General features: G+C 53.6%; 4 protein-coding genes across 7 annotated transcripts; 3 read left to right on the top strand and 1 right to left on the bottom strand.

The window, feature by feature from the left end:
- Positions 1 to 958: 958 nt before the first annotated feature.
- TAF15 (TATA-box binding protein associated factor 15) lies at positions 959 to 21,152 on the top strand. Of its 2 annotated transcripts, none has more exons than XM_068655762.1 (16): positions 959 to 1,088; positions 3,562 to 3,598; positions 4,719 to 4,767; positions 4,973 to 5,063; positions 5,143 to 5,260; positions 7,606 to 7,889; positions 8,724 to 8,838; positions 15,259 to 15,293; positions 15,893 to 15,946; positions 16,489 to 16,598; positions 17,147 to 17,276; positions 18,549 to 18,638; positions 20,014 to 20,098; positions 20,185 to 20,270; positions 20,386 to 20,488; positions 20,780 to 21,152. In XM_068655762.1, exons 1-16 carry the CDS (start codon positions 1,079 to 1,081, stop codon positions 20,817 to 20,819), a joined length of 1,437 nt encoding a protein of 478 aa, XP_068511863.1. In that variant the 5' UTR covers positions 959 to 1,078; the 3' UTR covers positions 20,820 to 21,152. The 2 variants fall into 2 exon arrangements, with proteins under 2 accessions (XP_068511863.1, XP_068511864.1); XM_068655763.1 differs by having other exon boundaries at positions 960 to 1,088; positions 15,893 to 15,925.
- Positions 21,153 to 26,672: 5,520 nt separating this feature from the next.
- MMP28 (matrix metallopeptidase 28) lies at positions 26,673 to 38,047 on the top strand. Its single transcript, XM_068656027.1, has 8 exons — positions 26,673 to 26,848; positions 31,704 to 31,783; positions 32,143 to 32,291; positions 33,937 to 34,158; positions 34,582 to 34,827; positions 35,154 to 35,303; positions 35,554 to 35,721; positions 36,691 to 38,047. The coding sequence occupies exons 1-8, from the start codon at positions 26,759 to 26,761 to the stop codon at positions 37,083 to 37,085; spliced, it is 1,500 nt and encodes a 499-aa protein (XP_068512128.1). The 5' UTR covers positions 26,673 to 26,758; the 3' UTR covers positions 37,086 to 38,047.
- Positions 38,048 to 38,317: 270 nt separating this feature from the next.
- On the top strand, positions 38,318 to 43,944 carry LOC137842245 (GAS2-like protein 2). The gene is made up of 5 exons (XM_068656030.1): positions 38,318 to 40,598; positions 41,221 to 41,459; positions 41,666 to 41,773; positions 42,190 to 42,286; positions 42,625 to 43,944. Exons 1-5 carry the CDS (start codon positions 40,241 to 40,243, stop codon positions 42,882 to 42,884), a joined length of 1,062 nt encoding a protein of 353 aa, XP_068512131.1. The 5' UTR covers positions 38,318 to 40,240; the 3' UTR covers positions 42,885 to 43,944.
- A 1,437-nt stretch (positions 43,945 to 45,381) lies between these two features.
- Positions 45,382 to 52,775, bottom strand: RASL10B (RAS like family 10 member B). Of its 3 annotated transcripts, none has more exons than XM_068656031.1 (4): positions 52,282 to 52,775; positions 49,798 to 50,133; positions 47,647 to 47,691; positions 45,382 to 47,363 (listed from the first exon to the last, which is right to left on the bottom strand). In XM_068656031.1, the coding sequence occupies exons 2-4, from the start codon at positions 50,011 to 50,013 to the stop codon at positions 46,968 to 46,970; spliced, it is 657 nt and encodes a 218-aa protein (XP_068512132.1). In that variant the 5' UTR covers positions 50,014 to 50,133; positions 52,282 to 52,775; the 3' UTR covers positions 45,382 to 46,967. The 3 variants fall into 3 exon arrangements, with proteins under 3 accessions (XP_068512132.1, XP_068512135.1, XP_068512133.1); XM_068656034.1 differs by having other exon boundaries at positions 47,647 to 47,771; positions 52,282 to 52,769; XM_068656032.1 differs by lacking the exon at positions 52,282 to 52,775 and adding an exon at positions 50,346 to 50,615.
- Positions 52,776 to 53,039: the final 264 nt, after the last annotated feature.

Genomic DNA, 53,039 nt, shown 5'->3' with positions numbered 1-53,039 from the left:
CCCCTGGAGCGTTGTTTGGGACCTGCCCTAATCCCTCAGCACACTTCAAAGGGAGCCTTCATCAAAAGGTCCCAGCTTGTCACAGGCCCAGGAAGGCCGGCGGTGCTGGACAAGGCACCGAGGCTGGAGGAGATGATGAAGTTTTTCAAGGAGAAACCCGAAAGACAGGCAGAGACCTTGACCCTTTTGAGATTTATCCTCCTAGTCGCTGCTTGTTTTGCAGAAACCCATCTTAGGCCATGGGCCTCCTGCTGCTGTGCCCCGGGGGAAAGAAACAACGCGGCTTGTTTGCAGATCTGCTCAACCCATTCAGCTGGAACCAGAGAACGCTCTTCAATCCCGCTAAAATAGAAAAAAAAAGGTAAAAGCTCACAGCGCCGTTCCCCCAGCTGCCCTGCAAATGCTGGTGCGGGTACAGCCACTGGACACAAAGCACAGCTGTGTCTCACGGCAACTTTTTGGACAAACTCCTATGCAGGCGGCTGCTCTCACACAGCGAGGGTGAACGTTCCTGATCACGCTGCACTTGTGCAGCAACACCTCCTGCTCCACACCCCCTGCGCCTTGCCAGCCCGCGACCCCTTGTCTCAGAAACTCGCTTTCTGAGCCAATATTTGTCTTTTTTTATTATTTTTATTAATATCTGTGCTCTGACAACGCAGCTTCCCTTCTGATGGTGCCACCAGACCCCCCCGCAGCCCCTTCCCAGCCATTCCAACCCCAGCACCCTGCGAGCTGCCTCCCTTTCACTCCCCCACTTTACCTATAGGTTCCTCCAACCCCCCCAAAAACCCCCTCCCAACCCCCTCCCGCCTTCCCCAGCACCGTGCTGGGACGCAGGACCCCCCCTCCCCCCCCCCCACCCCCATCACCCCCCCAACCCCCCCCCATGCACTTGGTACGCTCCCCTCCCTCCTCTCCTCCTCCCCCCCCCCTCGGGTGGGAGTGGCCGCGCGCTGCCATTGGCTGCCGGGCCCCGCAGTCCGCGCGAGCTGCGGGGGCCTCAGTGCGCGCGCGGCCGGCGCGGCGCTCGGTCACTGCCCCCCCCCCTCCTCCCGCTGCCGCCGCCGCCGCCGCCATGGCCTCGGGTGGGTGCCGCGGGGCAAGCGCGGGGGGGGCGGGGCCTGAGCCTCCCGGGAGGGAGGGGGGAGAAAATGAGGAGGGGGGGGGGGAGGGAGAGGGAGCCGCGGGGTGAGGGAGGGGGTGGGGGGGGGAGGGGGGGATGCGGGAGGGGCCACGCCCCCCTGATGGCGCCCGCTGGCCACGCCCACTAATGAAGGCCACGCCCCCTTTATGGGACGGCCACGCCCACTCCATGGGGGCGGGTCTATGTGGACACGCCCCCTTTTCTCACAGGGCGGGGCATGTGGTGGCCACGCCCCCTTTTCCCAATGGGGGCGGGGCTCTTCGAGGCCACGCCCCCTTTCTGCCAGGGGCGGGGGAGTGAGGGGTGAGTGGCTTCCAGCCCCCCTCCGAGCCTGCCCCCCCCCTCACCAATTTTGACCCCCTCCCCCACCAATTACCGTGTTTTAATTGGGATGTGGCCCCAGGGCTGTGTGAGGAGGGGCTCTGCCATGCCCCTCCCTCCTTCCCAGCACCTTTCTCTCTGAACTTTGGCTGCTTTCAGGGAAAATGCCCCTGGATCTGTCATTTTCCAGCAAAAAATGCGGTTTGCAGAGCTGCTGCGAGGTTCCTGACCCCCAGAGCCCACCAGGATGAACCCCTCAGGAGGGCAGGGAGCGCTCTGAGAAAGGCTGCTTGGCACGCACAAAAATGCATAAATAGAGGAAATTCCTCCGCTTCTATGCATTCATATTTTACAGGCTCCTTATCTGGTGGCTTTCAGTCTCCTTCCAAAACGCTGTGTTTTGGCACAAGTTGGTGAGGGAGAAGCTGCGGGGATGAACTGCACTGCTGTAGATCGGAGGAAGTTACATCCTTCCTCAGGAATTCTTCCTGAGATGACCCCTTGTGTTCTTTGCTTTAATTAGCACCATTAATGGCATATAAATTTTAAGTGAGGCATTTTTAAATGCTGCAACCTGTTTAATGGGAAGCTTTGTTATCGTTCAAATGGAAATAACAAAAAATTTCTGACCTGCCCTGTACACGTGTGAGTAGGCACTGGCAGGAGTGGGGTTATGAGCAGGGGAGGGAGGTACACTGAGCAGGTTTGGGGCGATTTGGTGTGTGCTTTGGTTGCAGAATGGTTGTAGCTGTTTGTGTATGGCTTATGGCATTCATCCTGAACTGGAATTCATCCTCAGCTTCAGCTTTTTAGGCAATTCCAGGTGTCGTGGTTAGATATAGGGAAAGAGAGAGGGGAAAGACTAAAACCAGGAGTTCTTGGTATCCGTTCTTAGACTGTGGTACCCCAATGTTTGTACCGCTTCTTGGGGTGATTCAGAAGGACCAGGAGCATCCCGAGGCTGTTTCCAGACTGACAGTACTGGCAGAGAGAACCCGGTGCTGGGTTTTGACCAGAAGATGGAAACTTCGAGCGTAAAGGTCAGGATTTGAGGCACCTGCACAGAGCAGCGAGGCCAGCAGAGGCCGTGTGGCTGGGAGGCCGTGGCCATGAAGTGCTGGAGCCCGCTCTGGAGATCTGCACCCAAAGGGCCTGAAGGTGGTGGAGCAAAGCATGCGGGTGCTGCGGCCCCACTCCTGGCACGTGTGGCCAGCTGGGGAGACAGTCTGTAGGGCTTGGTGCTTCCCTTGGTGCTGAGACAGCTCTTAGTACTCAGAAATTTGAATTTTTACAGAAGCCAGGGAATCCGTCTTTCTGCCATTAACAAGACAAAATGTAAGCTAAATCAATAAAGACAAAGCAGCATATTTAGGAACTGAGTTCCCGCTTAGGTACTAGTTTGTGTGTTTGTTTTTGTGACATTGATAGCTTTTACAGGTTAGACGCCATACTTCAAATCAGTTTCAGTGATTTTTCTTTTTTCTTACTTGAAATTGTATTCTGAAATCCATATTCTTCCAGTGTGTTTGTCTTTCAAGAATCAATTTCCATGATATCTGATGTTTAGATTAATTGGCAATAACCTCCGTAATACCTGTCTGGACAAGCTGTATGTAAATGAATTAATTCTTGCGTGGTTGGGGCTATCAGCAAGGGAAATGTCATCTCCAGATTCTGTCTCTGTGCTAGGCAGAGCTTTTGTAGGGTGCCTTCAATGGGGTGGGCCTGGCCTACTTAGCTTTGCTTGATTAATTAAGCAGCTGCATTCTGAGCCTTGCTGATGGGACTGTATTCAGTAGCCATTAGAGGGGGTTGTGCAGTCCTGAATCTGAGGATGCACCACGAAAATGGAATCCAGATGCTTCACAGAGAGAAGTTCAAAGCATTTGTACCCCCCCACGCTGTGCTCCCCTTCTCCCCATCAGGATTTCTCATCTGCTGGCAAGAAGCAGCTCTCAGATTCTGCTGGGAAAGTACCTGCGTTGTCTAGTGTCTACACCTTCCTTCCTCTCCCCCAAATTCTTCCTTTTATATTAAGTAGAGGAATAAAGTATTAATTGGAAGTTCTCAACATGTCTTACTTCTTCTTCTAGATTCGGGAAGTTACAGTCAGTCCGGGGGCCAGCAGAGGTATGGTATTTTTGTTTGTTTCTTTCTCTTGGCAATTAAATGTGCAAAATAAAGGCAATTTAGGATTCCCAGCAAGGCGTTTGAATCTTGGAGTGTGATACAGTGTTGGTAACATTTTTGACAGGACCAGTTGTAGAAAGCTTGTAGCCTTGGGCCTTTATTAAGAATCCTTATAAAACAGAGAAAAGTTGATGTTCCTGAAGGGAAGCAAACAAGGAGGGTTGAAATGGAAGGCTATCTTTTAATAAGAAGAACTTTTGAAATGTCATGGATATAGAGAAATATTTTCATACGTCTGCCTTAAGCTGCTCACTGAGATATTAGTCAAAGTTTATACAAGCATAAAGGTGATGGCCACATTAATATTTGACTTGCCCAGTAGAGGGACTTTTTTTATATAAAAAACAAAACAAAAACAAACAAACAAACTTTGAAAACTGTTCATAATAGTGTAATTTAAAAGCCATTTAAAAATAACTGTAAGATTTTTGGGGTGAGGTTGTATTTTAATCAGTAAAAGAGAAGTGTTCTTACAGAAGCATGAGATTCATGGATAATACTGACTGTGCTAAGGAAAGTGATCGGGTTCTGTGCATCTGGCAGTATGTGAGTTTGAGCTTATATCTGAGTTTGATGTGAGTTTCAGCACATGATTCTTCTGTAAGTTCATGAAACCTTAAAGTGGCAGAATAATGAGTAAGTATAATCGAAAGCTAGTGCGGTTTTTGGTGGTGGTGATGTCAAATTGTCCAGCAAACACCAAACTGACAGCAATTGACTGAAATAAAATTAACTTTATGAGAATGTACGGAAAAAGTTAAAATGCCATGGGTATGTATGATACAATTTTCTGTCATTCATAAGAACCTATCAAATTGTAGTAAGCCCAACCTTCAAGTACTTTAAATTTACACTTGAAACACAGCAGAAATTAAAATAAGCGCTTATAGCTCTGCCAATTAGCTGTGGCAACCATACCGATGCTTTTCTAATATGCCTACAGCTGCAGGACTCAGATGAAACACCTATTTTCAAAATGAAAAGAAACTTAAAATAACACCCAAAGTGCCTTCATTTTCCAGTGCTGTAAAAGCTTACTAGCTGTGTTTTTCTCTTCCAGCTATTCCTCCTATGGCAATCAGGGCAGTCAAAGTTACGGACAAACACAGGTAAGTTGAGAAAAGTCATTGTGTCTTTCAAAGCAGATGTTTGAGTAAAATAAAAAATAAAAATTTGTTCCTGGCTGGCCATGTCAGGGCTGGTAAGAAATGTTCTCAGTTTGTGCTTGTTGTTTGCAGTCGTGTCTAGCAAAGAAAAACTGCAATTACCTGCTGTGGAATTTGCACTTATTTGAATACGTTATTTAAATTACAGGGATATTCTGGTTATGGGCAGAGTGGAGACAATTCCTCCTATGGACAGAACTATGGAAACTATCATGGGAACTATGGACAAAATCAAACAGGTTTGGCTAGCTTGTTACATTCATTGGCGGTAATTAAAAGGTGAATATTTGCTGAAAATTTTTTTTCCTTGATTTTCAGGTTATGGACAAGATTCCCAGGGGTATGATGATGAATCCGGTTATGATAATCAGAATCAGAGCTCGTACAACCAGCAGTCTTACAGCAGTCAGGGACAGCAGAAGGGGTCATCCAGAGGGTAAGGAAGCTTAAGCAATATTTGCTTAAACTACTGGCTAATAGTTGTACGTTCTTAACTAGAGCTATAAGAAGTTTTCACAGTTGCTAAAATAAAAAGCAAACAACAGAACAACCAACAAACATCTGAAAATTCCCACTTTATAATGAGCAGAAGTGGGATTGCTGCACTCAGTTCAGTACTTTACACAATTACAATTGTATTTTATTTCTTAAATGATATACTCAAATCAGTTTCAGTGGGATTAATAATACAGCTCTGAAAATATCCTGGAAAACACATTCCAGCTTCCCATAATGAGTTAAAAGGCCACTTGGTGCTAGAATACCTTTATTGTGTAATTTGCAAGCTCCATGTTTATACTCTAAGGTTACGTCTTACAGTAGTTCTTTAATGAGGCTCAAGTGGCCTATTAAAATACCCTGTACACACTAAAGCTCATTCCTGTGTTCATGGTCCAAAAATTCTTACTTTGTTTTGCAAGGTTTATATAACAATCCGGACTTCAGCAAACCAGTACTTGGTTTCTGGTTTTGTAGTTGTTATTGCCAAACATCTTAATATAAACAAGCACGATTTTAATCTGAACTGTAGGTGATGTCACTCAGAGTAGAGCGTCCTTTGCACATCTCAAAGGAAGGCAGGTACATGGTTAAGTTTTGGTTATCTTTGCTTTGTTTTCTGAGAATTTTTAAGAGTTGTACAAACATACACAAGACTAGGCAATAACGTGGTTTTTAGCTCTGTAGGACATCCGGTGGAAAAACACTGCAGTAGGGCGTAGATTCTCCAAAACAGTTGGTGTTGACCAGGAAAATTAACATAGAAATCGGAGGGAAACTGTTTTATGTATGGTTGTAACAAATAAGGAGAAACTGGGATGGTAAAAATGATAGCTTTGGAGAGGATGATCACAAAATTGTAGGATTTTGTGATCATCGTTCCTGAGAGAGGGGAGGAAGGAAAAATTGCAAATAGTGGAGGCTCTCAGTGATGGCTTCTGTTGTTGGTGATGGTGAAAAAGCTAAAGTAGATCTGTCTTTTTTTGAAATTAAGATATAAGCAAAGTTTTAGCAATCTCTTTGTTACTGGGATTAGTGACGTTGAAGGTAAAATCTAGGCTAGAACTGGGAGAGAGCAGGTTACACGAGTATTTAGTTACATGAGATAGTTTGAGATTGGTTGGTGTGAATGCATTTCATCTTAGAGTTCTTTGAAAAGCTGCTGGAAACTTCCTGTAGGCTTTTAGCTTTTTGTTTGGTTGGTTTTCTGAGGCATTTTGGGGAGGAGATAAGATTGATAAAGACTTGAGAATGACAGATGTGCTGCCTCATTTTTTGAAAAAGGGTGAGAGAAGGGAGGAGGAAGAGAAGAAAGGGTGACAGGTCAGTGATTAATTTCAGTTACTGGAAAGGTAATACAGTTAAGCTGCAACGAAGCACCTGGGGGAAAACAAAAAGATGAGTAACAGTCAGTGTTCCATGGATACAATTTATTTCTCATAAATTTATGCAATCTATTGCTATGACAGTGTAGCCTAACTGGAACAATAATTGCCTTGCATATCTAGTTTTTCAAAATACTTTTGCTTCTACCTTGCATGCTGAATTAGGAAGTAGCCTAGGGACATGTGGTGTAGGTGAGGTTTTCTTGTGGTCACTGTAAAGTTGATTAAATAACATAGAGAAGAGTTATTGATGACTCCCTCTTAGAACTTCGAGGCACGTTGGGTTATAATATCCAAGAGGTCAATTGTTTCTGGTAAAAGCTGGTGGGATAATATATACAGATGGCACTAAAATGGGAAGAACTGCAAGTTTGTTAGAGGACATCACTACAGTTAGAATAAGTTCTTGGCAAAATGGTAGAACACCAGAAGATAGGGTGCAGTTCAGTAATGCAAAGTTTTGAGGGCTTTTTGTAGGCTGGAAGTAGCAGCTGCACAATACAGCGTGAGCAGCCTGTGTCTTCCCTACTGCTCTGTTGGAAAGGATTTGGTGTTCTGTGGGTCATGGGCTTTGCATCAGCTGTTGTCATGCGACTGGGGAGCCAACCTTGTACTGGAACATGTAAAGGGAGCACTGCTGTTAAGTTTCATGTGCAGTGGAAATTGAGGACGTCTTGAAAGTGATAGTAATACATGCTTTTCTCTCTTGGTTTTACTGGAAGCCAGGTACATCCCAACAGAGATGAACCATATAGTATTTTCATTTCAATATGCCAGTAATGATTCGGAAGGTAACCACGACTAGGAATTTTTTAGCAATGTTATGTGTTTTCAGCCGTTACTTTGCTCTCTATTCTGTGAACATTTAGCTATTAATACACATTCTGTTTATTTTAAGTGGAAGAGGCTCTTATGAACAAAAGTCAAACTATGGTCAGCACCAAAGCTCTTATGACCAGCAGTCAAGCTATGGACAAAACCAAGACTCTTATGACCAGCAGTCAAGCTCATACGACCAGCAGTCGGGCTATGGCCACCAGGGTTCATACGACCAGCAGTCGGGGTATGGCCACCAGAGCTCATATGACCAAAAGTCAGGCTATAACCAGCACCAAAGCTCATATGGCCACTCCCAGCAATCCTACCAGTCTCAGAAGGGAAGCTATAGCCACAACAGCCAAGGTAAAATTCAGAGGTTGAATTCAATATTGGCTAGTAAAATTGAACAGAAACACTGTGAAATTGTCTGCGGAAGAAAATCCAACTGATAACTTGATGAATAGTGAAAAGCTCTTTTTTCCATGTTGGTATTCTTGGGGAATGTTCTGTTTGTTAAGACTTTCAAAATGTTATGTGGAGATGAAAAGCTTCTGGGGCCCTGAAAGTGTTGTGGTTGCATTTGTTGGAGGCATCCTTGCAGAGTTCACGTCTCTTGAGTTCTAAAGCTCTAGGTGAAATTTTCTTATAAATTATTTTGCACCTTTTTCTTGTGTGAAGATGACATGTCTTGATCAGTCATGACAAGCTTTTCTACCTCACATTCCAGCTTTATGCTGTATTGGTGAATTCTGAGATAGACAGAAATGAGAATTGTAAGACTGACCTTTTTTCTGCAAAATCTTGACACAAGCAGCTGGGCCCACACTCATCCTTGTTCTGCCTTCAGTGGTTTCTTTTGCAAACTAGGAAGGCGAAGTGGAAGTATAATGAAAAGTGTATTTTAGACAATATGTGTTAAAAATTTGGAAAATGTAGTAGTGACATGAAAATTAAAATAGACGGTGTTTGCTTTTTGAGATAATGTGTGGTGCTGGAAGCCAAGGAATGTAACTGGAGCAAAATCAGACTTTGCTCCATTACTCCCTGGAGTAGATAATGGAAGTGGGATATTTAGAAATTGCCACTTATATCTAGAAAGTGTCAGACTTAAGGAAAACAAATTGTAGGGCAGGAATTTTGTAGGGCTGCCATTTGCACTGCAACTTACTCATGTTTTGTCTTTTTGTTCCCCTTCAGATGATCGTCGTGAAAAGAGTAGGTATGGAGAAGATAATAGAGGATATGGCGGGTCACAGGGAGGAGGTAGAGGGGGCTATGACATGGATGGAAGAGGTCATATGTCTGGATATAGGTAAGTAATCTCATTTCAGTGCCTGCAGTTCTTTACCCTTCTATCTTATTATTTAGCTGTTTTTTAAATTTTATTATTATTCCTAACTTGATTTAGATTTCCAAAAATGGAAGGTAGTTGGTTTCTAAAGCTAAGCCTTCCTGCACTGCGCAGAAATGCATTTTGCCCGAGAAAAGCATTTACATTCAGACAGATTGAGACCAAAGTATTTGATTTTTATGACACATAGCTATATGTTATATTACATTAGTTGCAATAAAAGAACTGCCAGAACCCATCACTTGAAATAGGATATTTAAAACCTATGATATTCTTTTTTTAAATATTGAGAAAACCAGCAGACAGGGTTTGAGACGGTTTTATAAAATTCATAGCTAAAGCAGCTAACCTTTCGGCAGGGAGGTATTTTGACTTTATGGTGACAAATCATTACAGTAAGGTTAGATAATTATCTTTCTGCTTCCTAAATATTTTTTTAATCAAAAGTTTATCTTTTGATTTACTCTAGTAACATTGCTTCTTCTTTACTTTTTTTTTTCAGTTCTAAACTTTAATTAAAACACAGCTTTTTTTATTGGTTTAGCTGTCAGTATAAACCCATTTATTTTAGGTGAATTTTTAATGCTTACATTTCTGTTTCCCCGTCTGCCATTGACCTAGGCCCTGCCCTGTAAAGAAGATTTATGCACATACTAAATTTTGTGCTTGTAGACTTTTTTTCACTCGTAGGTCTGAGAGACTGGAACCTTTGTTTTAATCCTATTGAATTAGGACAAATTATATGGCTATTTCTTAAAATGTAGCCAATTGTGACAGTTAATTATGTACCTCCGTGTTATGGCTGTGGGATGCAGAGTGTTCATTCATACAAAGGAAGAATTTTGAGGCTTCCAGTGAGCTTTGCAGCGTTGCTTGCCAACATCACTTTCCCTTTAGCAGACTGCACAATTCTGGGTTATTGCATAAACTCCAGATAAAGCACATTAAGTATACAGTGCCATTCATGTGAGCTGATCTAATTAAAATAAAGTAATCCAACAGCATGTTAAGACTAAATTACTTTAAAAAATACTTATTTTTAAACCACATTTAAAGTTTGCTTTCTCCTAAGGTTGTCCCAGATGGTACTTCATGGTTTGCTATTTGGATTACGTAGGTGGACCATTACCTCTTTTAATTAGACATGGTAGCAGTTACTTATATAAAAACACAGCAATTTTTAATATTAATGTAAACTTAACTAGCTAAATAATTTCTAAGTTCATTTACAGTTAAACCTGAACATTTGTTTTTAAACCATGGATGAGGTCTTTTCATATCCCTATGCCCTTTCCAATAGGAGAAATAAATGTGAGCTTCAAAAAACGTTTGGTAGGCTTGATCACTTTGAAACAAACCTCTGTCTGTGCAAGACAAAAATAAGATAAATTAATGTCTGTGAAAATAAAGCCTCTTACCGTATTTTTCCAAAATGAAAGAAAATTGTTGTTCACGCGTCCCTGTGGATAATAGTACATCACTGGACTTGAAAGCCCAAAGAAGGAAAAGAGTGAAGATGTGAATGGAGAGATGGGGGAATCTCAGTGGAAGTGGGAAGACGTTAGGGATGTTTATTGTGAAGTCTTTCTGCTTCTGTTAAACGACGCAGTCTTTAATGCCATTTGCATTGAATTTTTTTATGAAACTAAAGGACTGTCAGTGTTTTTTCAGTCTTTTTGCACAATTGTAATTGGGGATTCTGCTTTTAACAAATGTATTTTACATAAGTCATATGCTTATTGGAAAAGGGTAAAAGGTTAAATTATATAGCAAGCTGTGGTCGAGGGGAAGCTAAGATCGGGTAAGAAATCGTGTTTGGTCCTGTGAAAATGTGGAGTTTCAGGGCAGTTTTTTGGTTTTGTTTCTTTGGGTTTTGTTTTTTTTTTTTTCCTAAGGACAGCTTGTATAGGAATGTCAATTCTAACTCCAAGAACTTCATTTTTTTTTTTTTAATTTTGATTGTATTTTAATGTTTAAATTGTGGAAATTCCATAGCCATTAGGAAATATCTATCTAACAATCTCATCTACAGAGATGTTTGCACTGTTGTTGTAAAATAGGCTTTTATTTTTATGATTAGAAACTAATGTGTAAACGAGTACTGTCAACACACAAAATCGATATTTCTAAATCACCTAAACAGACTTCTCAAATGATATAGTGCTTGGTTTTGATTTTTTTCATTTCTTGTTCCTGGACTTTATGAAAAAGACTAATAGCTGATTTGAGATCTTAGCAGATGAATCTCTTTTGTGCCAGCTAGCAATAAAAATCGTCTTCCCTTGTGATGAAAAGCAGGGGAAACTTGCTGCAGCTTGTTCATCAGTAAGCGATACCCAGTCACTGGTGTTCTCACAGCTGTATTGCCTAATTTAGTCTGTGGTGCTGGGCAATGAACGCATCCTGTTCACAGGCATTTGGTTGCTGGCATGTTGCTGTCCTGCACTAGTAAAATCAGAGACTTTGGCCACTGGTTGGACATTTGTTTTATTGCAGGATTCTTGCCAGCTCCAGTGGCCCGTAGACGCTTACCCTGTGTACCCCTCAGAGAGTCTGGCAGTGCAAAAAATTCTGGAGGATTTGGGGTAAAATCAAATTAGCATTTTTAAATGTTGAGAGCTCACATTTCTATGCCTTTATCAAGCCTTTATCAAATATTTTAAAACATATTTGGTAAAGTTAAGGTGTGAATCATTATTCTGAAAACTAGAATGACCTGCATGCACACTGTAGCGAACGCTTTCCACACTCATTTTTCTTCTGTGCCTGTTCAAAGTCATGCGGCACTGAGAAGAATATCTTGAGAAATTGCTTTGCAGTTTCCCTAGCTGATATGATGATAGAGAATAATTATTTTCATATGTCAGCTGTTCACTTTTTAATCTTAGTAACTGGGGGTTTCAAAAGTATTCTTCAGATTTTTTGAATGATCTTAAATTACATCTTTTGGGAATCTAGTACTCGATTTTTCTGCCCTTTCATTTTGAAGCTTTGAAAATTGATGATCTCAAAAAGTCACATTTTTGGCTAAGAAACAAAATAATTTTCTTTAACCCGTAATAGAAGAGGCTCCTCTTTGAGTTGTTAGGGTTAGAAAGCGGTTACACCAGGTTGTTCCCTTGTAGAGCAAGTCTTTTTCTTCTTCTTCTTAGTCCTCATCTAAAAAATGAAGAATTAATTGCTAATTGTGGTTATGGGACTGAATTGTTTTGATTAAGCATGCAAGTGGGAAATCCAGTAGCAATACAAAGCAAGGCTGTTCTCTCCCACCTCAGAAGAGCCATTCAGCCAGTCGAGTACCCGTACCCACGCAAGCGCCCTTCTGTTAGAGTCTGGACCAAACGGGAGAAGCTTTGCCATTGAATTTGCTCGTGAATTTGTTAGTGAAATTACATTGGTGCAGTTTCAAAAAGAATTTTGATGACCACATCCTGGGGTATGGCTAACTTTGCTCAACGCAGATTTTGTTCTTTTCCAGATCTGCACTATAAACAGGAATTACTTACGCAGCTTAATTGCTATATTAGCCATTCCGAGTGGGAGTTAGCTTACTGCGGTATCAAGAAACTCCAGCATAACGCACAAGGTTTTTACAACGGGGTGGTTTGTGTTCAAATCAATGTTTAACTTGTAAGAGGCTAAGCTCAAGCACATATAGGCTTTGGGGAAACATGAGCAGAGGCAATAAATACAGGCAGCAGAAAAAGCCATCTGCCGGTGACTTCACAAGGAGTACTCTAAGCATTCCTTTCTTGTTTGCAAAATCACATCCTTACATGTAACTCCCACACACTTGATGAGGCATAGATACACGTCAGAGGCGAAAATTTGGTTCCTGAATTGTTAGTGCTGCTGCTGCCAATATCCGATCACTTCTGTGTATCATTTGTCTGCGTAGCGTTGAGCTTTCCATGTAACCGAGCCTGTAATTTGAATTGCTCCCAGCTGAGGTAAGCAGTGTTCAGGTGAACTGCGTTTACACTCAAGTAGATGATGTTTAGATGTGTGACCAAGTATGGAAGAGCAGCTGATAATATTTTTCATAGCAGTAAGTTTTACCACCGTGAATGGTGTCACGTACGCTCTCTGGCTGCTCCAGTTCTCTTCTGTTTTACCTTTGGTGGTGGTCTTGCTGAGTCTTAGCAACTTGTTTGTGATCCTAACGTTGGGTGCTAAAACCCCAAACTGCATCTGGTCAGTCATATGTTTGATCTGTGTGCCAGACTGATGAAGCAAGAGACTGTGAAATGCTGAAATTAAATGTTCCACATCTTCTGGAAGTGGCTCGGTTCCTGACACTGAGGCTTATGCTTCAGGTCTCGGAGAGGGGAAGATGTGAGGCTGCCTATCAGCTCATCTGTTTGATTTCAGTTCCTGCAGCAGGTCTGCACGCCTCCTGAGGCTCTTAGGAAGCTTTGCCCTGCACTCCCATGTGTGTAACACACTGCAGCCTTGTTATAAAGTGCACGTGGGCAGGGACTCCGAAGTGGAGGAAGGCACTCACCCGTCAGTGAGGGTATCTGCTGCTGAACGGCTGCAGATTTTGGTTGGGTCGGTCGTGGGAGACTGAGCAGGAGATAACGTGCTGAAGCACATGTGGGCAAAAACGTATTTCTACAGCCTTTAATTAAAAAACAGTAATTGAAAAGCATTGGATTGCACTAACACTTGCAATCCAAGGCACAGAATATATATTGCAAAGTTAAATGAGGCTTTAGGCTACGACTGCCTGTGCATTGTATATATCCAGCTCCATCGCTTCTGAGTCATGGTGCACACGTCTTACCTCAGCATCTGAAGTAAAATCCTCACGTCCTGTAACATTTTGGCTGTATTGGTCATGGGCTTTCTCCATGTTTTTAGATTGTTGGGTTTTGTTTTTAAAATTAATGTCTGTGCTGCTGTATACTTTCAAAACAAAACATACGTGTGCTGGATAATGCTGTCCCAGTGAATTGGGACCATAATCAAGGGCTTGAAAGCTTTGATATCGTTTCTATGGTTGACGTATTGACTGTTGAGTCTTATTTCTGTGTTTAAAATTTTAGAAAAGCAGGTGTCCTACTGAAAATTGTTGGGTTATAATGACATTTTCTTTAACTGAACTGAACTGGAGGTGGCAGAAGACACAACAAGGCAATTTAGCATTTAGATTTTTTCTGTGGAGTATAAATTACAAAATGGCAGCAGAAATTCAGTTTTATTTCATTGCCTTTTGCTGGGATACCCATGTCCTGTGTCAGGACACCCGAGAGCTGGCAGATGGAATTAAAACCTGGAGCATCTTCTAGCTGTCAAGCTCGTTGCTGGAGATGCTGCTCATACCCATGCGTTACTTCCAGAACAAAATTCCTGGGGCTTGAAGACAGCCCCCTGCCTCGGGGTTTGAGCTTGGGCTGGCTTTATTGTAGTGTCTGAGCATGAAAGCTGCCAGGGCTGGTGGCAGGTGAACCTGCCCAATTTTTGGCTGGCAGCTGTGTCTTCCACACAGGGGAGGGCAGGCAGCTGTGCGAGGCGGTCTTTGTGACACTTGCTTATTGACTTTCCAAAAAAATCCAGTGGTTGTATTTTTCCTGAAGGCTTTGAATATCAATTGCATTGTATTCATAGCACGGATGCAATTAAAATCGCTGTTGTGAAAGTTCCTACCTGCGCAAATATTTACATCTTAAAGAGCGAGGGTTTATTTTCATGCACATAATCGGAGGCGTAACATCCTGTTCCAGCTCCCCCTCCTAACCTTTGAAAATTGATGTGTCTAATCTCTTAACTTGGTCTACGTTTTGTGCCGCAGGTTGCAGAATGAATGAATTAAAACTTGACGGCCTCTGCTTTTGAAGCTCACATGCACACACCTCTGTAATGGGCTAATCGTGCAGCAGCTCCCCCCAGACCCTTTCTCAGAGAATGGCTGATGCTGCTGATTTGCCCCCAGTATATAAATGCCTAACGATGGAGGTTAATTAACTTTAACTCTTCTCATTTCTAGGAAAGTATAAAGTACTAATTATTCCAAAGCAGCAATTACACCTACAATTAAAGCCCATTAACATTCATGAAAATAACGATTCCCTTTTAAAACCCAGTTCTTAATAGCAGTCATTTTGGTTTAGGGGATGGGAGGAAGTATTGAAACAAAGATACCTGTGTGGGCTAGTTTAAATGACTCTTAAGGACACTTCTCCAGTGCAGCACCCTGTGAGATTATTCTCTTTCGTGTATTTTAATCCTTGAACATGAATGATTAGTGAGGAGAACACAGGGAGGGTGCTTTAGCAGAGAGTAACTCTCAACTTGTGATCAGTTAACTGTAGTTTGAGCCTTGGGCTCAGCGCTTAGAGACTTAAGGAAGAAATCATTTCTTCAATTTTTCCTCTGCAGTGGTGGTGACCGTGGTGGCTTCAAAAATTATGGTGGTAAGTGCCGAGTATCCAAAAATGTTTCAGTGGAAATTCTTTATAAATCTAAAAGCCACCAATATCTTGTTACTATCTCGTAGAAGCATTGTAGAGTTTTGGTGAGGCTGGTGTGTTCATGAGTTTTAATAGCCAAACCTTTAGCAGTAAGGTGGATTTCTACTTTGTCCAATTGCATGAAAGAATTTGTGGAGGCGGTGATGTTCACCGGATTTTTTTTTCTTTTTCTTTTTTTCATTTTATTTTGTTGTTGTTGTCGTAACAAATGCTTCTTAGAAAGGTCCTAGAGGGGGAAAAAACACCTTGGTAAACTGCTTGGTGGTCTGATAACCAGCATTTGCAAGATAACACCAGCATAGCATCAGTGTGGCAACTGCTACATGCTGCAAGTTAAAGAACACAGTAACGTCCTACAGACACCCTCTGTTGAACGTTTTAATCTTAATATTCTCTAAATCTCTGGTTAATGTTTTAGATCTTAGATGCATTGCATACATACTTGAAATATTTTCTTGTCTTTAAAAAGAGTCACTTGAAAATGTTTTGCTAAAAATAGTCTTTCTTTTTTTTTTCTTTTTTTGTTTTAACCCGTTTCATAGGTCAGAGGGATTATGGACAGAGATCAGATGCTGGTAAGAAAGCAAGCAGTGGCTGTGAGTGGATTTTTGCTCTTAGGTCATTGCTTTTAAAATGTATGTCTAGAGACACAGATGGGGCTGTGATTCCCATGGTTGACAAACAATTTAGCTAAAGCTTGTCTTAAAATAGATTCCTTTTATTACAGCGCATGTGAATCTGTGGATGTTTTTTGTTGCAGCAAGTAGGGATTTGCTGCTGAACTTTGAATTGGGTTGAGCCAAACAAGTGCTTTTTGCTGCTGTAACATTTCTGCTAAACTTTATTATTGAAAGCATACGCTTCCCTGGTGGGTTCGGATGTCCCAGCTGCATGGACAAGCTGAGTGGGTGGCAAACAGCTGCTCAGCTGTTGAACATATTTGGGCTGATGTACTGCAGCGCCTGAGGGTGCTGTGCAGGCCTTTTTGGAGTTGGACATTAACCTCACAATCATGCTTTCTGCTCATCTTTTATCTCGCACAAGTTGTGTTTGGGATTTAAGGGACAATTACTGGGTGGTGTGGATCTAAGCTTAAAATGTTAAAGGTGAATGGTAAATGTAGCTTATTTTTTGATAGATACAGAGTCTGACAACTCTGACAACAACACTATCTTCGTGCAAGGACTTGGAGAAGATGTTTCAACAGACCAAGTGGCAGACTATTTCAAACAAATAGGTATTATAAAGGTATGTGAAATGGGAAATCATTAGTAAGAGGGAAGAGAGCTCATGGAGCTAGTGTATTGGAGATGTACTGGTATCATTTGAGGCAGATGCTTGCTCTGACTCCCTGGGAGTTATGAATAAAATAATATCTTTATCTGGGTTCCCAGATGACAGCTCATTTGAAAAAAGCTGCTGGTGCTGCCAGCTTACTTAGTGACATTTAGATTGCTTCGTGTCTCTTTCAGTTTTTCAGTCTTTATAACCCTTAACACCCTATCCATTATGCATCCTGCTCCTTCAGTGAGTATGCTTCAGCCTATGGCTCTTCCTTCTGTTTCTGCAGTTCTAAATGAGGGCTTCCTGCACTTGACCTCAATTTTTGTAAAAACGGGGCCCATCATTATTTCATGGAGAACAGTCAGTCAGTATCCCTCGGTCAAAAGCATTTGGTTCTCAAAGCTAGCTCCAAGAGGATATTCTGTCTAATGAGAGTTACCCGTTACAGTTTATGCTCTGAACTGACTTTACCAGTATTTCTCCTTTGCCAAATATACGACCTTTCTTTTCAGACCAACAAAAAGACTGGCAAACCCATGATAAATCTTTATACAGATAAGGATACCGGCAAACCGAAGGGAGAAGCAACGGTGTCTTTTGATGACCCTCCTTCTGCTAAAGCAGCAATTGACTGGTTTGATGGTGAGTGAGATGAGTTGTGCTTTTTGTGATTCATGAATCTAACAAGCAGTGGAGAAAACAAATCAATAACCTCACGGGGGACGGTATGTTACGTGTTGTTTTCCTAGGGAGAACTATTTTCATGGTGTTTTGTGTGTACTGAATTTCTGTTTTATTCAGTGGCAAAGCAGTTGTGGGTTCAGACCAAAAATGTGTAAAGAAACACTTTAGATTTGCTGCTACACATCAGTCATCCCTGCACAAAGCATGAGTTGGTGTTCATGTCATTCAGGAGAGCGTAACTTCTTGTTCAGTCCTATAGAGCTGTAATCTGTAATTAACAGCTGAAAGGATTTCCTACGGTGTTAGTATTGATATTATTAGTGATGTGTTTAGTGATTAGTGATGCATTTGCAGATTTTGGCAAGGGTTACAGCAATCTTAAGCCAAGTGCTTTGTATACACGCAGTGGAGAACTTTTTTTTTTTAATTATATGTTCAATAGAGGAAGATAGCAGATCGCAGAAATACATTAATATAAAACTCATCAGTCCTGATGCAGAAATTGCAATGATAGTTTTTTTTTTTTTTTTTTTTTTTTTTTGTGGTAGTAAGCTTGAAAAAGGAAAAAAAAGAAGAGCCTGTTCCAGTGACCTTTGTGTGTTCACAGAATTGTAATAACAATGGGCAGCAACAAAAGTGCGTGGTCCGTTTTTGGTGTTAAATAATAATACATAAAAGTCTGCCATGGCGTGCTATTTTGCTAATAAAATACAGTTCATTTTTTGTTTTGGGGGATAGATCAACTATAACTATATTAGATATTCATTCAGCTCTACTTGCTTTGTAATAAACCTTGCATCTATGAAGAACTGAGACCTTGTATTGAAAGAAGTCATGTCTTTCCCTTACTTGGGAGTATTGCATTTTTGTGCTGGGTATTGAATTGTACAAAAGCCTTGTTGCCCTACCTGGGGAAAGAAGTGGACTTGTAATGCACCTACCCATGAAAATAGCAAAAATATTCTTACGTATCTAGTTAAATTGCAAATTGCAGACTGTATTTTAATCGAAAGAAATATCTTTTGATTTATGGAAAAGCTATTAAGTACCCTAGTGTTTGTCATCTCACATTTGGACCAGTGCATTCAAAAGTAAGAGATGACTCCAGACTCCCTGTGTCTTAAAAGGTTTTAATTCAATCTGCATGTGCAAAACACTTCTGTTCTTTTGAACTTATTGCTATTTTGTTGGGACCTCTGTTGATCTTACTCTCACTTTGTCTTTCTACAGGAAAAGAATTCAATGGCAATGTTATCAAGGTTTCTTTTGCAACCAGAAGACCTGAATTCATGAGGGGAGGTGGAGGTGGTGGACGTCGAGGTGAGACTAAAATCTGTAGAATCCTTTCCACGAAATGAGATGCTTTTATAAACCATTTCCAGTTTAAAAAAAAAAAAAAAAAAGTTTGTAGCAGTGATTTGTCAAAGTGTATGGGCCTTTTGGATTCTGGCAATAAGCAATAAGAGTTGAACCAACTTAAGTGAGATCTGTAATCTTCTATGCACAGCACAGAATCTCTGCTTTCCTTCTGAACTGAAAAGTCTCCAGATCATGGCTCAGCATTTATTACAAAGAGATGACAATGACTTTGAGGCTGTACAGGTTCTACAGAGACAGCTGTGAATTAGCAGTGAATGTTTGCTTTGAACAGCACAGTCTTGAGATACTCTGATGCTTGCAGATGGTATTAAGCAGGTTAAATTATTCAGCTGTTACTGACTTAGAGCAGCAGTTGGAGGTCTGACTCCTTTAATTAAATAGACATTAATTTCCCTGATTCTCTACATAATCCAGTTTTATCAGTAGCCTGCTGGATATAAATTACCATTTCACAGGAAGCGTGTTTTGTGTGGCGGCTGTCAACACATTTTAGTTTTAAATCAGACAGTTCTGTAGGCTGATTTAAAAAAAAAAACCTTCAAGAAATTTAGTTGGTATAAAAGTTCTTGGTCTTTTTGATACAGAAAGCAAGAACTGTATTGTCTCTGGGGTTGTGTTCAATGTGTGCTGGCATTAATCCGGGTGGTTGTTTTCTTAAGTTTTTGTTCTGTGACTAAATCAGGCCATCTGTGATTGATATCATACATTGTTAAATCTTTATGACATTTTATTAATGCACATGGTGGTTTTATATTTATCCCCTGGCAATTCAAGCTGATCAAGTTTCCTTTTATTGATGAAAAAGAATTTATAAGAAGTATGTAGTGGAGCAGATTCTTGTGGTCTTCTTCTGGCCACCCTGTGCTACTCTTGCTTCTTATTTTTCCTCATCAGCCTAAATTCTAAGTCTGTCCATGTAAGCATGTGTACCTCAGCTATGCATTAACATTAACCTCAGGATATCAAATGCCATTGAGGTTTGGCGGTGGCTGAAACTTCTGTTCTTTTCCCCGAGCCTTCTAGCTAACTGGTATCTACTAGTCAGTGAAGGATTAAAAAAGTAATTCTTGAAGGCTGAATTCTCCAGTGGTACAATTTTTTGCCGTTGGCCCCACTCTCTGTCCTTTCAGAGTTCCTAGTGTGGCTCGCCTAGTAGGCAATCTGCTATTTACCTATATCACTTACTCTTTCTTCCACGTGGGAAGTCTGTCTGTCACTTGAGTTCTGAAGCCAGGGGCAATCCTTAAAAGATTTTTCTCATGTATAGGTCGTAGGCACTTCCCCTCTTTTATTCTGATTATAATTTTGTCTACAGGTTCACGAGGTGGATATGGAAGAGGTGGGGGCTTCCAGGGTAGAAGTGGGGAACCCAAAAATGGTGATTGGGTTTGTCCTAACCCGTAAGTGTCATTTTAATTGGGCAGTGGTGTTTCATGCCCTCTGAGTTTCTTAGCAGCTAAGTCTGGGAAATCCTTGTCTTTTCTAGGGGCTGTGGTAACATGAACTTCGCTCGCAGGAACTCCTGCAACCAGTGTGGTGAGCCCAGACCAGAAGATTCACGTCCGTCAGGAGGTGTGTGGAAAATCAGTTCAAACTGCTGCATCTCTTCTATAGTATAAAAATTGTTAATGACTTCTTCAGCTTTTTGGGAAACCTGACTGATGTGCCGATTTGCATTTTCCTCCAGATTTTCGTGGGAGAGGTGGCTATGGAGGAGAAAGAGGGTATCGAGGACGTGGTGGCAGAGGCGGTGATCGGGGAGGAGGCTATGGTGGTAAAATGGGAGGAAGGTAAGCAGCCTCTTTGCCCTTGCTTGGTTGTGCAGCATGTGGACTGCAGAAGTGATATGGACTGAAGGAGAAGAGCATTGTGTGTGTGTGCGTGCGCAGCTGTGCTATGAAAATATTAACTACAGATAGGAGCTTTGGGACAAAATAAGTCAGTTTGTCTACTGAGTGTGTTTTGTGAGCGCTGTTGGATAAAGCTATCTAAAAACAACAGAATACACAGCAGTAGGTGTGGAGATGTTTGACTGAAAGGACTATTTGTTATGTCCTTGCAACTTTTTCTTTCCCTTTCAGAAATGATTTCAGAAATGATCAACGCAACAGACCATACTGAAGACCACTGTGAATGTTTTGTTTGTCTTCTTGACCCGTTGGATAGTGAAATTGCCAGAGTTTTGCCTGCCGCTTCACCCATGGCCTCTTCGGATAGTGGAACTGAGTGAAACTAGATTTTTATTTTGGTGGGAGGGACTGGGGCAGTCTGGGAGGATTTTTTTTAAGTGAGACATTAAAATTTAATCTTGATTTCAACCTTCTCCTCTTTTCTTTTTTCCCCCCGTACCTCTTCAACAGGCCCTAAGAAGGAAAAGGATAAACTGTAAAATATTGCCAAAATATGAAGTGTTTTGTAATACAACAATAAATGCTGATTGTTTTATTTGTGAAATCTTACCGTTTCCCAGTTACTTAAGTTGCATGTGCTTCTTTGCAAATTCCCTGCCTTCCTGTGGTCCTGACATACATGTAAGTAGTAAATAGGGACTTATTTGAAATGCCACTGCTTCTTTGACCTAAGCTTTGTGCTGTTGGCAAAAATCTGCAGTTAAGTCAGCGGCAATATCCATGCCCTCTATCCCAGACTTACAGACTTGTCCACTTCTCCTTTCTTATTTCCTTCTGAGGCTGAAGTCCCGTGTTGCCTGCACTTCTGTGATGCATGCTGTGATGTGCCCTGCAGCCTTCTTAAGGAGCAGGCAGATGGCAGTGTGCTCTCGTGCTGCCAGGAGCTCAGCGTGTCCAGGCAGTAACTCCAAAAACAAGGTGGGATGGCTTCAAAAAAAAAAAAAAAGGTACAGCGATACGTAACAAATTACCTTTTAATTGCTGCTTTTGATGTGTGGGTGACAGCAAACGAGTTGTGTGCAGCAGTTTCATCTCAGAGAAAAGATGTGGGCGAGGTCCGGATAGACACATTGCAAGCATTTGGGATTCAGCACTGAAGCCAAGGTTTGAAGAGGCAACGATTCTCATTCCTCCTCACTCCAGGTCACTGCACACGCTGCAGAAGTGGGTTGGTGTGGTGGGAGTCAGTGAGAAGCTGCCACGGTCAGCTTGTGTCCAGCGCTGCCTTTTCAGCACAAGCATTTTGTTGAGAGTGAAAACCTGGTCGTGCAAAATACTACAAATGCAAGTTTTCAGGGGGTGTAGTTAAAATCTAGGTAATTGGGCATACAGCTGCACAATTTCCATGCCCCTCTGACCACGTTTTTCAAAGCTTACAAAGAAATGAAGAAAAATAGCTTGTGTTAACATCTGTAACCCAGCTCCCCAGCGTGGGGGTGCATTCATGGTCATGGTAACAGCTCAAATCAGCCATTACCCCTGGCTGTAGCTGTAATAACTCTGCTGTGCCTTTTTAAGGTTTATCCTGGAAAGCAGGGGTCTGGTCAGACGAGACATTCATCACAAGCTCCGGCCAGCTGGTTCTTAATACAGCAGAGTTTTAAGACACCTGTGTCCTAGTGACATTATGGCTGTCACCTGTGCCCCTCTGGGGAAAGTGATGTGGTTGGAAAAGCCGCTGCTTTTAATACCGGGAACAGTTCTAGCTCCTTCTAGGACCTTCTCAGCCCCCAAGCTTGTTTCTCCCCCAGGCTAAGAGCACTTATGCCTTTAAACAGTCACTGCCCAGCTGGATTACCAAGTAGACCAGTATTCATGTAAGCCCTAGGACTGCTGGAGCTGTCACCACCTTCACAGCTTTCCCAGCCTGGCAGTGATGCTGCAGGGTGTTTGTTTAGGATCTCTTCTGTACTGGGGCAAGGCAACCTGTGTTCTTGCATGCTTTTTAAGACCGTGAAAATAACTTCTTCACCAGCTGTTTTGTCTTACAGAAAACTTGCAAGTCAGGCAGGGAAACGGGGATACTCAGTTGCTGGTACATATGGTTTTCAGTTGCTTTTGGTGTAGAGAGAGTTAAATTAATTTGGAGAAGCCTGGGAAGATAGGTTCTGTAAGAGACATAAACCCAGATGATGGTTTAACCATGTCATGGCCTCCAGCTGTTTCTACAAAATCCTTTATAGCCCTGCAGTTTTTCTCAGCAACTACCTTAAGTTCAGCAGGGTAAGCTTTAATGAGGTTAAAAGAAAAGTAAAAAACTTAAAAGAAAAAAAATAATCAGTAGTTAGTATCTCGAGGGTTGAATGAATCCTGGCTCTTCCTGATGTGGTAACATCTGTTCTGGTGAAGCAGATCGCTCTGTGCTGCTATGCAAATAAAGTCGTCTACTAATGGCCAGTGCTTGTTATCAAAAGGCTTTAGAGTTTTGTAGATGCTAGAATTGCTGCTTTTTTTTCTTCTTTAAACAGGCAAGGAAGGTATCTGCAAATGCGTAACTTTCTGTTTTTAGCAGATTAACAGCTGAACTGAAAATAAAAGGCAAATCTCACAAATCCTACTTAGAATTTCTCTCCAGTAGTTACTTGTCTAAAAAACAGAGAGGCTGTCCCCGCAGAACAAACAGGCTTGGGCTGAGCTGGGAAAAGCTCTGTGCTGATTCCTCCATCTCTTTTATGATCTAGTTTCCTTTTTTTTTTTTTTTAAGCAGCGAGGTTTTAGTTTTGGAAATCAGTACTGTATGGAATGCTGGCGGTTTATTTATAAAAAATACATCTTGCACTTGCCAAGCTCAACAATGACTTTATAGAGAAAAGCGTAGCTGGAGGATGCCAATGTAGAAGAAGCATATGATCATTACAGAGCTGAAATGCAACAAAAATAGCTAAACAATTTCAGAGAGAGCCAAATACGTTCAGAGCTGTCTCTGTATGGCCAAACCCACCTCGCCCCGAGAAGTAACACGAGTTTGTGAGCTGCTCAAACTCCATGGGCCTGGAGAGCAGTGGGCTTTGCTGCTTTGCCTGATCTAGAAATGAAAGTTTGGATTTCCAGGGAATCAAAGTGCTCGTGTGACGTTGTCCTCAGTAGATGGTGTTGCTAATGCTGCTGGAGAACTTGCAAAAGGGCTGAGAAGAGCCTGCTTTTCACAAAGTTTTCTGATACGATGATGTCTGTTGGAACACAGGTGATGTGCTGATCCCAAAGAGATGCACATGGCTGCAGCAGTCCTCTGGGCAAAGAGCTGGTGGCATTCAGTCAAACAGCTCGCAGCAAAGGAAGCCTGACCCGTGCAGGTGTGTTTGTGGGACGGCAGCTGGTGTTCCCGAGCACGGAAGGGTTGTGCCGAGCAGCAGTGCCAGCTGCAGGGCTGGATGCGGCCCCCCTTCACCCCACCAGTTTCCCGGTAGCTCCACACGCAGCGGGTAAAGCCAAGGAAAGCACATACAGATTCTGCATTTTCCTTTTTTTTTTTTTTTTTTTTTTTTTTCCCGTGATAAGCATCTGCTCCTGGCTGTCTTGAAGACAGGGTACGGGACTAGGCACGCTCTGTATCCTGCGCGTTAAAGGCACAGGAAGTCCTTAGACTTGCAAGAACTTACAGTGTGCAGATGAAGCACCCAAGAAAACTATCAAACTATCCAAGCAGGAGAGTTTTGCCCTTGTGGCAGGCTCACAGCTTTGTAAAGTCGTGTGCCTCTCGGAGATTCGGGGTGCTGCCCTACCACAGGCTACTTCCGTGGCCGTGCCCTGATGTGCTGCAGGGCTGAGCACCCCGCAGCAGCAGGATTTGCTCCTAACATCCCCAAAAGTGGCATCCAGCAGCCCATCCTGCTGCTCTCCAGCTGCTGCTGAGCAGCAGATGTCTGAGCAATGACTGCTCTGCAGAGGAGGCAGCTGGAGCGGGTGAAATGGAGCAACGCGAACGCGCGCTTCGAGCGAAGCACTGGAAGTTTTAACTGGCAGCTCTTGTGCATCACATCCATCCCCTTTAGAAACTGCCAGAGGGGAGTAATGCTGTTGCTATTTGCTTATCAGTTACGGTAAACACTGAAGCTACCCAGAAATTTCACATGGCACGGTGCTATTTCGTAACACCCGTTTCTGAGCTGCTCCAGCACTCACCTCCACCAGTGGCAATGCCTGGGCTCGGCTCAGCCCCGCACTGGCCTTGCAAACGAGCCCCCCGGACATTAATGGTAAATGAGGAGCTTGGGAAAGGGGTTTGAAATCGAAGCAGCTGAGCAAATGAGCTGATCTTTTGTGTTAAATGCGAAGGAGATGGCTGTATATTTTGAGACTCAAGAAATCTGCCCTGTTTAGGCAACCAGAGCTTGTTTGGATCTAGTGGTCGTGCTCTTCTGAGAGCTTTTCAGTAAAACTTGCAGAGCTGTTTGCCAAGGCTTAACTCCAGGCTTTACTTCTGGAGTTCCAGTTTTAGGGCAGAAGCCGTAAGAATTCAAGCTCTCTTCCAGCCCACTTCTGAGCCTTCACCAGATGCTGAAAGCTGTCCACCTTTCCACAAGGCAGACAGCCTTTCCGTTCCCGATGGCTCTCTCCTGAGCACAGCTGGATAAACATCCCCGTGCTGTGCACCGGGACCTGCTGAGACCTGCGACTCGGCACCCAGCGCCCCAGGGCCGAATTCTTCCCCGTCTGGGTGCCACATCGGGTACGGAGCGAGGCGGCAGCATCGCACAGCACCAGGTCGGGGAGGTGGGGTGCAGGTGCCCCCCAGCCCCTTCCCTGCCTTACACCGAGCAGGAATGGAGCTTCCTGCTGCCGCTGGGCCTGAGCCAGGCACTTTCTCGTCGCCCTTATTCTTAAGGCGAACAGCAGATGGATCGGTTGCTTCCTAGAGATGAACCAAACACGGATGCGTTTGCAGACAGGGCCGTCCTTGTTTTGAAAGGAAGCGTGGCTCTGACCTGCGCAAGCGCTCCTTATCGTGCCGCTGCCCTCCCTGTCTGCCAGCCCGGCCTTACTGCCAGCCTCTCCGTGCCCTGCTTCCTTATTTCACCCCATATTTTGCCCCATGATGCTGATCCATGTCCCAAAAAGCCTCCTTTTGCTGCTCTGGGCCCGGTGAGAGGCCGCGTGCTGCGGGCTCCCTGCGGCTCTCCTCAAGCTGCACTCCGCAGATGCTGCAGGAGCTGCGGGGCTTGGCATGCCTCAAAAGAAGAGGAAGAGGCCCGGCAGCTTTCAAATAGGTGTGTGGTTGAAGCTGGCATGAAAACAAAAGCAGATATAAGTCACATCCTATTATTATTTTTTTTTTTTTCTGATCCAGAGCACAATCAAAACATCCTTTCGCTTTAGTCATATTAAAACAAAATAGTCAAACAAAATACTGCGGGGAGTAAACAGAGTTGTTAACTTGTTGTCGCTGGGAACTGCTGGGCTCTGGTGGAGAATCCCCAAAGAGGGATGGATGTGGGGGAACCAGACGAGAGGAGCAGAGCCCGAACCAACTTGGGCTGTGCCCAGGTCGGGTGTTAGGACCTGGCCACCATTTTGTGCGGCTTGAGGCCTTGGGGGTCACTTTGGCCAAAATTGGCACCAGTGTGTGTCCTGTTCTGCACCAGGGAGGCTGGGGAGAAGGATCCGGCCTTGGAGGAGAGAGCTGGGTGTGGGGTGAGGCTATGGGGCAGCTCTCCCAGCCCTACACCCCATGGCACAGCATGGAGACGGGGCTGGAGACCCCCATGGGAGCGGGTCCCCTGCCTTGACCGAAGGGGAGCCAGGCTGGGAGGGTGTGAAGGGAACAAACGGGCATTGATGCGAAGGGGGGAGCAGTGCCAGTGCCTTAGGGTGCCCTTAGAGCCCCCCGGTGCCCCCCAGCCCCTGGCTGATTTATAAAATTAGGTGGTGACGGCTCGCCCCCCTCAGCCCCGCACCCTGAGGCGTGAGGGGATCCGGCGGTTTGGGGGGGGTCTCTTTGTGGTCCCCACGGCTTCGGTGATTACAGGAGGGATGAAGGAGACGAGGGGGGACCCCGGGGGCGGTAGGCGGGGGGGTGGTGCGGAGGAGCCCAGCCCTGCGGGCGGGGCGGGCAGGGGCCGCCCCCGGGGCCGGGCCGGGGAGAAGCGGAGCCGGGACCGGCACCGGGGGAGAAGCAGCGGCGGCGGCAGGAGCAGGAGCAGGGACACGGGCATGGCCGTGGTGCTGAGGGCAGTGCTGGTGCTGGGGCTGCTGGCGGCCGGGGGGGCGGCGGTGGGAGGCAGCCGGCGGCGGCAGGCGGAGGTAGGGCGGCGGCGGCGGCCGGGGGGGGTCCGGGGGGTCCGGGCTGGGGCTGGGGCTGGGGCTGGGGCTGGGGCTGGGGCTGGGGGCTGCTTCGGCTCCAGGGAGGCTGGATGGGGGTGGAAAGTGTGTGTATGGGGTCCTTGGGGGGTGTTTGTGTCCCTCGTGGTGTCCCCTTGGGGTTGGGGGGTTTCAGCCTTGGGGTGCTGGCTCGTGGTCCCTGCTGCGTGGACATCCTAAAGCTGGCAAAGCTCTGCCTGAAGGGAGTGAGACCAGTGCTGAAAACCCCACAGATTGTAAGGCCAGGGCTGACAGACCCCCACCGCGGTGTCTGGGGGCTTGGGGAGCTGCCCCGGTGCCTTCGTGCCCCGCAGCGATGCGAGGTGCCCCCGGGATAAATGTCCTGGATAAATAAACGCCGGGAGGCTGGGGTAAGAAAGCGTGGCCAAATCCACGGAGCTGTTCAGCTGCTTGTCAGTGGAAGCCGAAATTCTCGTGTAACATCAGACTTCACTTCTAAAGTTATTTCTCTCTTTTTTTTTATTATTTTTATTTTTTCATAGCTTTTAAAATATCCCGTGCTAACAACAACGGGCTGTGCGAACTTAGATGCGAACGTCTGAGAAAGCGTCCAGTTGGGTTAAGTTCCTGGCTCGTGCCCTTGTTTTCATTGCATTTGTTACGACGGCAGCTTAAAAAAAAAAAATAGCTTGGATATTTAATTCGAAGCACATTTATATTAAACCGTCTCGTTATGTGCAGACTGCAGACAGGAGGAGGTCCGGTGCTGGACAGCACGGAGCTCGGCACACCTGGCTCGTGCGGGAGCACTGCTGGGATGGGGAGGCAGCAGGGACGCGGCGGTGCCCGAGCTGCTCCCATGCCAGGGGGCTTTAAAAGACACGGGGTGTGTGTGTGTGTGCTGGCCCAGCACAGAGCGAAGTGTGTGTCCCCGTGCTTTTGGTGCCAAGGGCAATGAAGTCCCTGCAGAGATTGTGTGTGAAGGTACAGGTGTGTGGTGGCCGGAGGAAAAATCGGTGTGAAATTTGAGAAAAGTGGGGAATGGAGAGCGAGAAGGGACTGGGGCGTTCTCCTTTCTGGTTTTTATTTTGATTTTTTTTTATCCTTTCTCCTTCCCTGTGTGGTGTTGCAGTGGCACAGCCTCGGGCTCTCCCCTCCACCTCGGCAAACCCAGGGCTCACTTTCTGTGTTGGCGTCTGGACGAGCTCTTCCATGGCATGGGTGTGGAGGTGGGATGCTCCTGAAAGGGGCACCTCGCATTTTCCTTCTGATTGACATAAGGGGAAGAAAAATCTCCCCAGAGTGGTCCCACTTTGGCCTCAGCAGTGCAAACAGAGGAGCGGAGGAGTTCTCCTGGCGCTGCCCTCACGGCACGGTGCGGTGTGAGCGTGCCACACTCCTGCTCCCTGTTTCCACCCTGGTGATGGCAAAGACCAAATGTCTTCTTTCCTTTCTCTCTCTTGTTGTTCCCTCAGGAGAGCACAACCAGTCTGCGTGATCAGACTGGTTTGTCAGCCGCTCTGCTAGTCACCTTTGGAAAAACTTCCCCAAGCGCTTTGGGTCATTTTCCATCAGTTTCTGTGCCGTGGCGTGTTTCAGCCCCTGGTGCTTGTTTTCTCTTAGGCGATGCAATATTTCGTCCTCCTGTCCCACAGCATGCTGAGCTTGATGCTCAGCAGCCCAAACAGCCTTGCTGCACCACTCGAGGAGGGCAAGTGTGAAGGAAGAGTAAGCGAGCGTAAAACCCACCGGACACGGTGTTCCCCAGCTCCACATTTTTAGGGGAAAGAAGATAATTCCCTGCTAAAGCAGGTTTTAAGGGTGTGGGTGGGAGAAGAGATGCCTTTGGGGCCGGATCAGGCACAGCAGGGAGCGTGACAGCAGCAGGGCTGGGGGTTTCATCAGCACCTCGGTGACGTACGGGGTGAGCTGGAGTGGTCGCTGCCTCCCACCCTTTCTACAGCAGGCAAGCTGAGCTCTGTGCTTGCTAATTTCCCTTCTTGTGTGTCTCTGTACCTATGTGTGTATAATATTTACACATCCACTTACGCACACGCTTAAACAAAAGAGACACGAGGGCTCTGCCTAAGGGGCTGCGAACGCAGACAGGAATGCGGCGAGAGATGAAGGCTTCCCAGCGCTGCAGCATCCCGGCAGGCAGCGACCTGCGGGCGCTCCTGCCAAAACCTGCTCGTGCTGACAGCATCCCGGGGCCGGGCCCCATCGTGTCTGCAGGGGGGGAACCAAGGGAGAGCTTCGTGGTGATGCCTGGTGGTGAAACGCTATGGGATGGAGCTGGGGATGCTCATCCTTTTTGGGATGCTGCTGGCTTCACCACGTGGCCAATGTCCTCCAAAAGCAAGGCACAAAATGTTAGCCATCTGCTTCGGACACCGGTCTGTGCTCAGGGGAACGGAGGGGAAAGAGGGGCTTTGTGTCCAGGTGCAGCAGAAGGGACCGCAGGCAGCACGAGCCGCCTGCCAGGCAGGGGGAGAGGCTTGTCTGTGCGTTTCTGGTACTTAAACGGTGGAAACGGGCCAGAAATGTGTCCGGAGGGGGGGCGGGACGGGAGCCTGCTGTCTCTGAGCTGGTTCCGAGGAGGGAGGTCTGCTTGTGCGTGCTGTTGGCCGGCTTCCACCTGGGGTGCCTGCAGTTGAGGGCAAGGTGTTTCCTTGGCTGCAGCCCTCGGCAGAGCCCATTCCCAGGGCTGTGAGCAGCCCCCGTGGAGAGCCAGGGGCCGGGGAGGGCCCCTCCATCTCCTGCAGACCCGAGGCTCCGCTGCCTCCCGGGTAGCCCCAGACCTTTCCTCTTCTCGTTTCCCTCCCCGCGTGCGGAGGGGGAGCCGGGCATATTTCACGGCAATGCTCAGCCCTTGGCTTCCTGCTGTTTTTCTTCTCCCATTGTATGGAGAGGAGCCCTTCCCCGTCGGGGCAGGAGGGAGAGGGTTTTGCCGGGGCTGAGCATCGCGGCTGCTGGCTCAGCACCAGGGCCACAGGAGCTGCCGGGGGGGGGCTCTGAGCACTGCTTGGGGTGAGGGGTGCTGAGACACGGGGCTCTGCGGTTCCTCTGTCACCCCCAGGAGTCCCTGCTCCAGGGGACTTTGTATTCCTTCTTTACACAGTGCGAGGTCGGTGCATCCCTTTTCTTTAGCTCTTTCCAGGTCTGGTATCACCTGGGGATAACAGTAACTGCTTATCTCAGGTCTGCACACCTCTGCATCCCAGGAGCCAGGTGTTAGGTGGAAGAAAACGTGGTAAAATGACAGTGCACGAGAACCTGAGCATGAAACGGTCCCAAAACTGCAGGGAAACAGCCTGCTTTGGGCTTCTCACCCAAGGAAATGGGGACGGTAACAGCAGCGAGCAGCTCGGTGCCATCACAGCACAGCTGCTGGGCTGCGTTCCTGCCCCGCGCCCTGACTCAGCCAGATGAGTTTTCATGAGATCATGGCGGGGAAAAACCATTTTCATGCTTCAAGGATGGGATTGTGTTAGGTTACAGGAGGGGAGACAGCTCGGGCTTGTTATGCTGAGGGAAAGAAGAGCGGTGGGAGGAGAGGCTGACACCACGGTGGGCTTTTGAGACCCGGGACTTTTCCTCCTGCTCTGCAGCCCTCAGTTGCCAGCAGCAGTGCGACTGTTCGGGGTTCTCACCGTGCATCCATGGGTGTAGCTGGTGGTTTGCTAACTCTGGAGGGGAATGCTGTGAAAACCCAGCCCCAGAGAGAGGAGCAGATGTCTCTGCCCCTCCAGACATCGCCGAGCACCCAGCTCTCATCTTCCTCCTGCCTCTGTCCTGCCACGGCACGGGCTGGGAGGAGGCGTGAAAAGCAGGCAGCCCTGCTGCCCCGTGCAGCACAGCCACTTTCCCTTTTCATCCCCAGCCCTTTTCATTCCTCCTTCCCCTCGCCCCGCTCACAGGATGCGGGGAGGCGGGTTGGTCTGCAGCAAACGTCCCCGGTGGGATGGGGAAGACGGGCGTGGAGCATTCCTGGGAATATTGCTGCTAAACTCCTCAGCAAGCCGGGGGCAGCGGGGGCAGCCGCTTGTTTTCTTTGAAATGCAATTTATGTGTTGGAGCAAGTTCAGACCGACAATCTCCGTCCATTTCAGTGGACGATAAGGAGAAGAATGGCTTGGCAGAGCCCATTGCGCCCCGCGTGTGTCTGCTGCTCAGCAGCACATCCTGCCCCGGCCGGCCGGGGAGAGGCTGCAGCCTTTTGGGGGCAGCCTCGGGGCCTGACCCTGCCCGACCCGGCCCTGGTGACCTGGTGAAATCCACAGAAATCCCTGATTGTGATCGGCGTGTTGAGTTGCTGGTTGTTAGAGATGGGCAAGCGGTTTTGCTAACCCCATTGCGGCGGGTTTGAATCCATGGCAGCAATGTTCCCTGCTCTGTCTCCGTCGGGTGATTGCCAAAAAACCCAAGAGCCGTCAAAGCACAGAAAGCTGTCCGAGCACTGCCGTGCGCACGTGTGCTCATGTCGTGGGAATCACAAAAGTCTAACGAAGCAACAGGCAGGAATTTCTGCCCAGCCCTGGGTTCGCCACGCTCTTTCCCACCAAATCTTTATCCTCCGCCCTCACACGCCCTGAGCTGCTCCTCTAATTTCAGGTTGGAAACTGGGAGATGTTTCTGCTCAGAAAGAGCAGTCAGGCACTGGGACGGGGAGGTGGTGGAGTCACCATCCCTGGGGGTGTTCAAGGGAAGGTTGGACGTGGTGCTTGGGGACATGGTTCGGTGGGTGACGTTGGTGGAAGGGGGACGGTTGGAGCAGATACCTGGGAGCTCTTTTCCAACCCCAATAACTCTGTGATTCTCCTGTGTCTCCCCGCAGCAATTCCTGCAGAAGTACGGCTACCTGGGAGCTGCACACCCCAGCCCGCACAGCCCCGTGGAATTCACGGCGGCACTGAGGTAGGAGCCTTTTGTTTAACACCGCTCCGCGGGGTGCTCTGTGCCGCTCGGGGCTCGCCTGCTGTCAGAGCCAAACCCCCGAGCGGTCCTTCGGAGGAGCACCGCTGGCTGGCAGCCTCACGGCGCTGCGTTATTTGCCTTTTATGGCCTGCTGTCCCCGCTGCAATAATATCTGCAGCGAGGCCGAGGATCTGGCCGGCTGGAAGAGCTCGGAGGGTTTGGGATTGGCAGTGCCTGGCGTTATCTCCCGGATGCGCTCCTGCCAGCGGGGCGCGAAGCTTGCGGGGCAGAGCCCGGCACGGAACCCGGGGCGCTGCTGTTTTAAAATACGGGGTGCTGACCTCTCCCTTCCTTTGCAGGGATTTCCAGCGGGTGAGCCACCTCCCACCCAGCGGGGTCCTGGATGCCCCCACGCTGCGGCAGATGGGCCGCCCGCGGTGTGGCACGGGCGATGGGGAGAGCTGGGGCCACCCCGCCGCGCTGCGGCACCGGCGCTCGGCACAGCACGGTGAGCGTCGGCGTCCTGCAGGGCCTGGGCTCGGGGAGTCTGCCTGGAGGGTGGTGGTGGGAAGGGGAGCAAGGACCACTCGTGGGGAAGCTCAGCAATTCGGGAGGCAGAGCTTGATGGCTCTGAGGTGCCTCCAGGTCACCCTGACCCCGGTGGCACAGTGCAGAGGATCAGGACTGACACGGGGCAAGGGCACACGAGGTCTGACTCTGATTCCAGCGATTTTCTTGCTCATGGGTCTCCAGGATTGGGCTTCTTGCCTCCCGTGAGCTCTTGTGGATGAATCGCCTGATTCCTAGAGAGCGAGAGGGCTGGGACCAGCTGTGCGTGGGACATGGGAAAAATGAGGGTGAGATTAAGGCAGGGCTCAGCGCCGTGCCAAGCTGCCTCTGCATCTGGCACAGCTGGTGCTGGGGGACGGACCCAGGGGGACAGACGCAGGGGACAGCCTGGTGCTCCCTGTGCCTCTGGATTTCCATCCAAATCCCTGATGTATGGGATGCGACTGCGGGCAGGGAGACCACAGCAAGTGGGCAGGAGGCAGAGCAGGAGTGGGGCCAGCAGCCCCTGCCCCAAAAGGCTCCTTGACAGGGTGGCAAGAGGCACTGAGCAGCACCACATCTGTGCCGGGGGGGCGGAGGGGAGGCCGGGGAGCCCGGCGCCGGGCAGGAAGGCTGCAGGCTTTGTGCTAAGCTGCCTGTTTATCCGACCAGGGGCAGGAAGCCGCCGCGGCTGAGCCAGCAAAGCGCTTTGTGAGCCAGCCCGCTGCCAGCCACGCCGGGACCCTCGGCCAGGTCACCGGCACCGCCGCCACGTGTCCGGCACCCCGCTGGGCTCGGACACCCCGGTGCTGTAGCAAAAGCCAGGGCTTTGTTCTGTGAAAGCCTCCAGAGCTGGCGGGGAGCTGCTGGGACGGGGCCAGGCGGCGCTGGGCTTCCCGGGGAAGTCCCTGCTTGATGGTCTGGGGGGGCAAGCAGTTCCTCTCCTGGACCACAGAAGGGGACGCTGGCAGGGGGCTGCCAGAGCTGCCCCCGGGTGTCTGAAACCCCATCCTTTGGGTTCCCCACCCGTCTGGAGCAGGCGCAGGTGCCGGAGGTCTGTCACTGCTCCCACGCCTCGGCACCAGCTCTGGCACCCACGTATTCCCAGCGTGGCCCCGCAGCTTCTCTCCCACTCCTGCACGCCCCCGGCCAGATGTGAGCCCCCCCAGCCCAGCTGCTGGAGGTCCTGGGGGGGCAGGATGCTGCACGGCAGCTGCGGGAATGTGCCTCTGCCCCGATGCATGGTCAGAGGACGGTGGGAGGCTTACGGTGGTCTCATGTTCAGGGAGGGAGCTTGGGGAAGCAGGGAAGAGCTGCTGCAGGCCAGGGAGATTTGGGGCTGGTGAACCTCCAGCCCTGTACACGGACACCTCATTTCCCCCTGAGTTTCAGCATCCTCCCCATCCTTTTCCCCTTGCCCCCCCCTGTTTCCAGAGGTGCCTTTACTTTGCCTCCCTGAAAGCCCACCCTTGGGCTGCCTCTTCTGGGCGTGAAGCTGGGCAGGGGCTGGATTTGGCCCTGGGAAGCACAACAAGGCGAGGGCAGGGGGATTGAACCGGGTGTCCCAGCTCCTCCCGTGGCGCTGAGCCCGTCCCGTCCCGCAGGCAGCAAGTGGCACAAGCGGCACCTGACGTACCGGGTGGTGAACTGGCCGCCGTACCTGCCGCAGCACGAGGTGCGCCTGGCCGTCCGGGCCGCCTTCGAGCTCTGGAGCAACGTCTCCTCGCTGGTATTTTGGGAAGCGCGCGACGGCCCGGCCGACATCCGCCTCACCTTCTTCCACGGGGACCACAACGACGGGCTCAGCAACGCCTTCGATGGGCCAGGTGCTGGTCGCTCCCCCCTCGTAAGCTTCTCTTTTACAACAGGGGCTCTTCCCGGGGCTGGGGGGAGGCCAGGTTTGTTCCCCCAGGCCCTCTTCCCGAGGTGCCCACGCTGTGAGCGATGGGGATGGAGGGTCCCGAGTCCTGGCCCTGCAGCTCAGGAGCTCCCAGGTTGGGGTGCTCGTGGTGGGCTCATGCTGGTGGCCTCCAAGCAGCCCCCCCTGCCATGACCCCATCCTGCAGGCACAACTGGTTTGGGTTTTGTGGGTGCACAAATAGCCACGGGAAGCTGGTTTTCCTTTGGGAACCCTGCCGCCGGGCCAAAATCGGTGCCTATTTAAGCACTCCCATACCCCCCCTGCCCTGGGCTCACACCGGGGGCTGCGTGCTGCCCCCACAGCCCCCTGACATCCCTCCCGTCCCCAGGAGGTGCCCTGGCCCACGCTTTCTTCCCCCGCCGTGGAGAAGCCCACTTCGACAGCGCCGAGCGCTGGTCCCTGCGCAGCGGCAAGGGGCGCAACCTCTTCGTGGTGGTGGCGCACGAGGTCGGCCACACGCTGGGGCTGGAGCACTCCCCCGCCCGGAGCGCCCTCATGTCCCCCTACTACAAGAAGCTCAGCAAGGACTTCGTCCTCAGCTGGGATGACATCTTGGCCATCCAGAACTTGTACGGTGAGCATCGCGTCCCCAAAACCTCGGTGGGGAGGGAGGAGCAGGATGGCAGCAGGTCCGTGCAGGGGGTGAGGGCTCCGTGCGTGGTGGGGATGGGTCCTGTCCCTTCACGGGTGCTGCAAGGAGGGCAGGATGGGTACTGGATGCTCCAGGGAGAAGCCAGTTTGTGATTTTTTGGGGTACCAAAGGGTCTTTGCCACTATTACGGAGGGTGATAGGAGCCAGGCTGTGTGACGCAGAGCAGCTGGTGCCCTCTGATGGCTCGCCAGCCTTGTGAGCAACCTGCTCCCATGCCCTGCTCCACGATTCACCCTGCTCCATCCCAGGGAAGCCCTCCAGGGGCTCGGCCATCCAGCTGCCGGGAAGGGTCTTCACTCACTTCCAGGACTGGAGCGGGGACCTGTACGGCGGGGACCGGCAGCGGCAGGGCGCCAGCACCTATTACTGCCACTCCTTCTTCGACGCCGTGACTGCTGGTGGGTGTCTGTGAGCCCTATCCCAAAACCCCACACCACTCCAGTGACCTCTCCCCACACTGATAAGCCTCCGAGGTGGGACAGGAGGGTTCTGATCCTCAGCCCCCTGTGGGCATCCCCAAAGCACCGCAGGGCTGGGGGCGGTGGCAGTGATGAGAGGCGATGCGGAACACGATGGGCAGCGGGCTGGGGCCAAATTTGGGATTTTGGCACCGTGCTTCTCGCCCTCACGGCCCCCTCTCCCCAACAGATGTGGACGACAACCTGTACATCTTCAAGGGCGGCCACTTCTGGGTGGTGCCAGCCAGCGGCAACGCCAGCCAGCCCCAGCCCCTGCACGCCCGCTGGCCCGGGCTCCCCGCCGGCATCGACGCCTGCGCCTGCTCCCCGCTCAGCCACAGCTTCTACTTCTTCAAAGGTCAGTGAGGCACGGGCTGTGGCCGGTGTCTGTCTGTCCTGTGCCGCTCTGTCCATCCGGGTCTGCCCCTGCACCCCCAGCCTGGTGTGGTGCCGAGGTGCTGGGTATCGCTGGGTGCTGGGGGTGCCGGCTCCTGGCTGCTGTGCTGGTCACAGGTTCAAAGCAGATGCATTTTGGGGAGAAAATGCTCTCTGGAGATGCGCAGCTGCTGGTGCCCGTGATTCGTGCCCTGTGCCCGGTGCCTTGCTGCCATCTGCAAGCTGCCGGTGGTGGCACAGCTGGCGGGGCACAGGAAGGGCAGCCCAGGCAGCCAGGACACCGGGGTCAGCCCGAGCTTTTCATGGAAACCACTCTCCAGCTCATCAGAAAGGGGGCTTTGTTGCTCCGGCTGGGGGAGAGCCAAAAGCCCCCCTCCGCGGGGCCTGACCCGGCACGGCCTGCGAGCAGAAAGGGGCTTTTGTCTGGGGCAGAGCAGTGCCACGGCTCCGCGGGGAGGGCGGGTGCTGGGGCTGGCCCCAATCCCTTTGGCTGCAGCGGGGTTTTTGGCTGTCCCAGCCCAGGAGGGACATGGGGCTGTCTGTCCTGCTGTGCAGGAGGAGGGTGAGGTTTGTACCTGGGTTAGGGGACAGCGTGGTGGCCCTGCTGTGTTCCCAGCTGTCCCTTTAGCCCCCTGAGTGACCTTGCCTCAGTTTCCCCACCCCGCTGCGTGTGGCACGCAGTGCTGAGCGTGCCTGCAACGACTTCATCCCCGTGAGCCCCATTTCCCCCCACAACCACATCTCCATGCCCCAGGGGCTGCTTCTTCCCAGCCTGGTCCATGGGGAAACCCAACGGGGACGTGCCCGTGGTGGTGCCAGCCGTGTCACCGGGGGGCTGGGTGGCCCCTCTGTGCCCGAGACAGACGGATCAGCCCCCGGGGTGTCCCCCTCACCACATTTTGTGCTCTGCCCCCTCTCCCCTCTCTTCCAGGCGGCCGCTGCTGGCGCTACCAAGGCTCCACCCTGCTGCCAGGCTTCCCCCAAAAGTGCAGCGCCCGTGGGCTCCCGCGGCACCCCGACACGGCCCTCTACTTCCAGCGGCTCCGGCGCCTGGTGCTCTTCAAGGGCGCCAAGTACTTCGTGGCGAGCGAGGAGAGCCTCTCCCTGGAGCCCTACTACCCCCGCAGCCTGCGGGATTGGGACGGCGTCCCCCCCAGCACCACGGGGGCCCTGGCGCGCCGCGACGGCTCCGTCTACTTCTTTCGGGATGAGCAGTACTGGCGCTTCGACCAGGCCAAGCTGCGGGTGGTGGCCACGGGCAAGTGGGCCACGCAGCTGCCGTGGATGGGCTGCTGGGACGCCAACAGCGGGCAGGCCCTATTCTGAGCCCCGCCGCCACCACCGAGCATCGTTCCCGAGCGTGCTGGGATGAAACGGGGGCTGAGCCCCACCTCGGTCCCCAGCGTGGGCCCTGCTGTCTCAGGACAGCTCTCGGGGTCCCGAAGCGGCGTCCCCGAGCTGCGGGGATGGGGCTGGGACCAGGCAGCCTCCAGCCCAGCAGGGCCGACCTCGCCAGGTGGGCTGTGATGCTGGGGAGGAGGCATTTCTTTAAAAAAAAAACAGGAAAAGCCCATGAGAAAACATGGAGACTGCAATTGTGCCCATTTCTGATGACTTTCAGGATTGTTTTGTGCCTTTCTTCCAAGCCAGGACTTGTTTGTTGCTACTTTATTTGTTGTTTTCTGGTGATCAGGCAGAGAAGTGCCTTGCCCATGGGTGCTGTAGCGCTTGGGTGTTTTTTAAACAAGTGACTGGGAATGTTTTCCCGTTAAAACAAGAAGAAAAGAGACATTTGGACATAACCACAGGCCCAGGCTGAGCTGTGCAAGAGACGGCGAGCAGGACAGATGGACATGAGCACACAGGCTCATGGGGACAGCCTGGCCACACAGTCCTTGTTCCTTTTACAAACCTCGAACCACTGCACCCACCACTGCCAACGGGACAGGCATTGTCCCCAAGAGCCCCCAGGGAACGTGGGGTCCCCAGGGCTCAACCTCCGTGCGTGCAAACACCAGCAACCCCCTCCCTAGGCAGGACGGGGCTGAGCGCTGTGGAACCTCCTCTGATTTGAGATTTTGGAGCATTTCGGGTTGTTTTCTGTGACGTTTGTGAATGAACCCTTCCACACGGCTTAAAATCTCAGGGGATTTTTCAGTGTTGCCAAAGAGCCGGGGCCGTGTTTTGGGCTGGGCTGGGTGGCAGTGCTGCAGCATCGCTCGCAGCCAGCCCCAGGGCTCCTGGTGGCAAATAAACCCAACCTCTGGATTTGTTGCCATTTGTTTTCATGCCATGCCTTCTTATTTTTTTTTAAATCCAACCCCGTGTTTCCTGCAAGGGATGAATTAAGATGCATGTGTGTGCCTTTGGGGCCGGGGTGGGCACGGCTCGGTTTGCCCCAAGGTTCTGTGCGAAAGGGATCGGTCTCACCAAAATGCAGCCCTGTGAAGCACAAGATGCTGAAGAAAACAGGGAACCTCTCGTCCCTGCCTCACCCCAAGCTATGGAGGATTCCTCCATGCCTTGTGATGCATTAATAATATTATTTTTTCCCATGGGTCCCCCCGCTGTCCGCAGGCAGCCGTCGTGCTCTGCCCCAGCCGGGCTGTTTTTTTCCCCAAGCAGGCGTCGGGTGTGTGCCGTCGGGGTGCTGACTCTGCCTCTTGGCCAAGGAGCTGCTGGAGGAGAAAGCAAGCGCTGTTTGCTCCCCTTGTTTGCTTTCCTTCATGCCGTGACACGCCGGGCATCCCACGTGCGCTGCCCATTGACCGGGCGGTGTTTTGTCTGCAGGGGAAGGCGGCGGCGGAGGTGCTGTGGGGATGTTTGCAGAGGTTGGGACACCTCGGTGGGTGCCTCCAGCCCCTCTCCAAAGCTCCTGCACCCCGCAGGGTGCAGGGCCAGGGGGTGAGCGTGCACCCCGAGCCGTGTCACCGTCCCCTCTGTGGCACAAGGCTCCTTTTCTCCTCCTGGGCTGCTTGCAGGGCACGCCAGGCGCCCGCCGCGCATTCCCCACCCCGGGGAATAGCTGGGATTCCTGCATTGCCTCCCCCAAAATGGCACCAAAGGGAGCAGCAGCAGGCAGAGGACGGAGTCCCTGAGCAGCAGGAACCCCCCAAGCTCCCCAGAGACTTTTCCAGCCCCAAGGTGTGAGAAATCACTGGCAGAGCTGCTTTTTGCACCAGCACCTCGGTCCTGGGGTGCTCTGCAACAGCTTTTGGTTTGGAGCCCTGCGAGGCTGCAGATTCCCAGAGTGCCCACTCGCTGCTGGGCCCCGTGGTGATGGCCGTGAAGCCCCAGCTCCTGGCGCCGTGCCCTCTGCGGAGGAGCTTGGCTCTTGTTCAGGGCCTCACAGCACAGAGATCGCAAGGGAGCACAGGGCAAAGAAACCCCAAAGGCTCTTTTTCATTTTGCTTTTTCAGGAAGAAGCCTTGGGGAGAGGATTGAGGGTTTTTTTTGCAGGCTGAGCCCTGACACGGTGCAAAACTTGGGGCTCGGGGCTGCACCTCGCTGCCAAAGCCCGGAGCAGGCGGTGGCCGTGGTGGCTCTGCTGCTACCCGCTGCGTTTCCAGGTCACACAGAAACCCCATGGGAAGGTTTGGGAGCCCAGCCACTGGCAGGACCAGCTCTTCCCGTGGGATTTCTGCCCCAGCCCTACAACTTTGCAAAACCCTGGGGTTTTGCCAGGGTGTGCATGGGGAGGGTGCGGAGGGGCTGGTCCGAGCGTTGTCCCCATGCTGTGCCCGAAGGTCCTCATGCTGTACCTGTGCTGAGATCGGCCTCGTACCTGTCTGTACCTGTGCTCCCTGCCTGGACAGGCTCCTTGCCATGGGGAGGGTGGGCGTGCAAGGGGGGGTCTCAGTGACCCCCATCTGGGCCTGTAAAATGGGTACAAAGCTGTGTCTGGGTGGCACCGAGCCCTGAAGATAGAGCTCACAGGGCCCCCAGGTCACTTCACCTGCAGTGCAAGCAGGTGTAAGGGTGGTGGGGAGGGGGCAACCCCCCTCTTTTGGGGCTGTGAGTGGCTTGGGGTGCTGAGGAGCTGCCCTCTAGCCCTCTACTGCCCCAAACTGGGGGCATTTAGTGGACAAATCCACCCCGGGGCACAGAGAGGGAACGGGGCTCCCGGAGGAGCAGCAGGCGCTGAAGGGTTAACGGGGAGTGTTTGCAGCCAGTCCCTTGTCACCAAGGAGAAGGGAGCAGCACTTGGGAAGGAAACAAAACACCCACTGCCCAGGAGGGACATTTCCCTTCCCGGGGCTGCCTCGCACAGCCCTGAGACCCCAGAAGGGCTCCGGCACCCCACAGGCAGCCAGCCCTCGAGGGGACGAGCGGTGTCCCCCTCCTGGTGGCCTTGGTGGCAGAGAGCGAGCAGCACGGGGTGAGTGGGGAGGTGGGCTGGGGACACGGCTGGGGCAGCTCCCCGTGTCCCCATCACCCTTCTTCTCCCTCTGCCTCCTCCCAGCCCGGGATTTTATGGCACGATGTGGGGGGCACCGGGTGCCGCGGAGAGGAGCATCCGTCCCTACCGCTCCAGCCAGCAGTACCTGTGCGCCATGAAGGAGGACCTGGCCGAGTGGCTGAAGGAGCTCTACGACCTGGACATCGAGGCGGGCACCTTCCTGGAGGTGCTGGAGACGGGGGCCGTGCTCTGCTCCCACGCCAACCACGTCGCCCAAGCCGCCAGGGAGTTTGCTCGTTCCTACCCCGCCGCAGCTCGCCGCCTCCGCCTGCCCGCCGCCGGCGTCGCCTGCAACCTGGCGGCACAGCCGGGCACCTTCCAGGCCAGGGACAACGTCTCCAACTTCATCCAGTGGTGCAGGAAGGAGATGGGGATTAAAGGTAAGGCCTCGGGATCCAGCAGCCCTGGGATGCAGTGTGAAGTTCCCCTCCAGCTGCTCCTGGCATCGCCCTCGGTGTTTTCCCGTGTGCGCCCAAGGCCGGTGCCACCCCAGTGCCCGAGCTGGGATTTTTGCACCAAGCTGGGCTCACACAAACTCCTCCTGGCTTGGCGGTGGCTTTGTGGGGTGCTGGCACATAGTGGATGTGTTTGCTCGGGTGGAAAAATGGGGATGGGAATGGGAAGGGCACGAGGGCGCACGGCCCTGCCACCGGGAGCACCCTGGGGGCTGTCCCCATGTCCCCACCAGCAGCGGTGCCTGGGAAGCGCCACGGGCATGGAGTGAAATGTCCTCAGCACACCCAGCTGTGTGTGTGTGGCTCTGGGATGGCTCAAAACAGCCTCAGCATCTCCGCATGGAGATGCCCAAGGGGGAACATCCCCCCCGTGAATTTATCCCAACCCTTTCTGCACCCAGCCACGCTCCCAGCATCCATGGGACGGCACAGCGAGGCGGGCAGAGCCGCTCCTCGGGGAAACAACACCCCCGCGGGTGGGTTTTCTCTACACCTGTGCCCCCCCCCACAATTCCTTTGTCCCCGTCCCCTGGTGCACCTGCCCCAGACGTCCTGATGTTCGAGACGGAGGACCTGGTGCTGCGGAAGAACGAGAAGAACTTCGTGCTCTGCCTGCTGGAGCTGGCGCGCCGCGCCGCCCGCTTCGGCATGCGCGCCCCCACCCTGGTGCAGATGGAGGAGGAGATCGAGGAGGAGCTGCGGCAGGAGCTGCACCTGCCCCCCAAGGACACCCCCCTGCCACGGCCCCCCAGGGAACCCCGGGACCTCCGAAACCTCGACCAGATGGTAGGGTGGGGGGCGGGATGGAGGGGATGGTGGGGATGGGGATGATGGGGATGGGGATGATTGGGATGGGGATAATGGGGATGGGAATTATGGGGATGATGGGATAATGGGATGATGGGGATGGTTGGGATGGGGATAATGGGGATGGGAATTATGGGGGTGATGGGGATGATGGGGATGATGAGAGCCATCCCTGCTGCCCGCAGGTCCAGCACCTGGTGAGCCGCTGCACCTGCCCCGTGCAGTTCCCCATGATTAAGATATCGGACGGGAAATATCGTGTGGGCGACTCCGACACCCTCATCTTTGTCCGGGTGAGCCCGCTTTGGGGGGCTTTCAGGGTGTGGGCACCAGCAAGCCTGCCTCAGCTCCCAGTTTAGCTCCCTAAATCCAACAGGGCCAACATTTTTTTTTGATAATTATCCACAAAATAGGGCAGCTTGGGCCCGTGGTGTGGGTTTGCATGGATGTAACCATCTGTGGGTGTGGGACAAAACCTCCTGTTTGGGGCTAAGCTGGCCCTACAGGTGATGGGAACCCTGTTTGGAGCTGATGCTCAGCCCCTGCCTGGGTGAGAAGGGCTTCCCAAAGCTTCCCAAAAGCCTCCCACCCTGGCCAGACCCTCCCTGGGGTGACAAAACACGCAGTGGGACATCAGAGGGAGACGAGACCCCCCCCCAAATCGATGGCGCTGGGTGAAGCGGGGCTGATGGTGCTGCTCCTCGTGCAGATCCTGCGGGAACACGTCATGGTGCGGGTCGGGGGCGGCTGGGACACGCTGCAGCACTACCTGGACAAGCACGACCCGTGCCGCTGCACCTCGCTCTGTGAGTGCCCGTGCCCCTGGGAGGGGAGAAAGGGGGGGCTCATCGCTGCTTCTGGGGGTTTCCAGGAGCAGGAGGCCCCCCAACCCCAATGTTTCGCTGGGAAATCGTTGCTTTGGGGTATGGCTCTTGCTGGGTGGCCGCTAGAGGTCACGGCAGACTTTGGGAAGGAAAGAGACCTTGGCGAGGCCCAAATCCCTTCTGCAAGGTGCTGGGGGCTGCGGGGAGCATCCCTGGCTGACAGCACTGGGGGGGGGTCCTGGAAACCCCTCCCCAGGGTTGGGGTCTGTGAAGGTGATGGGGAGGGGGTGGCGGTGGCTGAGCCCCGTCTTCCCCCGCAGCTCACAAGCAGCACCCCCGGAGCAGGCCCCCCCAGCAGGTGCAGCACGAGGTCCAGCTCTGCAAAGCCCCCCCGGCCCCCGGCCGCGGGCAGCCCTCGCTGCTGGTCAGCCGCTCGCAGAGCCCGCTGCCCCCTGTCGCGTGGGGACCCCGCGCCCCCCAGGCCCCCCGCCCCGGCCCCCTGCGCCCCGCCACCCCCTCGCCGGGTGCCAGCCCTCGCCGGGAGCCAGCGCAGCCCCGCAGGGTCCCTTCGGGCAGGTGAGGTGCAGAGCGGCTTCGTACCCCAAAACCGCCACTTTTTGGGGTGCTTTTTGTCCCATCCCTGGATGCAGGGGGACGCGGTGGCTCTGTGCACCCCCCCTCTGTCTCTCTCTCCTTGCAGGACACGGGAGCCACCGCCGAGGTCCCCCGCTCGACCCAGCACCCCCGGCTGTGGGGCCACGCAGCGGGCACCCACCCCGTCCCGCCTGGCCCCCGGCACGCGGGGCAGTGCGGGGGTCCCCGAGGTGCCACCTGGGAGCATCTCAGGGACCCCCCGTTCTGCAGCAGCACAGGGCAGGGGCAGGGCCCCCAGTGCCCAGAGTTGGGCACCGCCGCCTCCAAAAACCACCCAGCAAGGGGGGAGCTCATCCGTGGGGGCTGCCAGGCTGCAGCAAGCAGGGGTCCCTGCTGCCGCCGTGCCCCGTGCCCACAGCCCCATCAAGGTCAGGTCTTCCTCCCCGCACCGCGATGCCCGGGGGGCATCACAGAGCAGGAAAAGCCCCCGGGAAGGGAACCGGGCAGCCGTTGGACGTGGCCATCCAGCACCACCCCAAAACTCTTTGAGCCAAGCTCCAAAAGGGGACAGAAGTGTTAAACCCCCCAGCAAAGCCAGCCCGGCTGGCTGCCGGGCCCCGACCCCTCTGACCCCTATTGCAAACGGGTGCAAGGGCTGTGCTGCTGGGGAGGGGTCCCAGCGGTGCCACCCAGCCACGAGCCCACCAGGCAAGGATGCTGAGAGCCCCGGGGTGCCAGCGGATGAACCGGGGGGAACCTGTGGCCATGGCAGGGGGGGCTCAGGGCTCCGGGGGTGCTGGGCGCACTCACAGCCCCCGGGCTATGACAGGGTGCTGGAGGAGCTCTCCCAAAACCGGCAGCCCCTGCGCCCCGTGGAGATGGAGAGCTGGGTGGCCCCAAAACCCTCCATGGCCACCCCGCAGCGTGCCACCCTCCCAGCTGGGGGGACCACAGAGGAGCTGGCAGCGGGGGCCCAGACCCCACAGGGCACGAGGGCGGCCACCCTGCCGAAACCCCGGCGGTGCCTGAAGAAACCCGAGCGCGTGCCCTCCATCTACAAGCTGAAGCTGCGGCCCAAAGTGCGTCCCCGGCGGGACCACCGGCCCGGGAAGGGCCCCTCACGCATCCCCACCCCGCTGGGGCAGCGCCTGCCCCGTGCCCGGGGCCAGCATCGCCCCCCAGCCCCGACACGACGCCCGCAGCCCGGGGGTGCGCACCCCGCAGCCAAGTCCTCGCCGGCCGACAGCGGCGCCTGGCTCACCGAGGACGATGAGGAGGCGTGGGTCTGACCCCCTGCCCCTTGGGTTTTGGGGGACCGCTTGCTTGTGGGAGCCACGGTGCCCAAATTGGGGGCTGAGCCCCAGGAGGTCGGCGCAGGCAGCGCGAGGCGTTTGCTTCTGGGGACACCACCGTGTGCCTCGGTCTTCCCCATCTGCGCAATGGAACCAAGGACACCTGAGCCTTCCAGCACGCACAGCCCTGCCGGCCTGCTGAGCTCAGGGCAGGGTGACACGATGACACGATTTTCCTGGAGCTCTGCTGGCGTTTCCCCACAGGCCCTGGTTTGGAGCAGCCCCCCTGCATTAAGGGTGCTCCAGCAAGGACGCGTCCGCAGGGGTGGCACGGGGCAGTGGCGGCGGTCGGTGCTTGTGCAATAAGAGCTGTACCAAAGCCTCTTCTCTCCCAGCAGCTTTTCTGTGTGGGCAGGGAGGGAGAAGTCCCTGGTGACCGGTTCCATGGGCAGCGAGCCCTGCTGGTGGGAAGGATCCTGCCAGGGGGAACTTGGCGTCCCCAGGGGGCTTCCAGCGCCGCGGCGGGGCTGCGAGCGGTCCGGCGCCGTGAGCAAGGAGCAGCGAGGCGGGTACAGAACAAGGGGGACAGACCTGATTTTAATTCGGGTTCAAGTAAAGGGGTGCAGGGCATTTCAGGAGGTGGAGACGCCTTGGGAATCTCCAACGAGAAGTCCATGGGGAAAGGGGAGCCAGGTCCTGGAAACCGTGATGCACCTCCAGGAGGAGGAGAGGGCGAGCATCCTCATCAGGGCTGCACCAAGCCCACCTCGGGCTGTGTGACACCTCCTGGCTCAGCACACACACACACAGGGCAGAAAATGATATTTTTTTTTCCACCTTTCTGCCCCTGGGGACAGCTGGGGACATCCTCAGCCTCCCCCCAGCTCGGCAGCAGGTTATCTCTGCGTGGACGTAGAGCCGAGCGAGGAAACAGAGCAGGACGAGGAGGTGGTGGCAGAGCGGTAACACTTTGGGATGAGGGCATATTTATGGGGCAGGGGGGCAAGGCGGTTTGATCCCAAGTGCTGCAGGGGTCAGGGGATGCACTGATCCTCTGCCATCCCAGCCCCCAGCCCCGCTGTGCCGGGGGTCCCGGCCCCAATCCCGCTCTCCTGGCAGTGGTCCGGGAGCTGGGCGCTGCTGCCGGAGCAGGGAGGGTTGTTAATACTAATATAACTTCTGGCTATAAAGTACAATAGAATATAACAATTATATTTATAACCATTTTTTTTTTCCAAAATACTAAATAGATGCTATAAAAACCTGTAACTAATTGTGCTATAAACTGCAGGCTACAGGGTTATAACAAACAATGTATTGGCTTAGTCGCTGACATGTGCACGTCGGAGCACGGTATAAATGCTTTATTGGTAGCATTTACCAAGGAGTTTCCTTCTCAAACAATTTGGAGGGGTAAAGCTAGCGAGAGACCGGTAACGTGGGCTGATCAATCCTGGGGAGATGGGGCTGGGCCGGCGGCGCGGCGCGGTGGGCTTGCCATGAAGGTGAGGGATGGAGAGGATGGGAGCTGCTCTCCCCCAGCCCTGCGCCCTGTGCGCCCTCCCCTCGACTTTTCTGTGCGTTTTTTTTTTTTCCTTATTTTGTTTGGGATAAGAGGATGAGGTTTTGGTTCCTAAAGCAGGTGGTGGGGGCAGCAGGGATGGAGCAGGGACTGATGGCAGGGATGGAGCAGGAATTGATGGTGGGGATGGAGCAGGGACTGACGGCAGGGCTGGAGCAGGGATGCGGGGACCGACCGATGTCCGGGCTGCGAGGCCAGGCTGGATGCAGTGGGCTAGAGCTCAGTGGGAAGGACTCTTAACAGCAAGAGTTACCAGGACAGCAGCAGTTCTGGGAAATGGAGCCTGTTGGAGGGGCAGAGGCAGTGGGCTTTTGGTGTTGGCTGTTTCACAGCATCCCTGTGTCACACGGGGACAAAGCCCAGACCTGCACCCCTCGCACCCGGCCCCATTTACGAGCTCGGGCTGCGCTTCGCCTCCCGGGCTCCAGGACAAGCTGCAGACGAGCTGGCAGTCCGGAGCGGAAACCAGCCAAAAGATTAATTTAAAAAGAAGAAAGAAAGAAAAAAAAAATAAGGAGGGGCTCATTTTCCCATTAGGAATGTGCAGAGAATTAAGAAATAAAAGTGGCGATGCAACCCCAGCTCCCTATTGCTTCGGAGGCTGCCTTTGTGCGGGCACCGTCCCCGTCTCGGATGGATGGATGGGCGCGAGCTTCCCCTGGGAAAAGCCCCGCAGGGGTTGGATCCACCTGGAAGCGCCGCCTGCCTAGCCAGGAACCCCTGCCTTTTGGGTCAGGATGCTGGGTTTTGGGTCGGGGTGCTGAGCTGTGCCCAGCGTTTTGTTTTGGCCCTAAAAACCCGGGGGCTGGCGAAGCCTCTGTGGGGCTGGTGCACACGGGGAGGACGAGGCTTGAGGAAAGGGAGCTGGTGGGGGTGGGAATAGCACTTTTTGGGGCAGGGGAACCAAACCAGGCTGCCCGGCTCAGGCACAGAGCAGCAAGAGCCCACAGAGGTGACCAGCTCGGGCCGTGGCGGCGCAGGGAGGCAGCGCTCAGCCCTGAGGTGGGAATTTGAGGTCGGTGGCACCGCGGGGCTCTCCCCGAGTGGCTCCTTCATGCTCAGAAGTGAGGATCCAGCTGAGGTCCTCCCTCACCCCTCACCTCCGGGCCCCACCTGGCCCAGCCTGACCCGACCCCCCAGCAGCCACCGCATCGCCCTGCCCGGCCCCGTGCCGTGCGCGCCGTGTCCCCAAGTGTCACCGCAGGGGAAGCAACGCCTGGGGTGCCTCCAGCACGGCTCCCAGCAGAGCATCACCCCGGCAGGGCTGGGGGTCCTGCAGGGACACGGCCCCGGGGAGGGGTCCGTGGGGGTCGGGGGGGCTCACATGATGGTGCATCGGTTCCTGCGCAGGGCGCCCTGGAAGCGGATGGTGGTGTGGACGTGCTTGCAGCGGGCGCAGCCCACGCTCTTCAGGAGCTCGCTGAAGAGCAGCAGGATGTGCCAGTTGTACTTGGCCGAGCACTCGATGTAGCCGCACTTCCACGTCTTCTTCACCAGGTTGGAGACGTTCCAGCGCGGGATCACCCGGCCCCGCTGCAGGTCCCGCTTGTTGCCCACGATGATGATGGGCGTCTCCGACGTGCCGATGACCCTGGGGCGGGAGGGAGGTGAGGGAGGGCAGAGACACGGAGCCACAACCCAGCCCCAACCCTACCCGGCACCTGGGCACGCCGTGAGAGAGCTGCGTGCCACCTCCCGTCCTGTCCCCTTGTCCCTCTCCGTGGCCACCAAGGGGGCCCCGTGTCACCCCAAGGTGTTTTCCCCAGGAATATCTGCCCCGGGATGGAAGGGGCTCTGCGGGGGGTTATAGGATCCCATCCCCACCACAGTACCCCCCCACTCTTGGCATGCCCCCGCCGGCGAACGGCCCCTACCTCGTCTCCAGGATCTGCTGGCGGATGGTTTTGATGTACTCGAAGCTGTCAAAGCAACAGATGTCATAGACCAGGATGTAGGCATGGACGCTCCGGAGCCCCCTGCAACACACGTCCGCCCACTCCTGCAAGGTGCAGAGAGGGATCAATCCTGGCGTGCCCCGGGGGTCGCCCCGCACCGCCTGGGGGCCGGACGCGTTTGTAGGGGGAAAGATGTTTGTAGGATCCGGCCCCTGGGCACGTCGCAGGTGTGTGGGGTCCTGGATGGGAGCGTTAAAGGATTTAAGCCTTTCTCTGCACCTCCACCCAGGGGCAGCCTTAATGGGGCTGGGGGAAGGGGGCTGAAAGCCTGGGTGTAAAGCTCCCCCCCCTTCAGAGCTGCTCGTTGGGCTGTTTCAGGGTGATGGAGCCCAGGTTTGGGGCAGGGGAGGCTGCGGGGTCCCAGGCCAGCAGCTCTGCAGCACCGCAGGTGGCAGCAGGAAGGTGACAGCAGAGGGGACCTGGGGACAGGCAGGGAGCAGCGGCCGCTCGGGAGCGGGGTCTGCTGAGGACAAGTGACACCAGTGACCGGCCCCAAAGCACAGCGTCCCCAGTGCAGCCCGTCCCTGCTTCCCAGTGGATCCCACGCAGTGGATCCCAGTGGATCCCCAGCACGTCCCCGCTGTGGGATGGAGCCATCCCCCCCCGAGGTGTCCATGGGGTTATGTTCTGGGGGGTGCCTCTGGGCTGTGCTGAGGCTGCCGTGAGCCGGGGTTACCGCATGTGCGGGCGGCTCCGCGAGGATCCCTCCCGAGGTTGGGCTGGGAAGGAGAGGAGCGCACGGAGCGGGACAGGCACCGAGGCTCCCCAGGCAAAGCCCGAGCACACGGTGAATCGTCCCTCCTGGGTTTATGATCTCCGGGAACGAGGCTAAATGAGACCGAGGAGCGGAGGAAATCACGGAGAGATCCACGTGTGGATTCCTGGGGATGCTCGAGGCCAGAGCGGGACATCGGGGAGCTGGGGCCGTGCTCCTCTCCCCAATCCATCTCCGCAGGGAAGCTGCTCCTGGGCAAGGAGCGGAGCCCAGCGATGCCTCCAGCAGCCCCGGCCGCTGTCTGCCCCCCCCGTGGTGCCCCCTTCCCCTCCGGGAGCCCCTCGGAGCAGCCCCTGCCCTGGAAGCCTCCATCTGTTCCCACTGCCCGCCTCCCCTTGAGCACAGCGAGGCACGGAGTTAATTGAGTATGTGAGCGTCGTCTGCCATGTCAATAAATTACCCTTTGCTATTTCGGGCCATGTCTCTCGCTGACCTTTCGTTCCCTGCACACGCCGGTTATTTTTTAACCCCCCCCCCCCCCAGCTCTCCCTTCACCTCCTGCCCCGCAGCTTCGGGCAAGCGCGGAGCCCCGCAGAGCCCCCCTGACCCTGTCCCCACGGGGAGCAGGAGCGGTGTAATTACACTGATTAAAAATACAGGACAGCCCGTCCCTGCCAGCAGCACGGGGTTAAAAATCCCATTTTTCCCCACCAGACCCCACAGGCGGTGGTTGTGCCAGCTGCGGGGCTGGGGAGCAGCCGGCGGGGTCGGCGCTGCTGGGATCGATCCAGGCACCGCTGTGGGGTGAGGGGTGTAAGGAACCCCTCAATGGGGTAAACACGAGCCCATAGAGAGGAAAACGGCCTTTCCCATAGGGAAAAGAGAACCAGGCTTAGAGGAACCACAGAGAAACACAGCAAAACCCCAAACCCACAACAGGGGTGGCCTTCAGGCAATGGGTGCGCCGTGCTTTGGCTCTCCGGGACCCCTGAGATTTTCACCCAAGGGTTTTGGCCGTGCTCCCCGAGCCCTTTGCTGGCTCAGGACAGCGATGGGAACGGATCCCAGTGCCCTGCCCCAGCACCCAGGTGGATGAGGAGACCCAACGGAGCCACGGGCACCCCCTCAGGTGGGAAATGGGGTGGGAAACCGCCCCTCCAGGGCTGGAAATCATTTTAGGCGAATAAGCTGCAATAAAAAAATAAATTAAAAAAAATAAAAATAAATTTAAAAAAAACAACAAAACCAACCACCTCATCCCATCCTGCCGCTCTGAAGCCGCCGTCCTCGGCGTTTAGGTAAGCCAAACCCCGAGCAGGGGCTCGCTCGCTCGGCTCTCCCCCCGGCGCCCCTACCTGCAGCGTGTTGACGGGGAAGGCGCTGATGGGGGGGAAGTCCATGATCTGCAGGTCGTGGACGTGGCCGTTCATCACGACGGCGGGCAGGTAGACGCGGCGGGCCGTGGTGGGCACGCAGACCTCGCTGAACTCGTTGTAGAGGAACTGCCGGACTATGGCGCTCTTGCCCACGCCCTGGGCTCCCAGCACGGCGATCTTGAAGGTCGCCACCATGCCGCCGCCGCGCGCCGGCCGCTGCCCCGGTGCTGCCCCCGCGGCTCCGAGGCTGCATATTCCCGCGCAGGGGGCCTCAGCCCCATTCAGGATGCGTGTCCCCGCCGGGACAGCCCCTCACTGCAAGGTCAAGGGGGAAGAGGTCAGGCGCTGGGGATGCCCCGCAGACCCCATTGGTGGTGCGGGTTGGGGTGTTTTGGAGGTGGATAAAGGGTTATGGGTGTCCCCCAGGAGCTGGGCTATGTCCCTAGCACGGGCACTGAGAGAGCCAAGGGTCCCCCATCCCAAAAAAGCCAGGATTTGGGCATGCCCTGCCCCAGGAAGGGTCTCACCTGGGTTTCCTAAAAGGCAGCAGGACCCTGGGGATCACCCTGTGCCCATCGCCTCCCTCCTGCTGCACCCTGGGGATCTCCTGCTCCCATTTCACCACCGCTCCTCTTCTCCTTTGGGTTTCCTTTTGGCTCCTGCCCTTTCCAAAGCCCCACAGGAGGCACATTCAGCCCCTCTGGCACCAGAGCAAGGAAACCTCCCGGGGAGGGCCCAGCAGCTCAGGGTCCCCTCGGGCCTGGCAGAGCAGGGGATGCGTCCCCTGGCACCCCCAGCGGCTCCGGTGCCACCCCGAGCTGGGGAATCCATCTTCCCTCCGCTTGGACAGCCAGAACTGCCTCTTGCTGGGGAGGGGATCGCTCTGTGCCTGCGAGCGACAGCTTTAATGTTTAATTTCAGGCTTTGAGCGGTTTGGCAATTAACTTGATGGAGGCTAATTTCCGAGCCAGCTGACGGGGCGAGCCCGCAAGCCGCGGGCACACGTGGCGAGGCAGGAGGGGGCCCTAGGGTAGGGCTGGGCGTGGAGGGGGCACGGGGGGCAATAACCCACGCACACGGGTGCAGGAGCTGGGTCTGAGGGTCCCGAACGCCCCCTGGCAATGGGGGTTTGATGGAAGCAGCACGGGCAATGGGATGGGTCCTGCTCTGGCCCCCATCCTTAGGAACCTGCTGGTGCTTTCTCCCGGGGCATGGATGCTTTTACCAATTCCTGCTGCTCTCGTCTGCTTTCCCTGAAAAACATCCCCAAAGCACAGGGCAGCGCTCCCCGAGCTGCCAGAAGGCAGCGGGCTCCAGCCACCCCGTTCTCATGGGGTTCTTCACCCCGGGGAGAGCCCGGCCCTGGATGTCCCCACTGCGGGTGCTGAGCGGCCGGGCTGGGCCAGCGCCGGCACCGGGGCTGGGGGCCTTCAGCAGGGCCTGATCCAGCCCAGGGGCAGCAGGGAGGGTTTGGGCATGGGGCTGGGGCCATGGCACGGGGCTGGGACCACCCCGCAGGTGCCGAGTGCCTCCGGGGACCCGTGCGCCCCAGCCCCGTGCCCGGAGCGTTCCCAAGCCGCGTGCCTTGGGGTGGGGGGTGCGGGGGGCTCAGCCCCGCCAGGGCCTCGTTCCACCAGCAGAAAGCACTGTCATGGCCAGGCCACCCCTCTGCAGGGACAGCCCCGTCCCCACAGCCCCTTCCCCTTCCCAAAAGCGACCCCAGCTCCCCTCCGGGGCCGGGGGCACGCAGCCGGGCAGCCCCAGCCCCGCAGGACACCGCGGGGTGCCCGAGCTGCAGAGCCGAGCGCTGCCCTCACACCCTGCCGGGGGTCCCCAAAACCCTGTCCCCATCCCGGCTGGCAGACAGGGACCCACGCACGGGGACAGCCACCCCACAGGCCCCAAGAAGCCGCTCTGCCCCCGAAACACCCGGAGCTGCCCGCTGGCGGTTTGGGGCCACCGGGGGAAACTGAGGCGCGCAGTGGGGACACGGCGGTGGCCACGGGGGGACCACGGTGAGGCCGAGCCCGGCAGCACCCCACGGGCTGTGGGGCCGGGACGTGACCCCCGGCTGCGGGCACGGCCCCGGGGCACCGTGACCTTGGGCACCCCAATTTGCCCCCCCCCACCCCGGGGGGGTAGGACCCAGCCGGCCCCATCCCGCTCCCCACGGGGCCAGCATCACCTCCCCAAGCCCGAGCCCTGCAGAGGGGAGGGGGGGGGTTTTGGGGTCGCCCCCCGGGGTGCCCATTAAAGGGCTGTAGCACCACAGGGATGCTTGGGGGGGGGGGGGGGCGCAGACCCCCCCATACCCAACTAGGCAGGAGGTGGGGGGGGGGGGGAGCATCTTAGCTCCACCGCTCAACTTTACGGGGTCCCCCCACCCCGCTGCCCCCCTCCCAGCGGCAACTTTGCCCCCTCCCCATCACCCCCCCATTCCCTCCGTGCCCCCCCCCCCGGTACCTTGCAGCGGCGGCCCGGGCCGGCGGCGCCCCGGCGGGCGGCGGAGCCATGCGGAGAGCCCGGTGCGGGGACCGGGAGGCGGCGGGGGCTGGAGGGGGGGACACGGGGAGGGCTGGGGGGGGGATAAAGGGGAAGGGGGGAACCCGGGCACGGCCGGGATGGGGCTGCCGGGGGTCGGGGGGGGGCAAACGGGAGGCGGCCGGGGCTGGAGGCTGAGCCCCCCGGGGGGGGTTGAGGCTGGGGATGCCCGAGCAGGGGGGGGCTGGAGGAGGCCGGGGAGGGGGCGGGCAGTGCCCGGAGCGCTGCGGGCTCTGCCCGGGGAGGGAAGGAGGCTGTGGCCGGGCGGGGATGTGCGGGGACTGCCCGCGGAGGGAGGCAGGCGGGGATGGAGGCAGCGCCCGGGAGCTGCTGCGGGGAATGCCCGGCCCGCTGCGCCCCGCAGGGAGCCGCGAAGGGCACCGCTTCTCCTCCCGGGGCTCTGGGGAGGTGCCGCTGGCAGAAGACCCCTCCCATGGCCCCCGCAGCGCGGATCGGGCACCCCCTGGCTGCCCAGCACCCGGGGGGGGGGGCCCGGTGCCCTCAGCCTTTTACCCCCCCCCCTCCCCATAGCAGGACCCTCGCCCGCTGCCCCGCTCGCTTTGGGGCTCGGTGCTCCTGGGTCCCTGCGTGGGGGCTTCTCCCAGCCCCCCTGTCCCGGGGGGGTGCTCCCACCTCGGTGTGGGGTGAGGCCGGATGGAGGAAGGGGCGTTTTGGGAACA

The sequence above is a fragment of the Anas acuta genome, chromosome 19 (assembly GCF_963932015.1).
Source record: "Anas acuta chromosome 19, bAnaAcu1.1, whole genome shotgun sequence".
Lineage (NCBI taxonomy): Eukaryota > Metazoa > Chordata > Aves > Anseriformes > Anatidae > Anas > Anas acuta.
The sequence above is the reverse complement of the archived record's forward strand: the minus strand, read 5'-3'. Positions and strand labels throughout refer to the sequence as shown.

Coding starts and splice junctions, on each gene's coding strand:
- TAF15 (XM_068655762.1), top strand. Junction 3,599..4,718: donor CAGTCCGGGGGCCAGCAGAG/GTATGGTATTTT, acceptor TTTCTCTTCCAG/CTATTCCTCCTATGGCAATC. Junction 4,768..4,972: donor AAAGTTACGGACAAACACAG/GTAAGTTGAGAA, acceptor TTTAAATTACAG/GGATATTCTGGTTATGGGCA.
- MMP28 (XM_068656027.1), top strand. CDS start 26,759: ATGGCCGTGGTGCTGAGGGCAGTGCTGGTGCTGGGGCTGCTGGCGGCC. Junction 31,784..32,142: donor GAATTCACGGCGGCACTGAG/GTAGGAGCCTTT, acceptor CTTCCTTTGCAG/GGATTTCCAGCGGGTGAGCC. Junction 32,292..33,936: donor CCGGCGCTCGGCACAGCACG/GTGAGCGTCGGC, acceptor CCCGTCCCGCAG/GCAGCAAGTGGCACAAGCGG.
- LOC137842245 (XM_068656030.1), top strand. CDS start 40,241: ATGTGGGGGGCACCGGGTGCCGCGGAGAGGAGCATCCGTCCCTACCGC. Junction 41,460..41,665: donor TCCGAAACCTCGACCAGATG/GTAGGGTGGGGG, acceptor TGCTGCCCGCAG/GTCCAGCACCTGGTGAGCCG. Junction 41,774..42,189: donor ACACCCTCATCTTTGTCCGG/GTGAGCCCGCTT, acceptor CTCCTCGTGCAG/ATCCTGCGGGAACACGTCAT.
- RASL10B (XM_068656031.1), bottom strand. CDS start 50,013: ATGGTGGCGACCTTCAAGATCGCCGTGCTGGGAGCCCAGGGCGTGGGC. Junction 47,692..49,797: donor TCCCCGTCAACACGCTGCAG/GTAGGGGCGCCG, acceptor TTGCTTTGACAG/CTTCGAGTACATCAAAACCA. Junction 47,364..47,646: donor CAGCAGATCCTGGAGACGAG/GTAGGGGCCGTT, acceptor CTCCCGCCCCAG/GGTCATCGGCACGTCGGAGA.